General features: G+C 40.9%; 1 protein-coding gene across 1 annotated transcript; it reads left to right on the top strand.

The window, feature by feature from the left end:
• Positions 1 to 22,088: 22,088 nt before the first annotated feature.
• LOC118557748 (gastrula zinc finger protein XlCGF8.2DB-like) lies at positions 22,089 to 31,181 on the top strand (the record flags this gene model as incomplete). The annotated part of the gene is made up of 2 exons (XM_036128031.1): positions 22,089 to 22,429; positions 29,343 to 31,181. Coding segments are annotated over 2 exons (999 nt in total), but the record flags the coding sequence as incomplete, so codon positions are not given.
• Positions 31,182 to 72,089: the final 40,908 nt, after the last annotated feature.

The raw sequence follows: 72,089 nt of genomic DNA, 5'->3' as shown, positions 1-72,089 counted from the left end.
AACAACTGCGGATGTTTTTAATGCATACCGAAAACACTGTGGCACCACCTGAAAACGTCTAATCATAGCTCCTACCTCCTGTTGCTTGACCTTTCATGGGGTGAAATAGGGCTGGACGATATTTCAATAACAATATATATCGAGCGATAGACGTGTGGCGCGATAGGAAAAAATAGGGTCGATAAAAGTACGATAGAGACAGTTTTCCTTCCTTCCTTCCTTTCAGCCTATCATATTAGTTAATGCTACAGTTACTACTTCCTCTCGACCAATCGTAATTTCGGATCCAGGCACGCCGTCACAAAGCGCAGCCCTCTCAAACCACAACAAAGAGCATGTGAATATGTCGCAGCAAGGAGCGGCGGAGGAAACTGTCCCAAAACGGGGTTTTACTAGTTCGCCAGTCTGACAGAAATAAATAACTACCTAGGGAAGTGGGCCTAGTGGTAAGGTTTGAGTTAATATTCACAGCACAGCTATCTCCCCACCTGTATGGATTCTCATATGAGAGTTTAAATGTGCTTTACGGCTAAATCTTCGTCCACATAGATCACAACAGAAAGGCTTCTGTCCTGTATGGATTCTCGTGTGTGCATTTAAAGTTCCTTTTTTGTTAAATCTTTGTCCACATAGATCACAACAGAAAGGCTTCTCTCCTGTATGGATAATCACGTGTGTGTTTAACTGTGATTTTTGGCAAAACTTCTTTCCACATATATCACAAGAGAAAGGTTTCTGTCCTGTATGAATTCTCATGTGTGCGTTGAAGTTTCCTCTTTCGAAAAATCTTTGTCCACATAGATCACAACAGAAAGGCTTCTGTCCTGTATGAATTCTCATATGTGCGTTTAAATTTGATTTAAAGCTAAAGCTTTGTCCACATAGATCACAACAGAAAGGTCTCTGTCCTGTATGGGTTCTCATGTGTGAGTTTAAATTTGATGTTTGGCTAAATCTCTGTCCACATATATCACAACAGAAAGGCTTCTGTCCAGTATGGGTTCTCATGTGTGAGTTTAAATTAGTTTTTTGGCTAAACCTTTGTCCACATAGATCACAACAGAAAGGCTTCTGTCCTGTATGGATTCTCATGTGTGTGTTTAAATTTGATTTATAGCGAAATCTTTGTGCACATACATCACAAGAGAAAGGCGTCTGTCCTGTATGGGATCTCATGTGTGTGGTTAAATGTGATTTGTGGCTGAATTTTTGTTTACATAGATCACAACAGAAAGGCTTCTGGCCTGTATGGATTCTCACATGTACGTTTAAACCAGACTTTTGGCTAAATCTTTTTCCGCATTGATCACAACCGAAAGGCTTCTCTCCTGTGTGGATTCTCATGTGCGTGTCTAAAACACATTTTCCAATAAATGTTTTGCCACAGTCTTTGCAGTTAAGCTTCACTCCAGTCTGGACTTTCCTTTGTGACTCTACATTTTTCTTCTCTGTAGAACATTTCTTATATCCAGAGTCTGACAGATGTTTCAGCTCAGAGAGAGGCTTCTCTACATCACTGTCCTCTTCATCCTTCTCAATGTCTTCAGTCTTCAAAGAAATGGAAGCATCTCCATGATCTTGTATCCTGATAGTTTCTTTATCATCATTTTCTTCTGGAAGCTCGCTGTCTTTAATTTGGTCTGGATAAAGCTGTGAGAGCAGCAGAGACTGTTCATCATCCAGACTCTTTATGGGAGGAGGAGCAACTGGAAACCTGATGGCATTAATCACCTCCTTCCCATTGAACTGCTCTCCTGGCAGACTGATGTAGACTTCCTTCTGTTCCTCCTTTATGTGGGGGAGCTTTGGGTCAAGCAGGTCACCAGGAGGTCTGTGGTCTAAAGGAGTTTCTTCTTTAACAATCAGCTTCTGAACATCTGCAGGAAACACTGAAGCACATTATGCACATTAGAAAGTATTTTGATCTCAGCCTGAACTGAGACACATTTTAATCAAGATATATTTAGTTTGATTTAATTGATTAACTACTTTTTCGTATTGTTTATTTTGCATTAAAACACAGAATAAAAACAACTGAAAACTTCAGCATACATGACTGTTACAGCTTCCGCCCATAAAGTTTTAACCTTAAAAGTGCTAAAGACACGATATTATATTATTCTGCCACATTTAGTAAACCAAAATTTTACTCTCAGTGATATATTTAATATTTACAAGTGCACCTGCATAACATCGTTTTGATCAAAAAACCTTGGCCATTCATGCAAATTTGAGAGGTCTGTAGCGCCATTCAGCGACTGAGGAAGGGAAAGTGCCGTTAGTGTGAGAACGACTTCCAGGGTTGTTGACCCTAAGAATAGCAGCCTCATAGTAGACAGTTGCTTAAGTTTTCAAGAGTTTTATCGGTTGTAAGTTACGGCTATGCTGTCATGTTGTATTCCAGGGTTTTGTGCAGATTTTTACAAGGATGGTGTTAGGTTAAGTCCCCTAAGGATCCAGAGCGACAAAGTAGGTGAAGTTGACCAGGCTAAGTGTAGTTTGATTATTTTAAATGCCTCAATGTTTGAGAGCAACAACGGTCAGTAAAATAAAGTCTGGAAGACAACCTCCCGGTCCCATTGTTACTAGCTTGAGGCACACTACGGTACCCTATGGTATGGCACACCTTCGAGGTGGAATCGCACAATGCTGCTTGCGCTTTCAATTCCCCATTCCTAGGGCACGCCCCCGCAACCCAGCAGACTACTACCGGCAGGTTTACCCCATTTTCTGAGGTAAACCCAGGAAAGATTTAACCCCCTCTTACACTGAGGAAAGAAGAAGGGAGGGGTGAGCGAAGGTAAGTAAAAACAACACATCAAACCATGGTAAAACCTTTTAAAACGTAACACATAACACCAGCACTTGGTTGGACTACCACCTTAAAAAAGGTTACATGGATGGTATTGTTGAAAACTAGAGACTCTGGCCTTTCCAACAAGGTATAGCACGTCTTTGTCCGATGTGACGTAATTGATGTGCGTGACTGAGATTATAAAACTCACAGCCAACAGCTGCTTTGCGCACGTGCTGCACTACGCATGCAAAAGACGCAGCTGGTTTGTTGTTTTATCTCTTCTGCGGTGTGGATGTTTTTGGTGAACATCTGCAGTCGTGATGGCACAGAAGAGGAAATGTACCATTCAGAAGGCTTTGGAAGAAACTATGGGGGAAAGTCATGCTGAGATAGAGGAATCTTCTGACTATTGCATGGACTTTAAAGAGGACGAAGATGAGGAGCAGGTGATTCTGGACCTGGTTCATGAGTAAGTCATACAGTTACTTTTCATTTCCAGCATCTTTACCTTACATGTCGACTTCAGTTACTTACAGTCATGAATAAAACGGCTGTTTTATGTTATTTTGCTATTTTTTAAGAGCTGCAGGTAATAATATATGGTCTCGTGGTCAGACAGTTTATCTTTCCTCATTCCTCCCCAGCTTTTGCAGCCCAATAGAATTGTCACTTAACTGTCGGCTGGATTATCTAAAAAGCATTTTATGAAGTGGTAAATAAATTTATATATTTAGAATACAACTAATGTTTTACAAAGGTGTTGCTTTATGGTATTTTGCTACTTTTGGAGAGCTGTAGGTAATAATGTACCGTGTTGTGATTAGCTTCACCCCTCCCCCCTCTTCCCACTCCAGCTGCACAATTACTTTTATTACTGTAAGCTGGATGGTCTAAAAAGCCTTAGATGAAGTGTTTGTATCATTTACACTTTCTCAATACAACTGCTGTTTCATAGCAGTGTTCTGCATTATTTTGCTATTTTTGGAGTAGTAGTAAGAAAAATTTGTCTCATCATCAGAAAGTTTAGTTACTGCCCCTCTCTCCTGTTTCTGTAGACCAAAGGAAGATTTAACTGTACTGTATGTTGGATGATTTAAAAGCATTTTATGAAGCGGTTACATTATTTACACTTTACCAGTACACTGCTGTTTTACAACACTTATTTTGTTGTTTTTGCTGTTTTTTGGAGAACAGTAGGAAATAACATATCTCATAATCTGGAAACGTGTCAGTGAACTAACCCATCTCTAAGTTATTCCAGCTATGAGGAAGCAGGACCATCTGAAACAGAAAGGACCGTGCATCCAACCACTTCGTTTGAGATCTCTTCTTCAAGGTGAGAAGTCTATCCTCTATACCATTGTGGTCACAAAATAAATGTCATTACACAATTACTATTGTATTCTTACGCTTATAAATCAGTGTCAGATGCAACTTTAGTTTTAGCCTGCAATTTAGATAAGCACAGTAAAATCTAATCATCAAAAGATGTCTTTGTTTCCCCCGGGAACACAGTGCAGCAGAAGATGAGAAGTATCGGCCACCTGCTCATCGGCTATGGACTAAGCCCCATGAAGCACACCGATGGCTCTGCCCTAAGATAAAAGAGCAATTCAATCAGGCCAATCACCCGGTGTGCGATTCAAGCTAGACCACCACCTACTGATGGCAGCGATGACGTGTGGCACTTTCCAGGTGAACCAGACACTGAGACATGGATACCTAAATTTTTTTCTGTGAAAGTTTTTGCTCATTTGTTTATACAGTCTTTACGTATTGATTTTTATTGCACATTTATTTACACATTTTATTTATAGCTGATTACTGAATAGGTTTTCACATTGTTAGTTTCTCATGTTTATTTGTTTTTTATTGAAGTATTTTTTAAATAAAATTTCAGTTTGAGACAAAAAGGAAACAATTCAGCTAATTTTCTCTTCTTTTTATTGATAAATTAATAATTAATTTGAACTTTATTGATCTCACAATGGAGAGATTTACTTCTACATTTTAACCCATCCCCTTGTGGAGCAGTGGACTGCCAATGTGCGGCACTCAGGGATCAATGGGGGTTAAGGGTCTTGCTCAGGGACCCAGAGTGCAGGCTGTGGGAATCGAACCAGGTACTTGCATCCTTCTCAGAGCGCAAGCGCACTGCTCTCATCACTATGCCACCATTCCCCATGCTGTGCACAATGATAGATTTTGATGAAACAGGGGGTAAACAAATAATTTGTCATATGCAGAAGGGGTCCTACAATTGAAATGAGCAATTTTATCTGACCAGATTTCCTTTTATGAGGTGTAAAACCCCTTTGGCACAGTTAGGTCTGCCTGGCACACTGCCCATTAAAACCTTTGTGGAACAAATATGCTTCAACTGATTCAGTCCAGATTTGTTGCAGTTATAGTCAAGATGTGGATATTTAAGATCTGAGGTTTTCCATATAATTTCAAAGGGGTTTTCATGATGTTGTGCAGTTTAGTTTGTATTTATTTTTTAATCACCTATAAATCATTTGCAATAGTGGTTCCACTTGAAAAATGTTCTTTGATGCCCTTGTGTCACACAAATACCAACTTTTAGATTTGGACTTCATAACTTTGTAGCTTTACTTGATTAATTTCAGGCAGAAATTTGTCCTAAAACTCTTTGGGCTTAAAGTTAATACAATTTGTGTCTGGGTCAACATGTAAGGGCGATACCCTTGACCATCTTTTGGACTTTGGACTGAATATTTTGGTGACTGAAAACAGTGTTTTTCTATTTTAGACCACTCAGTACTTTTGACATTTTACTCCCCACATTCCTGTTTTTTTAAAGCACTAATTTATGTTTACCTGATGTGTTGGACTTCATTTTGATTAAGAACTATGTGTGGATACTTTGATCATGTATTTTAATGATGCACTTTTTGTTTTATTGGACTCTGTTGCTCCTGTTAAGATCTTGAAAACTCTAAAAAAGAATCCTATACCCTGACTAAATGTTGAACTTATAAACTGGAGGAGAAAATGTAGAAAAGCTGAGCTCTGTTGGCGATGCTCTAGACTAAGTATTTCTCTTGGCTTGGAAAGTCGTTTTGGATCTTTTTCAATCATCCTTATCTACAGCGAAAGCAACCTACTTTTCAAATCGCATTATGAGGCATAATTCAAAACTTTTATTCAATACAGTGTCCCATTTTTACTGAGATTAAATCAACCACCTGCGGTTAAAATTTAACAGCTTATGACTTTTATATTCTTTAGCGCTAAGGTCGAAGCACTGAGAACTCAGATGACACATCTGTTCAACGAGCTGCTTTGTCTCTAGTAGCACAACAACTACTATACGGGACTCGGGAGCCGACAGTCAAGCAATGGCAGAGAGAGAGGCCCCGACTCGGCCACTGCGGTGCTGGAAACCTGAATGACTCAATGTTTATTTCACTCTAAAAATCATCTGTTAAGTTACTGGTTGTTGTTGCCGGTGAGCTAATATTTGTGTGAACAAAAGCTAATCAGAAGCCAGGTTCTGTAGAAGCTAAAGGCTAGTCAGCCCCTCATGCTAGCTCTGTTCATAGTTCCCCTCCTTGTCCCTGTTGCACCGCACTGAAGGTTTTAGTTTTCTGCTCAGTTGTTTTATTCCAGAACTTTTTAATCTGTCCCACCTGGTGCAGATTAAAGCATTAAGATGCACACAGGACAAAACTCTTCTGCATGAGAAAACTGGTTCAACAACTTTGCAGATGGCACATAGATTTTGATTAATACAGATTTAATAATCACTGGTTAAGTCTGATTGAAAGCAGTAAATCCAGCAAGTTTTGGCCTTTAGATGCAACACAGGAAACATAAACAAACTAAAAACCTCCTTACTGTTGATAGGAGCATCAGTCAATGGAAACCTGGTATCAGCCTCCTCCTTCACAAGGAGCTGCTCTCCTTCCTGATGGACCCCGGGTTCCTCCTGTTCCTCCTTTATGTGGAGGAGCTCTGTCTCCTGCTGCTCCTCCTCAGGACTCTGTTCTTCAGGAGCCTCTTCTTTAACATCTGCAGCCAACACTGAAACACATTACATGCATTATGAACAACTAGATCTTGACAATGTTACAATAATGGTAAAGATTCAATTTAGAGAGAAAGATTTGATCAGCAGTGTAGAGAAAATGATAATGGCAACTCTGGAGGAGATGCAGAGAAGAGCAGCTCAAGTTTTCTGGTGTGCCTCCAAAACTAAGAATTTTATGGGCGAGTGGTGATAATAAAGCCGATAGAAAAACATACGACCCTCTTTCTAGACGAGATAAATCAAAAAGTGTAGTTCGGAGGAACTTTACCAGGTAAACATTCAAGAAAGATTTTAAGCTGAACGATGCTACATGTTAAGCTAGCATTAGCATCACCTATGCTACATGCTAAGCTAGCATTAGCATCTCCTATGCAGAGCTGCAGGCGCAGCCAGTTTTCTGGGGGAAACCCTGCAAGGAGTTCTGATGAAGAGGAGGAATCCATCAGCTGCTGAAAACGGCTCCTAAACTTTAGCTCCATCCACACAGTTAGCATGAAGAAGGAAATCTCCAAACCTGATGGGTCCTGCAGAACTCTGGGCTGGAAAACATCCCCCATCATTGGTGTCTCCTCTGCTGCGTCCTGCCGCTCTTTGAGCTCCTGCTTCCCTCCAGTTTCTCCGCTGTGCCTCCAGCTGCTGGACTTCTTTCCAGACTTCATCACCTGCAGCAGCTGTTGATCTCTTTCAGATTCACTCCCGATTCTGGTCTCACAGCAAAACAGAAACAAAGGGAAAAGAACCCGGAAGTATCAACGTAGCTGCGCGTTCGGGAAGATGTCGGAAGAGTAGACCCCGCATCGACCTCTTTCGCCTATGGGCGCTGACGAGATTTAGGGGCGCCATCTTGGGGCGGTTGACAGCTCATCTCAGTGTAATGTGTTGACCAGGCGCAGAATCAATTTTAATCAACTATGGCTTGGGTTTTACTACCCCATCACATACAATTCAATCCATTGGATCGAATTGTATGTGATGGGGTAGTAAAACAGTACTACACCTTTATTTTCCTTGCCCTTTTTCTTCTAAGCTTTGGGAGGAAGTTATCGCCTGGTTTAATATAGGTCATCTTCTCGTTTTTGTTCTACTACAAACTTTGCTGTGTGTTGAAGCTGTCCCTCAAAAATACCGTGGTTTAGTAAATATTATTTTCATTTTAGGCCAATTTCATAGGCTATACATTGCAAAAATGGAAAAAACTGTTTGCCCTCAGCAGGAATTATTTTCATTGTCTGGAACTATTGTCAGAAAGAAACTTCAATATCCAGCGTGCTCATTCTTTCTGAGGACTGTCTTGTGCTCTAAAATGTCATTGGGACAAAAACCGTGCATTGTGATGTCACTGTGAAAGCCGCCCAGTACGTCACAGGGACTCCACTACCCACCATTGAGCACATCCAGAAGAAACGCTGCCTACATCGAGCTCGCAGCATCCTTAAGGACTCATCTCACCCAGCCCACAGATTGTTTTCTCTCCTGCCCCTGACCAGAACCAGCAGACTAAAGAACAGCTTTTTCCCCAGAGCTGTCTCTTTATTGAACTCTAATCCTCACTGATAGACTCTCCTCTCCCTCCTCACACATACCTCCATTTTGTTATTCTGTTATTTACAAGACTGTAATGTTCACCTGCACTCCTGACTGTTACTATAGTAACAAATGTTTACATGCATCTTGCACTACTAACTATGACTGAATATTGATTTGCACTGCTGACTGTTTATTCACAGTACCAATTGTTTACGTATACATTTGCAATACCGTACTTTAACTGTAATATGCAATTACCTTCCACTGCACTTTAATTTAGATAGCTTCTGTCCAAACTCTATTTATTAATTTTATAGTAATAGCCACCTATATATCATGCTCACAATTCTGCCTATAGTAATAGTCATCTGTACATATATTCATAGTACATGTAAACTCTGCTATATTAACAATCATCTGTATATTATGCTATTGTACATATCTGTAAACCTCTATTCATAGTAATATCCACCTGTATATTATATTTGGTACAAATCCAGCTGTAAATTTAGTTCACAATACTATCTATATATACATATTTGTACATATCTGTAAAACTTAATTTATAGTAATATCCACCTGTATATTATATTTGGTACATATCCAGCTGTAAATTTAGTTCACAATACTTGTTATCTATATATTATACTCATAGGACAAATCTATCAGTAAAATTCTGTTTATAATAGTATCCATCTCTATATTTATTCAGTAATAACCCATGTCCTGTACTTATGGAATCATTGTTTATCCTGCACTTGCTGCTATTGCACTTCTGGTTAGACCTAAACTGCATTTCGTTGCCTTGTTCCTGTACCTGAGTAATGAGAATAAAGTTGAATCTAATCTAATATAATCTAATCTAACTGTAACCCCCTTTGTTGGTAGTGCTGTCTTTACTTTGTTTTGTTCGTTGCTGGGTTTATCTTTGTTTGTTGGTACTGATGTCACTCTTAATTTGACATTGCCTACGAGATTCTGTATCATTGCAGTAGTCAATAAAGCTTTATTAAAAAAACCGCTTTATGACGTCTATGTGCAAATGAGCCGACTGTAGGGATTGCGTTTCCGGGTCATATCGGGTTTTGACGCCCTTCTTCCCAAACGCGCAGCTCCGTTCATCCCTCCGGGTTCTTTGTCCTTGTTTTGTTGATGAAAAAGAGCAGCAGCTGCTGCAGGTGATGAAGTCTGGAAAGAAGTCCATCAGCTGGAGGCACAGCGGAGAAACTGGAGGGAAGCAGGAGCTCAAAGAGCGGCAGGACGCAGCAGAGGAGACACCAATGATGGGGGATGTTTTCCAGCCCAGAGTTCTGCAGGACCCATCAGGTTTGGAGATTTCCTTCTTCATGCTAACTGTATGGATGGAGCTAAAGTTTAGGAGCCGTTTTCAGCAGCTGATGGATTCCTCCTCTTCATCAGAACTCGTTGCAGGGTTTCCTCCAGAAAACTGGCTAAGCCTGCAGCTCTGCATAGGAGGTGCTAATGTTAGCTTAGCATGTAGCACATGAGGTGCTAATGCTAGCTTAGCATGTAGCATAGGAGGTACTAATGCTTTCTTTTGAAAGAATGTAAAAATTCTGAAACACTGCTATTTTTACACCAACAATCCACTCTAGCTTAGCATGTAGCATCGTTCAGTATCACGTTTTTCTCTAAAAAATGACGTTGAATTTACTTAACCAGGTTATGTTAACTGGTTCCAGTAAACTTAGTTGTTTAAATACAAAGAGTATTATATATTTACTTTTAACATGATAAAGTAAACACAAACAAATTAAGATCACAAAATCTGGCATTGTAGACTTCAATTTGTACAACCTAATGTTATGAAGTTAAATTTAACAGATGCTAATAAGGGTTAATTAGGCCAGTTAATTCAGTTTGATTAATATCGAGGGTCTGTAAATTGTGGCTTCAGAGACACAAGTGGCTCTTTAGATCTTCCACAGGGGCTCTACTAAGGTAACTAGCTAAAGTTGATAAAGAACATACTAATTTTTAAAATAGTTATGTTAACAGATACAGAATTTAGCAGTTGTTAAATGTTTTAACAGAATATTTACATTGAATTTGCATAACAGATTGACACTAAAGATACCAGTGATCATTTTTAGGTTTTAGGTTCAGTTTTCTCTTCACTGCTGATCTCCAAATTGAATCTTTCCCATTGTTGTAACATTGTTGAGATCTAGTTGTTCATAATGCATGTAATGTGTCTCAGTGTTGGCTGCAGATATTAAAGAAGAGGCTCCTGAAGAACAGAGTCCTGAGGAGGAGCAGCAGGAGTCAGAGCTCCTCCACACAAAGGAGGAACAGGAGGAACCCGGGGTCCATCAGGAAGGAGAGCAGCTCCTTGTGAAGGAGGAGACTGATACAGAGTTTCTTTTAACTGATGCTCCTATCAACAGTAAGGATTTGTTTTAGTTTGTTTGTGTTGAAGTAAAAGTTCAAAACTCACTGGATTTATTAATATCCAATCAGACAAACTATCTATCCCCTCTGACTCTGTTCTCTGATCCAATTTCTTGAAATCATGTTGGCTCTGACTAGAGGGTCCAGAAACAGATCTTTTGACTTGCTAGGTTGAGTGTTTATATTAGAGTCTGCTGGTCTGTCAGGAAACACAAAGCTGCACTTGCTGCTGGAACAAACTCAACCAAGATCCCAGTTTCCTCTTTTTTATTTCTCTTTACTTCTGCTCTGTGTATTAAAATGCTTTATTGTTACGTTCAAGTCTATCCAACGGGCTGTATTCGTTAAAAATGTGAGCCTGTGTGAAAAACATTGACATATTTTGTACAGGGTTTCCTCTAGGAGAGGGGTTTTCAAATTTGTTGAAGGTGAGCCTCCCCTTGGAATAGACCTGTTCACGCGTGACGTCAGCGCTACATCCGGGTCCCGCGGGTAGGCAAAAAGCAGTACTGTTCTTGTCTAATATCATTACAAAACGGGTGATTTAGAGCGTACTTTTAGTTCGTTTATTTTTGGAATCTAAACAATGCCCACGACTTGCTGTGCTCCCGGTTGCACACAGAGGCATTCCAAATCGTCGGATGTACGTTTCTGTCGTTTACCGAAGAAAGAAGAAAGAATTGGATATTTTCAATGAAAAGAGTGCAGGCAGACACTCCCAATGGACTGGGGGAGCCATCATACTACGAGAGAATTTGCAGTCTACACTTCATCTCCGGTAAATACAACTTAATTCTGCACTTGTCATTGTTCTACTTAAATAGTGGCGGAGGGGAGGTGGCGATCGCTACACGGGGCTGGGAGAAGGGCCCTCGATGCGCTGCAGCAGCAGCACGCCGCATCATTTTAGTTTTCTTTGTGCAATCTGTGTACAATAATGTTCACCAGACAGCGGCTGCATTACTTCCCTGTTCACGCGCGCTAGTACGTCTGTGTTTACGCTGCAACGTCGCCGACACCCCCACCAATTTTAATAGGACAAAAACACCTAAATAATCCGTAGTGAACAATGTTTTTTTTAACCTACCGGGGGCTGGTCTTCCTCTCTGCTGAGGCGCGGTCTGTGTCCGACTCCGCTTACGTATGTTACACAAACATGTCTGAACATCCATTCATCCATTTTCTGACCCGCTTAATCCCTCATGGGGTCGCGGGGGTTGCTGGTGTCTATGTCCCAATAAAAAATAATGCGGTATCGCGCACGTGACGTCACCGTCTCAAGAGCAACGCCCCTTTTGCCGCTTAGGTAGGGCATACAGGAGAGAACGCATACAGGAGAGAACGCACGGATAACGGATATGACCGACTTTACAGCCGTTAAACTTTCCCAAGACGATGTCCCAGGCACACGGATTACTGGTCGAACTGTCGAAGAACACACCAACCTTCAGCTCAAACGATGGCTTGAGGTTCGAGGGCTTAAAAAGACTGGAAAACTGGCCGAGATGATGAACGGTAAGCTTTGTTTTTTTTCCTGCGCGGCGGTCATGGCAGCGTCGGCCGTTTTTTTTTTGTTGTTGTTTGCAATCACCGTCCAGGAATGGGTATATGTTTAATGTTTGTCTCATTTGAAATGTTTTTGAGTAAGCTATCCTGGTAGCAGGCTATCATGTTAGCGCCTGCTACCATGATAGCCTATATGCTATCATGGTAGCAGGCGCTACTTTATTAACATGTCGGCCACCAAAATACTCTTACCTTGACTTGATGTCGCTGGAATTGGGTCAGGATGTTCTTCGGTTGTGCCCTTTCCTCCGACAAAATTCTTGCTACATATGTACTTGAATTTGGTAACTTTTTCTGGGTTGAACTGTTGTGTAGGCCGACCGCCCCGGTGTTCCAAGCGTACACATTTCTCCTTGGCAGTCTTGAAGAAAACATCATTCATATGCGGCCGATCAGCGTAACTCGAGTCGCTGTTGCACGTTCCATAGCAACAATGTTTAAAAACCATGGTCTTAGATTTGGAAAAAGCAGTCGTTTACCGAGTAAAACCTAGGCTAACGCACGTCTCTTTTAAAGCAAAGCAGCGGCGTTTCAGGAGTTTGCCCCACTGCGTACCACGTGATGTGACGTCATTGTGACGTTGTGTTTCTAAAAATAGCTCGCGCGCGGTACCGCATTGTAGCTGTCCAGTGGTTTCAGGGGCTTTCATGCTCTCTCGTCTGTACTCGCCTGCCGTGTTTATAAGGCAGCTGTATGTGTCGCAATATGGAACAGTTGGCCAGCATTTCACAGACTGGCTCCGTCCCTTCAGGCTTTTGCTGTGTGGATCTGGCAATCTGATACCATCAACCATAAACTTACTCTTAAACCGATCTTGTGATACGTTATCTAAAGAAGAAAAATACGTGGAGAACTCGTCAGTTTCTCTGTTTGGGTCCGCCATTGTTTTCGCCTTTTGCCTACAAGTCCGGCGCGCATGCGCGAAAAACCTGCATCAAAACAATAACAATGAACTGGTCTATAGGTAAGGATAACCAAGCCCCCCCCCCCCCCCCCACACACACACACACACACACACACGCCCCCCCCCCAACCACAAACCTACCCCCCACAAGTCCCTGCAGTAAATGCATCTTTCTTTTGTGTTCCTAGAAAGCTGTGTTTCAAAAACAACTGATAGCCCAACACATGTTTTTTTTATTGTATTTCTTTTAACAAAGTACATTCATGAAAAAAGGCCTATAAATAAAATATCCATCCAAATATTTCCATCTTACAGGCTACTTTTACTGAAACAAAACGAACAAAGGGCCTACTTTTAAAATAGTCATTAGACCAAATTCATAAATTATTGTTTTCAACAGCAGACAAACGGAACTAAACAGGCGCCAATGTCAAACTGATCTCACGTCAACAGGAGACGTCAACTGAAATAATAATAATAAAAATGATAACCTTAATTTAACAGACGTCAACATATTCCATATTCCGATTTACGTTTTTAGGCTAATTATACACAATTTAAACCTATTGCTATTTTAACAACCAAGCATTTTATTAGATGTTATTTCTTATCTGATGCATTTCTGATGTTTGACACTTTGTTTTGCCTTGTGTTAAAGTGCTCTTTAAACAATGGTGACAATGATAATGATTATGATCAGAATAAACTTTTCCATCACCCCCCAGAAGCTGGAAAGAAAAGAGACTGTTTTAGACTAAATATTTTAGGCTAAAATATTAAACTTTTTCTTTTTTTTTTCTTCTTCAATCCCACTGTTATGTTTAGTAATTTCTGCCAAAGGCTGCAGCATTTTGATTTAATCCATCTCAATGCAGTATTTGCAAGCCATACGCTGACTGGATGAAAAAAATAGGTCTGTGATCGGCTGGTGGAGCGGACAGTTTTTTAACTCGAGAACGCAGAGACGGAGTCGAGCGAACGCACAGCTGGTGTTGAGTAGGGGTGGGTATTGCCAAAGAAGTCACGATTCGATTCGAATCACGATTCACATGCCACGATCCGATTCTATCACGATGCATCACAATACTTGAATTATTGCGATGTATTGCGATGCATTGTGATATTTTCACTGAACACTGTTAGAAAAAAATACAGCCATTACCAGTGGCTGACTGGCTGTGTATGATCTGGATAGTGTCTTCAATTGATACATAACTGAAAGAAACTGAATTTATACATAGCTGTATTTATTGAAACGACTTTTGGAGGTATTGCCATGAGAACAAATATTACTATTACTGGAGTGGACACACTGACAAAAAGTGCTTAGGATTTATAAAACTAACAAAATAAGGATAATCAGTGCCGTTTAGATGGCCTCAGTCGTCCTTTAAACCAATGAAGTTGTATTCCACTTGTTTTTGGCTGATGTTCGCCAACCACTAATGCAATTTTATTTATTCATTTTTTTAAATAGCGTACCGCGCACGTGACGTCACCGTCTCAAGAGCAACGCACCTTTTGCCGCTTAGGTAGGACAAACAGGTAGAGAACGCCCGTAGCAACCAGCTATTACACGCGCAACAGAAACAGCGATATGACCGACTTTGCAGCCGTTAAAGTTTCCCAAGACGATGTCCCAGGCGCACGGTTTACTGGTCGCACTGTGGAATAACACACCAACCTTCAGCTCAAACAATGGCTTGAGTGTCGAGGGCTTAAAAAGACCGGAAAAGTAAAACCAAGGGTAACGCACGTCTCTTTTACAGCGAAACAGCGGCGGACTATGCAAGTTTGCCCTACTGCGTACCACGTGATGTGACGCCATTGTGACATTACGTTTCTAAAAATAGCTAGCTCGCGGTACGCTATTAATAATCGATACTTGGCGTCAGGAATCGATGCAGTAGATCGCAAAAATTAGAATCGTGATGCATCGTCATTTTTCAGATTATTTTGCACACCCCTAGTGTTGAGCGTTGAATGAGCAGGTCCAGCGCACGAGCAGAGATGGAACTGAGCGCGAGGACAGTGAGTTGAGAAGAGTTTTTCAGAGTTGAGCGCGCACCAAACCAGTTTTGAGCAGGCGCGTGTTGTCTCACTGCGCGCTTGGATTAGTTCCTGCGCACTCAGACAAAAGGCACAAATATCTTCTTTTCCAGCACATTCTTCGCACCTCCCCTGTGACTCTTTGGCACCCCCCAGGGAGGCGCGCCTCACCTATTGAAAACCACTGCTCTAGGACTTAAACTGTGGTGCTAAGCTAACTTGGAGCGCATGCGTATCGGAAGTAAAACCATAATAATTAACTGTCGTTAAAATGTTATTTAAATGCAAAAGAGCATGCACTAAGCAACAGTGGAGTGGAAAAACTCCCCTTTAAAAAGCACAGATTATTTAGGTCAGATTTTCATTTTAGCAAAAGCCATCATCTTTGTATCATTATCTTGTAGTTACATGACTTGGTGGCAGCACTAAATATCCAGGAAGCTAATAGCACTATGCTAGCGGACATTCAGCGCTAATTTAAAAAGACTTTACGTTCCATTTGGTTGTAATGAGTGAACCAGAAAACACAAACAGTAATATCCCATCAGTGTATAAAACCCTAATGGAAATAAGGTTTGTTATACTGGTAAAAACACACTCAAACCACATCAGCATAGCTTGGTTTCAAAGAAGCTAGCGGGACCTATACCTGTTAGCTCCAGCTGGTCTTTAAAAACACAGTGAAATCACATTAAGTAAACCATTCTAAACTTTCCCTGTTTATTTCTTTGCCAAACCTCTGACGTTGTCTCTGGTTGTGGCGACAGGCGTCTGGTTGCAATGAATTACTCCAGGGTAAAGCTGGTTATCTCAACAGCGAGCAGGCGACTAACTTGAAAGGGTAAAACGGCTGTCGTTTGGGAAGCCAGACTTGGCTGGGCGAACTCCGGTGAGGGGGTGCGCTCGGCCTGTTAAGGGGGTCGCAACATTAGCTCTCTGCATGACCTTTTCAGCTTCTGGGACCTCAGCACAGCCTTTCCTGCTGTGGCTGTGTTCATTCTCTGGAGGCTGTGGCATACTCACCTTTCCTGCCACAGCTGAGAGAAATCACAAGGCTGGTTTCTGTATAGGCGGATGTATTACTCCGGCGTCTGGCTACTCAGAAGATTGGCTGCAGACTTAGCTTCAATCCAGCTTGATTTTGGATGAGAAAGCCTGGCTCTCAGTCTCTGCTTTAATTTATCCCAAAGGTGTCAGGACTCTGTGCAGGGCAGTCGAGTTCATTCACACCATACTCTGCCATCCATGTCTTTATGTACCTTGTTTTGTGCACTGTCATGTTGGAAGAGGAAGGAAAGCATGGAATTGTCCAAAATGAAAGGAAGTTTTTATTTCTTTTTAAATATTTCTATTCTAAACATCAGCTCACAGTTCTCTCAGGTAGAAAAAAACAATCAGCCATAAGTAACTTAAATGCAGACTGAGCGCAGCACTGAGATGAACGGCTTAGATCTTGCAAGAGCTGTGCATGAGTAAAATGGCGGTATACTGGTAAAAACTAATTAAATTTTGTCAGATAAAAGCAAGCCAGTAAATTAAAACATTGTAACATTTAAATATAAACAATTGTGTCATATCTCCAAAAAAATCCACACTGTACAAAGAGACCTTAACCAACCTGGAAAGTTACTTGAACGAGTGTTTTCACAGCTCTGTAATGGGGAAGCCGAAAAGTTCCACAAACACACCATAATCAAAGCGCACCTGTTCAAGGTCGACAAGCGCTGCTTCCACTGTATCTACAGATAGAAGCTACAGCGATATCCTCGAATCCACAGAGTAGAAGATAACTAGCCTGGGTGCCTGTCTTGCCTTGGCAGAAGTCCTCCACAAAGAATTTCAAACTATGAGGGAGTCGCTGGAATTGAGCCAGGAACAACTAGCTTCACTCACAGTGGAACACAGTGGAAATTAATCCCATGCTGTTTGATTCACCAATTGGAAGCGTGTATATATATACATAGTAACGAGAATCTGTGGTACTCCACAAGTGATCCTAGAGTTTGAAGATGAATCATTAACATGAACAAACTGAAATCTGTCAGACAGATAAGATTTAAACCAGCCTAATGCTTTCCCCTTAATCCCTACAGTATGTTCAAGTCTTTTAGGATAATATTGTGTTCAACTGTGTCGAATGCTGCACTGAGAGCTAACAGGACAAGCATGACACAAGTCCATTATCCGAGGATGTGAGAATATCATTAGTGATCTTAGATAACTCAGAAAGCTCTTTTGCATTTGAACACTTCAAACACTGATCACGTTTTTAAGATTCCTTCAACTCTGCCTCACTTACTAAGGACGAGGTAATCATGTTTGGGAGGATGCCAATGATTTTATTTTCAATAGAATGAATTTTATTTATGAAGAATCCCATAAAGTCATTATGGCTGAAAACTAAGGGAATGGGTGGATCAACAGAAATATGACTCTGAATAAGTTAGGAAACTGTACTAAAGAGAAACTTGGGATTATATTTATTCTGCTGTATTAATGAAGAAAAATATGCTGCTCTAACTCTGCAAAGGGTCTTTTTTTTATACGACAGTAGACTGTTATTCCAGATTAGGTAGGATTCCTCTAGATGTGTGGCGCACCACTGTCTCTCCAATTAAATTAAACCAGGCAGCCAGCTTCCTATGAATAATTACCCCCTTATTCAAGGGGCTACGTTGTCTTAATGCACACAACAAAGAAGCAACAAGGAAGTGACACCATAAACAAAAGCATAAATTTGTGAATGGGAAGACACAACATTGCTGCCCTCTGCTGGGCATCTCTGTGATACTCTTGAAATTAAAAGGGGAGCAGACTCTTTAAAGTTTGATACGGCATTATCTGATAAAGATCTACTATTTATTTCTTATTGACGCTTCTTGAGGAATTGTACCAAAATACATAAGCTTGATTTCCAAAGGAATGTTCCCAAGGAAAGGTCTTTTACCTTGCCAAATATATCTTGATAATATTTTGTCCCTTTCATTAAAAACCTTTGGATTTATTTCATTTGGTAAAGTCTGGAATAAATATAACAGTCTGGGTAGTATGTTCATCTTAATCAAGTAAATTCTTGAGCTAAAACTTGGAAAAGGATTCCATTTTGTGATATTCTCTTTAATTATTTTATGGATGGGAAGATAACTATATTTGAAGTTTTTCGAGGTCCTTTGGTATAGTAATGCCTAGGTATTTAAAATGGTCAGTGTGCCAAGCTATGGGGTACCTGTTTTGGATTTCCTGCGGTCAAGTATAATTATAAGACAGCAACTGGGTTTTGTTAGTATTAATTTTGTATCCTGATAATTGACCAAATTGTTTGAATAATTACAGCAAAACTGGGAGAGAGTGGATCGTTTGTTCCACATAAATTAATATATCGTCTGCATATCAAGTCAATTTATAAAGTATTCCTTTAATATCCTTGTTTTGTCTAATCGATTGGGCTAGTGGTTGTAAATATAATGCAAAAAGTAACGGTGACCACACACACCCTTATCTAGACCCTCTTTCTAAAGTAATTCTGTCTGATAAATGTCTATTGGCTTTAATTCTCGCTGTGGGATTATTATATAATGCCTGTATTGTTTTTATTATTGTGTCGTGTAGTCCAAATTTATGTAAAACCCTGAAAAGAAAATTCCAGTCAACTGAATCGAATGCTTTTTCTGCATCTATACTGATAACAATGGCTTTCAGTTTACTTTTTTGTATGTGATCTATAATATGTAGTGTCCTTCTTATATTGTCCTGTGTTTGACGTTGTCGTATCCTGGAAGAATCCATCTTAGGTTGCAAACGAATATTTAAGTCCCCTCCACAAATCAGAACACCCTGTGTTTCTTTTACCAATATATTAGTTATTTTCTTGAAAAAAATCAATATCGCTCCCGGGAGGAGCATATATGTTAAATAATGTTATAGGGTTTCCTCCAAAATTGCCTCTCACAAGCACAGACCTGCCCTCCTTATCCGCCAGTTCGTATAATTTTTTGAGATGTATCTTGTTTAAGATAAGAGTAGCTACTCCCCTTCTATGTCCTGATTTGTATGAAGAGAAGAACAATTGGTTGAAACCCATTCTTCTTAGTTTTTCATGTTCACTTTTGTTTAGGTGGGTTTCTTGGAAGTACACTATGTGAGCATGTTCCTTCTTCATCTTTGATAGGATTCTACTTCGTTTAATTGGGTTGAGTTGACTATCAACATTAAAAGTAATTATATTTATCTTATTGTTGGCCATGTCTGACTGTCTTGTTAATCATTTTTAGATGTCTGATAGCAAATCTTAACAAATCTACTCTCCGAACAAATGTAAACATTAACTTAACCATAACGAATAGAAAATAAACTTGAGACTCCAGGGTTGGGGTCCTGAACAACAGACCCTGAACTTGGGTAGCAAAACCGTCTAGCCCTGGGGGAAGTCCTCCCTTGGAAAAGAGGGGAGGGCCCCCAACTATGCATAAGCTGTTTTTGTCCATTTTGTGCGTATTCCTCCTCTGTACATTTTTTTTATTTTTCCGTCTAGGTTGGGGCTTGGGAATATATTCAATATCACCACAATAATGCCCGTAATACAGAGCAATCTAACTGAGATACATTGTTTTTTTTAGTTTATATCCTATTGATTAGTCAATGATTATTTAGCTTACCATTCATTATTGTATATGTTCAGAGCTCCTCTTGAAGACAACTGGTTTCTCTTCTGAACTCACTTAGTCTCTCTCTGATGTTCATCTCTCACTCCTCTCCTGGCATTTGTTGTTTCGAGCCTATCTTCTTGCAAGCGGTGCGGGAGAGTTACTCGGTCAGGCTGTCCTTTGGCTTGATCAGGGGGACAAGCAAACCACGCTCCTTCATGTCCTTCGTCGCCTCTGCCGCTGTCTGGTAAAGCCGTGTTTCCCCCTCATAAAACACTCGTAGTTTTGCAGGGAAAGGAAATTGGAAGCAAATCCTTCTCTGCTGCGTTTCGTTGTTCCGCCATAAACCACAATACTGGAACATGATTGTCGCAAACCATTTTTGGTTCAGAAAGAAACGGCAGAAGCTGGAGCGATACAATATGGATTCTCTTGTTTGTGAATGCACAAATACCGCAATAATTAATCTTGCTGGCAAGGTTAGTAAACCAGGCTGTAGTAGAGTTTTTGCAAAGACAAAAGCATTATTAAAATAGTGATTAAGTGTGTTTGGAACTTTAAAATGACATTTTTTACAAAATGATTTATGATTCGTAATACATGCCTTAATGCACACTACATAAAACAAACTGTACAAAAAAAACTGTTATCAGGGGCACACAATGTGAACAAGGTGAATAAGGTATTGAAGCTGTGTGTGAATCAAATTGAGGGAGTTATTTTGGTGGAACAGTTTAGGACAAAAAAGGCTACTTTAAAAACTACATTTACACAAAAAAGCAGCAGCAGCTGTAGTGTGCCTGTGAGACAGCGCTGAGGGAATTGGGAACTGTGATGGCAGCTTTTGCTACTGCCAGAGACTCCAAAACAACTAGTGCTTTTGGTAAAATCACCATTAAAACAAAAAACGTTGCTTTTTGAAAGAAAATTACTAAAGGGGTCGGAAAAGTTCATAAATATAGCAACAAAGACGCTAAATGGAAATACTGGACTTTTCTCCAGTTTTCCTTCCGTCCTGCGAGCAGCACACCGTGTGGGAGCCACTAGCCAGCTTTACAGCCAGAGAGGAAGGAACAGCCAGTGTTGTTTTTTCAAAATAAAGTATATTTTACCATATGCTTAAAAAAATAATTCTGAATGTCTGGCAGCTTTTATTTTGCAATGGTGGTGCTCCGTGATCAATTACATGTAGCAGAAACCCTTAAATTACCCAAATATATCTTTATTAAAATGTGCTTCAGGTCAGACTGAGATCAAACTACTTTCTAATATGCATAATGTGTTTCAATGTTTCCTGCAGATGTTATGCAGACGCTGTTTATTAAAGAAGAAGCTTCTTTAGATCACAGACCTTGTGATGACCGGCATGACCCAAAGCCCCCCCACATAAAGGAGGAACAGAAGGCAGTCTACATCAGTCTGTCAGGAGAGCAGCTTAATGGGAAGGAGGTGATTAATGCCATCAAGTTTCCAGGTGCTGCTCCTCCCATAAAGAGTCTGGATGATGAACAGTCTCCGCTGCTCCCACAGCTTTATCCAGACCAAATTAAAGGCAGAGAGTTTCCAGAAGAGAATGATGGAGAAGAATCTATCGAAGTAAAAGATCATAGAGATATTTCCATTTCTTTAGAGACTGAAGAAACTGAGAAGGATGAAGAGGACAGTGATGTAGAGCACCCTCTCTATGAGCTGAAACACGTGTCAAACTCTGGATATAAGAAATGTTCTACAGAGAATAAAACTATGGAGTCACAAAGGAAGGTCCGGACAAGAGTGAAGCTTAGCTGCGAAGACTGTGGCAAAACATTCATTGGAAAATATGCTTTAAACGCTCACACAAGAATCCATACAGGACAGAAGCCTTTCTGTTGTGATATGTGTGGACAAAGATTTAGCCTAAAGTCAAATTTAAACAGACACATGAAGATCCATACAGGACAAAAACCTTTCTGTTGTGATCTTTGTGGACAAAGATTTAGCCAGAACGCAACTTTAAACCGACATATGAGGATCCATACAGGACAGAAGCCTTTCTGTTGTGATTGCTGTGGACAAAGATTTAGTGAAAGAGGAACTTTAAACACACACATGAGAATTCATACAGGACAGATGCCTTTCTGTTGTGATCTATGTGGACAAAGATTTAGCCGAAAAGCAAGTTTAAACACTCACATGAGAATCCATACAGGACAGAAGCCTTTCTGTTGTGATTTATGTGGACAAAGATGTAGCCGAAAATCTAATTTAAGCACCCATATGAGAATCCATACAGGACAGAAGCCTTACTGTTGTGATCTATGTGGACAAAGATTTAGCCAAAAAGCAACTTTAAACAAACACAAGAGAATCCACACAGGACAGAAGCCTTTTGGTTGTGATCTATGTGGACAAAAGTTTAGCCAAAAGTCAAATTTAAAAACACACATGAGAATCCACACAGGGCAGAAGCCTTTTGGTTGTGATCTATGTGGACAAAGGTTTAACCAAAAATCAAATTTAAAAACACACATGAGAATCCATGTAGGAGGGGAAATTGTTCAGTTATGAATACTAACTCAAACTGCACAGCTGTAGTTTGCTGGGAAATGTTTGTATGTTGTCTTTCATGGCAACCGTCTTCACTTGCTTTATATCAGCATTTCTCCAGTTGCTGTTTTTTAGATTTGTCTTAAAAAGTTTCAAGTTTTTTCACTTGTTTTAATTTGTTCAGACTGAGCTGTAGTACAGGTGTGTTCTCAGTCTATGCGCGCTGGTCTAGCCACTAGGTCCACCCTCCTAGGTAGTGAGGTTTCTTTTAGGTTGTCTGATTTTATTTTATTTTTTTTCCCACCTTAGGAAGGGTGTTTTCTTCTGATTGTGATTGCTTTTAGTTAACCTGTGGGTGCCCTACTGCAATCCAATTTTATTTAAATGTATGTGTATCCTTGATAGGTGAGTGATATGCACTGGGACTGGTTAAGATAACACCCACACACAGTTTAAAATAGAAGTTTACATACACTATATAAAAAGAATCACAATAAGCATTTCCTGACTTAACTCTGTTAAGTGAGGATTACCAACAATATTTCTATTTTGCATATGCCAGAATAATGAATTGCGTAACTTTTTTGACATGTTACTTTTTTGAAGGTCAGAAGTACTACTATAAGTAGAATTATTATATCTCTAACAATAACACTTGGGACGAAAAAGAATTGGAACGATTCTTTTTCCACAGAAGGGGAGAAAAGAGGCTGCAGTGACCTTGAAGGAACTAACACAGAAAAGGACTATCTGACCTGCAGGAGATGCTCATCTTTGAATGTGCAACGTCCTGCTTGGCCCAATACAGTCTGCTACCTGCAGAGTGGGGGGAAAAGATTTTTATTGGATCACTTTGTGGGAATACCAGTTCCTAAGAATTAGAAATTTCCAGAGGAGGGTGTTATAAAATGCCCGTATGGACATTACATAGAGGCAAATACTGCCAGCTTTAATACTGGAGATCTTAATGCTGAAACCCAGCATTTTAAGAGAAACAGACGTTTTTAACTACTGATGTGGGAAATATGGCAGAACCTTTGAATGAGAAATTGGAGGAGTAGTAGCCAGTGGGTGCTGGTGCATCTATCCCTGTTACCTTTGTTGCAGGAGCAAAATAAAAACTTTGCATTATATGGCAATGCAATGTCTCCAAGGTTATCCCCCTGCATAAATGGTGTCTTGTCATATGTGCTTTTTTTGTTCAAGGTTTTTTTGATATCTCAAACTGTATCCTGGAATAGGATAAAGTGTGAAATATGTATTTTTTTTCCTCTCCCTCCCCAAATGTGGCATTCCACAGAGTTAAAGGCAGCGCCCTATGTTAACCACGTCAGGCGGGGTCCTCGGCAGCATAGCCTCAGTCAATCGTTCCCCCGAAATGTTTGTGATGGATGTGATGGATGGTTGTACTGGAACTGTAATTTCCCCTCTGGGATTATTAAAGTATTTCTGATTCTGCAATTGCTACCTACATTCTGCAGAATGGAGGGAAACAAATCAGGTCAGTACCCGTTGTTGGAATAAGTAAACTTTATTAAAGGTGCTTTAACTTCCAATGGAGGGTGTTATGGATTCCAACATGTAGAAATTTAAAAGAAGCATTTCTTATATACTTTCTGCTGGAGGTTTCGATGTTGAAATGCAAGATTCTCAAGAAAAGCACAGGACGGTGCAGAATAAAGGAGGCACAGGGTCAGAGGTCAGCTCTCTGTCCGGTGTGCAGCGGCCTCTCTGGTCCATGTTCTTCAATTCCACCGGGAGAGAGAGAATGTGTGAGGCCATCCACGTGGGAGAGTCTTGGCTCATTGCAGGGTAAACTGGAACTTTCTGTAACCTGCATTCAAGACTGTGGAAAAGAGAGGAGAGCAGAGAGGAAGTCCATATACCGCCTGCAGTGGAAAAAGACATCAGCCACTCCCTCCTTGCATTAGAGATGCTGCTTCATTTCTTCAGTGTAATTTGTGTATTAAATCCCTCCTTATGTGTTAAGCATGTTGTTATTTGCATATATATATGCTTAGAGCATTGTTAGATAAGCGCTTTGTCTGGGTTTTTGAGGCTTTATAGATTAATTGCACTGCTTGACTTTTTATGTGGCGAGATGTTGCTTCCCCCCCCCATCGTGGGTGAGCACCATCTGCAGAGTGAGGTCGAAGTGTTTTTAGCCCTTTTCATGTCTGCTTTTTAGAAGCATATGAATAAGAAGCTTTTGAATCCTTGTCATTCTTAGATAACCTGCATCTTTGTAAATGTTATTTTTAATCTTAAATAAATGTCCTTTTTATGATCACATTTTAGTTACTCAAAAAGCTTGTCGGAGTATTTCTTTTGGTAAGTGTCCTTCCATCCTTTAAAAAGTGTTTGTCTAGACTGGGTAATCAAATAAGGGCATGTGCTATGGTTTTAAGGTGAATGAGGTTTAACTCCCTCTCAGAGTCACACCGTAGGTTTTCTTTTCTCTTCTGTAAAGAAATACAGAACTTAAGGGAGATGGTCTGGAAACATCGGAAAAAACTGCTCTTTCCAAAGAGAAAAAGACACAGGGGTCAGTATAAATAAAGTACAAATGTAAGGTTTTAGAAGTATTACAGTTTTTGTTTGCAGATGATAAAAATGTTTTCTGTAAAGGTGACTGCTTGCAGCAGCTTATGATGATTTGACTCCAGAGATGTATAAACAAAAAAACTAACACATATTGTCTTTCAATTTAGAGAAAACTAATTCATGTTATTTTGTAATTATAAACATATAATTATAAAATTGTTATTTATTGTTATAAATAACATATTGTTGCCACAATCAGAATGTGGTAAGAGTAAATTGAATTAAACGTCATTAAATCTGTTTAGACTAAACTATCTAGAAGCATCACAGTTCTAAGTAAAGCATTTCTGAATTATAAAGCATTACACATTCTCTGTTGACTGATTTTACCAGACATGAGCTGTTGTGTTGAAGTCTGGGGTGACACCTACAGGACATCGCTCAGACCGCTCTTAACGTTGCAAAAAAGACCCATCAGGATGGTTCATAAGGCAGCTGTCACCGCCACACTGATCCATTATTCATTCCTTCTTCCTGGCTAAAATTCTCTGATCTGGTAGAATTTCTTACCTCACAGTAAATGTATAAAGCCAGAAAGAAACAGCTAACAGACAGCATACAACAACGTTTTGCTGAGAGAGAGAGAGGGAGAGTATCATTACAGGGAGAACCTAAATTTCTAAATCTTATGTGCTGAAACAAACACAAAGAGAATGTGCATTTTAATGAGTTGTATGAAGGACTGGAAAAAAACTCAGCATTGAATTAAAGCAATGTCCAAGCATGAGACTGTTTATGAAATGGCTGAAACTAGTTTTCTTAAAAAGATCTGAGATGGAGGAAGGGCAGTGAACACAGGTGCATACTCTTAGCCACTGGACATGGATGTCTACATACTTTTGCAGTGGTTGTGGTGATGTGGGCTATAGGCCATGTTGTGTGAATGTGTATATGTGTGTGTTTACGATGCACAATATATACATATATTTTCTTACTTAAACTTTGGAGCGGTACAGGTAAAGTATCAGAAAGATTGTTGTATGATAAGCCCTTTTCCAGACATAAGCACTTAATTATACATATAATGTTATATATATATATAGTACATATTTTGTTTTGCCTTTTCCTTATATAAACCTTTGTTCTTCTTACATTTCCTCGTCTCCTCTTTTTACTTTACTGTGTGCATTTCTGCCTCATGCAAATGAGGAGGGTGGTCTTAAGGGGACAACTGCTCCCTGTTGGTTGGTTAGCATCAGCCTTCCATATTGGAATCTTCATGCTGCTCCCGCTACTGACCGCTGTCACAGTGGTTACCCAGGTTATGAGTGAGCTGAGGCATTTTGCAGCTTGATTTGAAAACCACCCTGGAATTCCAGACTTTGTCGTCTGGACGCTCTGACTGAATGTGTGTTTCAGTAATAATAAGAATTATAATAATAGATGCAGAATTTAGCAGTTATCAAATGTTTTAACTGTATAATTGCATTGCCTTTCCACAGCAGAAATTTTCAGTTTCTGAGATTCCGTTTTCTCTACACTGCTGATTAAATCTTTTTCTACAAATTTAATCTTTACCATCATTGTAACATTTTCAAGATCTAGTTGTTCATAATGCATGTCATGTGTTTCAGTTTTGGCTGCAGATGTTAAAGAAGAGGCTCCTGAAGAACAGAGTCCTGAGATGAAGCAGCAGGAGTCAGAGCTCCTCCAAACAAAGGAGGAACAGGAGGAACCCGGGGTCCATCAGGAAGGAGAGCAGCTCCTTGTGAAGGAGGAGACTGATACCAGGTTTCCATTAACTGCTGCTCCAATCAACAGTAAGGATTTGTTTGGATTGTTTGTATTTCATACTGGCCAGTTTTTTTCTCTTTGCTTTTTTTTTTTATTTTCTCCTTTCTCGGGTATTCAAGTTTAGCCGCTTTTAAATCTCTTTAGATTTAAAAGAATAATATTTAAAAGAAAGATTTTTGGGCCATCGAATCCATAAAACTTGACCTCGAATGAAGCTTTTGCAACCGTTTAAGGCGGTCGATGGGCTTTAAACCAAAAACCGAACTTGGCATGCCTCTATTAACGCTTCATGACGCTTCATCTACCTATCGCTATGAAACTCTGTCAGGCCGACGTGGGAAACTCTGTCAGGCAGGCATAGGACAAGCTGTGACTGGCAGGTGTAGGGGAAAGCTGTGACTGGCAGGTGTAGGGGAAAGCTGTGACTGGCAGGTGTAGGGGAAAGCTGTGACTGGCAGGTGTAGGGGAAAGCTGTGACTGGCAGGTGTAGGGGAAAGCTGTGACTGGCAGGTGTAGGGGAAAGCTGTGACTGGCAGGTGTAGGGGAAAGCTGTGACTGGCAGGTGTAGGGGAAAGCTGTGACTGGCAGGTGTAGGGGAAAGCTCTTACTGGCAGGTGTAGGGGAAAGCTCTGACTGGCAGGTGTAGGGGAAAGCTCTGACTGGCAGGTGTAGGGGAAAGCTCTGACTGGCAGGTGTAGGGGAAAGCTCTGACTGGCAGGTGTAGGGGAAAGCTCTGACTGGCAGGTGTAGGGGAAAGCTCTGACTGGCAGGTGTAGGGGAAAGCTCTGACTGGCAGGTGTAGGGGAAAGCTCTGACTGGCAGGTGTAGGGAAAGCTCTGACTGGCAGACAAGGTTTGGGTGAAGACAATCCGGCGGGGAAGAGCTGAATGAGGGGAGTTTATATAGGTGAGTTGACAGGTGGAATCAGTTCCCTTTGATTACTGATGGCAGGTGGAGGCGATTAGAGTGGAGTGGATCTGGGCTGGTGGAAGGATCTGGAACTGTCCAAGGTGAGACAGCAAAAACTGAACCCTGACAGAGATATCCTCACCTTTTATAAGCAGCCACACAGCTGTATCCCTCAACTCCTCTTTGATTTTTCAATCCGGGTGGAAACACCATTTGTTAGAAGCTACCACACCCTGATGGGAGTTGAAAAACCTGGTGAACCTCCAGTTCTTTTTCTCTGGAGCAAACTTCACCGGTTACATAAAAGTTTTGAAGGAATCACACTCGAAACAGAATACTATTTTTTAAGAAAATAAATCTAAAAAGAAGGAAGAGGAATGTTTACAGCTTCAGTACTGGATTCTCATACAAAAACAATGCGAGACGGGAAGATTTCCAATCTTCTAGAGCGTGTCCAAGTCTAGGTTACGTCAGCTTATATGGATGAGCAAAGCCTGCTCAGGATTGGTCGATTCCTCCATGTTGTCTTCCGGGATTCACATCACCATTAGACTGAGATAGCCATGTCCAGTGATAACAATCCATTTGTTTATGCATGCCACACGTCCTTGGCTTAGTGAGTTCTTCACAGCCCCCGCATCTGTTATCTCATAATCCATAACAGTTAATCATAGAATTAAATCTAACAAAATTTCTTAAATATATCCTTTTTAAAATGTGCCTCAGTTCAGGCTGAGATCAAAATACTTTCTAATGTGCATAATGTGTTTCAGTGTTTCCTGCAGATGTTAAGCAGAAGCTGATTGTTAAAGAAGAAGCTTCTTTAGACCACAGACCACGTGCCAACCTGCTTGACCTAAAGTCCCCCCACATAAAGGAGGAACAGAAGGAAGTCTACATCAGTCTGCCAGGAGAGCAGCTCAATGGGAAGGAGGTGATTAATGCCATCAGGTTTCCAGTCGCTGCTCCTCCCATAAAGACTCTGGATGATGAACAGTCTCTGCTGCTCTCACAGCTTTATCCAGACCAAATTAAAGGCAGAGAGCTTCCAGGAGAGAATGATGGAAAAGTATCCATCAGAATACAAGATTATGGAGATGTTTGCATTTATTTTAAAACTGAAGACACTGAGAAGGATGAAGAGGACAGTGATGTAGAGAACCCTCTCTCTGAGCTGGAACACTCTGCATATAAGAAATGTTTTATTAGAAAGAAAAATGTGGATTCACAAAGGAAAGTCCAGACAGGAATGAAGCGTAGCTGTGAAGACTGTGGCAAAACATTTATTGGGAAATACACTTTAAACAGACACATGAAAATCCACACAGGACAGAAGCCTTTCTGTTGTGATCTATGTGGAAAAAAGTTTAGCGAAAAAAGTATGTTAAACAGACACCTGAGAATCCATACAGGACAGAAGCCTTTCTGTTGTGATCTATGTGGACAAAGATTTAGACAGAAAGTTCATTTAAACACCCATATGAGAATTCATACAGGACAGAAGCCTTTCTGTTGTGATATATGTGAACAAAGATTTAGCCAAAAATCACAATTAAACACCCATATGAGAACCCATACAGGACAGAAGCTTTTCTGTTGTGATATATGTGAACAAAGATTTAGCCAAAAATCACAATTAAACACACACATGAGAATCCATACAGGACAGAAGCCTTTCTGTTGTGATATATGTGGACAAAGATTTTTCCAAAAAGGAAATTTAAACATACATATGAGAATCCACAAAGGACAGAGGCCTTTCTGCTTTGATCAATGTGGACAAAGATTTAGTCATAAATCAAGTTTAAACACACACATGAGAATCCATACAGGTCAGAAGCCTTTCTGCTGTGATCTATGTGGACAAAGATTTTTCCAAAAAGGAAGTTTAAACAGACACATGACAATCCATACAGGACAGAAGCCTTTCTGCTGTGATCTATGTAGACAAAGATTCAGCCGAAAATCACATTTAAACACCCATATGAGAATCCATACAGGAGAAAAACCTTTCTGCTGTGATCTATGTGGACAAAGATTTAGTAGTAAATCAAGTTTAAACACACACATCAGAATCCATACAGGACAGAAGCCTTTCTGCTGTGATCTATGTGGACAAAGATTCAGACAAAAATCAAATTTAAGCACCCATATGAGAATCCATACAGGAGAAAAACCTTTCTGCTGTGATCTATGTGGACAAAGATTTTGCCAAAAAGCAAGTCTAAACAGACACATTAGAATCCATACAAGAAAGAAAATGGCTCTTCCGTGAATACTATGTCAAACTGCATTGCTATAGTGTGCTTTTGAGATGTGCTTTGTCATTAAAGGCAGCAGTCTTCCCCTGCTAATTTAATAATATCTGTAGTAGCTAATTTTATAGATTTGTCTTAAAACATTTTAAGCTTTTTCACTGTATTTCATTTGTTCCGACTGAGCTGTAGCAGAGTTGTGTTCTCAGTCTATGCGCTGCTCTACGCACTAGGCCCACTCTTCTTGGTAGTCAGGTTTCTTTAAAGCCCACTGTGTAGATTTTCACTTGCGCACCATACAGTGCGCTAAATGAAAACCTTTCCGTAATGTCTACTCCAAGAGCCGTAAAGTATCATCAGTGTGATGATGTAAACACATCCTCCATTTATTAGCTATGCTGATAGCTGCGGTCATCGTGTGAAATGTTTTTGTCACTGTTGCCAAGATCGCTTGTTTTTTTTCTAAAGTTGCTTATCAATTCTCTGTGTCTTTAGTTTTTTGGACTTCTTTTCTGAACATACAGCCGCTTATTTGGGGTCTGATATAGGCGATCATAAACACCAGTAAAAAGTCCCGCTTCTGTTGTTGGCAACAGAAAGCGTGAGCTGGTCGGCTGAAATATCCCTCCGTCACTCTGTGTACACACATAGAGGAGAGAGAGAGAGACGAACAAATGAGCCGCCTCTGCTGGGAGGACAGAAGTTGCTGGACGTCGCTGCCCTGTTTCTGATATAAAGCCAGAATAAACATTACTTTTATGTTGAATTAACTTACCTGCTGTCCAGCAGAAAGCTGCTTCCTCATGAATTATCTCCACTGCTGCGCTGATATAGACTCTTCAGTTGTCACTTCTTTTTTCTTAGTTGCTTTGTCTTATAAGTATGGATAGTCCATTTTAAATTAAAATGGCAAATAGAATGATGTTTGTCGTCTTTGTTTGTTATACTCGGCCGCTGACCCCACGTCTTCAGATACAGATAGGGGGAAACACCTATGACTGACAGGTTTTCCTCTTTTGGCTGCTGAAATTAGAACTTGTGAGGCAAAATGGCGCCTCCCAGTGAGTGCACTGGGACCTATGTATTCTTAAACTATGATTTCTAAGCTATGAGAATGCTTTCATTTTTGATGTAATGTTTTTTGACTTTATCAGAATATGTATTAATAAAAGCAATACTTGATTAAAAGCCAAATTAGTTACATGCTCTCCCTTTAAGGGTGTCTGATATTTTTTCCACCTAATAAACAGTGTTTCTTGTCTGATTGATTGCTTTTAGTTAACTTGTAGGTCCAGAATTTAAGTATGACAAATATAGATGTTTATCCTTGATAAGTCAGTGATGTACGCTATGTAGGTGGTCTTAAGTTTTATTTGCTGTGTAATTATAACATTGATCGTATTCCTGTTGCTTTCTCTAATTTTCATAAGCAAGCTCTTTTGGCTGGGTCCCTGATCTTCAAACATTTTTTCTCCTAATAGGTACTTTCTTTGGAATAACAAAGATATATGTTATAAGAATAAATCTCTTTTTATTGAAAACTGGTTTAGGAAGGATATCACACTAGTAATCAACTTTTCAATGAAAAAGGCAACCTCTTTAATTACCAAGAATTTCTATGTCATCTTAAGATTCCTGTAAGCCCAAAACAGTTTGCTATTGTTTTTGATGATATTCCACCAGGTGTTATAATGTTGTTTAAAGGTCAGACTTCTCTGAAGGCCCAAGACCTCCACCTGATCCAACTGACACTTATGTAGATAAACTGTTTTCAACCCAAATCTCCTAAAAATAACATATTCACACTTTGTTCCAAGCCAACTGCAGCTCAGTTCCTTATCAGAACCAGAAATACTTTAATAATCTCAGAGCGAAATTATTTTCATTACATGCTCCAGATATACAAACAACACACACATATATATATATATAGATAGATAGATAGATAGATAGATAGATAGAGAGAGAGAGAGAGACGATGTGCAAAAGGATAAATAAATGTCAATTACAGAGGGGGGTCTCTGAATCTCTGAGGAAGGCGTTGTAGAGATTGATGACCACAGGCAGGAATGACTTCCTGTGGCGCTCTGTTGTGAACTGAAGCCTGGACAGCATCCTCCTCTCTGCCACGGTCGTCAGAGTGTCCAGCTCCTCCCCCACTACATCACCGGCCTTCCTGATCAGTTTGTTTGTAATGTCAGTCTGGTCTGGTCTGGTCTCAGACGTATGCTCGAACAAAATGTGGTCTCTACCCAAAATATTAAATATTTACCAATCAACAAGGTTAAGATCATTCAGTGTTGTTACCCAGTATTTGATTAAATATAAAAAGGACGTTGATACCACCTGCACTGTCTGCAACATTTGCTCAGAGTCTGTTTCTCACCTGTTTTGGTCCTGTGAGTACACCAGGCGTCTATGGCAAGGTATTTGTCGATTCATTCTGCACAATATTTATGACAAATTTGAACTTTACTTTAGAGATGTTTTATTTGGGATCCGACAAACGCGGCGTTGTTGCTTCTTCCTATTTCATTCATTGAAGGCCCGACTCACCCCAATTCGGAGATTTGGTAGAAAAGGAGTAATAAATGATCAGAGACAAACATTTAAGCATTTGAAATATGCATATTTATAACCTTTGGAATACCAAGGGAGACAAACACAAGCTTCACCTCATTCTGTATATTTACCCGACATCCCATTTTATGGTGCTTGTAAGCCCTCTGAAGCACCCAACATGTGTTTTCTCATTTAATAGTTTGCCAAAACCCCTCCTTATGCATCTGGGGTGGGGTGGGGGTGGGGGGCAGATATTGAGGCTCCAGGTTCTGTCTGCTCCGAAAACAAATGAGACTGTTCTCCCATGAGTCTCCGTGAAGTAAGGCTGATTTAGCACCCAAATGTCCTATCAGGGGTCAACCCAAATGACCTCAAGAACCATAAAATAGCTTTCAGACCTTAAAAGCAAACGCCCTGTGAGCTGTGCCTGTTGTCCTCCCAGAGCTTGAAAGAAGTTAATTGCTTTCGAGTGAGTCTTGCAAAAATCCTCACCTTCTGTAAAAACTTTAAGACAAAGTTTAGTGATTAAAAAGTAACTCTTATTGTTTTCATAAAAATGCCTGATTAATACAACAACTAATCGTATATTTCCATAACAGATCACAAAATATAAAAAACAACTGTCTGACCGTTTATTTTTATGTAATCTTTTTCTACTGTTGGCCAAGTTTTTTATTCACAAGCGTAAGGCTAATATGATTAAACCCTCAATGTCTCTTTTATATATATATATATATATATATATATATATATATATATATATATATATATATATATACAAAAAAACACCTATTTCCTATGCTCTAATTTCCAAATATTTATGTAATCTCCAATCATGCTGTCATGTGTATGTTTACTTTATTTTTTTGTTTTATTTTATTTTATTGTACCACTGCCTGGTGATTGTTCGTTGTACTTAATTACACTTTTCTTTGTGTTATTTATTTTTGAGTGTTATAAACCATAGTCTAATGAAGTAAAAAACAAAACAAAAAAACAAAGGCATGTATGCTTCTGAGCGCATGATTTTTTGGGTTTCTCTTTACTGTTGAAGCTCTGGTGGAGACACGCAGGCTGACCGGCTGTCGTTGGGAGACGGAAGCAGAAAGACGCGGAAGACATTGTGGGAAGATTTGAAGAAAGTTATTTGGACAAAGCAGATAGCAACCAGCTGTACCGTGAGTGTAGCAATGGGCCATAGTTCTGATGGTGATGATTATGATGAATGGCCTTCCGTTATGGAGATAAGTCAAACCAAAATGGCAAGAAAGAAATCATGGTCGGAAGTGAGTAGTGAAGAACAAAGTAACCCAAGGAAAAATGCTAAAAAGATTAAAGCTAAAGTTGATGATAGCAGTAGACACGAGGAAAGAAAACAGGAAGAATGGAAAGCTATAATTACGCTTAGCAGCGACAAGGGACATTTTCATCCAGTTCAAATCACTAAAGCAATAGAAAAGGAAATAGGAATGATTAAATATGCTAAACTGTTAAATAATAGAAGAATCTTGATTTCAGCAGTAAGTAAAAAACAGCAAGAGATGATGTTAAAAATGAAGGACCTCGGTGGAGAAAAAATTAAAGTGCATATACCTGGAATGGCAGCTAGATTAAGAGGAGTAATTTCGAATGTACCTTTAGAAATATCAATGGAAGAACTGAAGAAAGAAATAAAAGATGGGAAAGTTACAGAGGCCAAAAGACTCCAAACAAACAGAGGTGGTAGTAAAACAGATAGCTTGTCTGTGTTGCTAGTATTTGAAAAAACAATAGACTTAGACTTAGACTTAGACTTGGACTTTCTTTATTGTCATTTTGTATACACAGAGTGCATACAGAACGAAATTTCGTTTTTCACACAGCTCAGAAAGATTGCAGTAACTCTACAGGATACCTGACAGTGAATTACAGTACAGGATAAAGTGCAGTGATAAATCACAGTCACTTACAGGATATGATTCAATTGATAATACCTCCAGAAGTGAAAATTGGATGGATTAATTATAAAGTTAGGGAATATATTCCTCAACCTTTAAGATGCTTTACATGTCAAAGGATGGGACACACAGTGCAACAATGTAAATTGAGGCAAAGGTGTGCGAAATGTGGGGGAGAACATGAGTATGGCAAATGTAATAAGGATGCTAAATTAAAATGCTGTAATTGTGGGGGAGAGCATAGTGTTGCTTATGGTGGATGTGAGGTTCAGAAAAAAGCAAAAGAAGTCCAGAAATATAAAATCTTAAACAAAGTGTCATATGCAGAGGCTGTACGAAACGTTGGTGATATGGAACAAAACAGATTAATAGAATATCAAGTAAATAATGGTATGAGACAGGAAGAAGGACTACCTCAGAGAATAAGCACAAGGAGAGTTCAACCAGAAAGAATACAGATTCCACAGCAGACATGTAGCCATAAGTGTATAATGGGAGAAAATTCAATGATTGTAGAAAAGAAGGGCTTTATAGCTTTTATATGCAAAGTTATCAATGTTACATCAAGACAACAAAGGAAAAGTGACAGAATCAAAACAGTGGTAGAAGCTGCCATGGAGTTTCTAGACACCAAAGACATTAAAGCTGAAGACATTCATGAAATGCTAAGTATCAATAATGATGAAGGGTCTCAAAGTATTAATTAAACTTATAATGGTACTCCATTTCTTACAATGGAATGCCAGAAGTCTGATTGCAAATGGACAAGAATTTAAAAAATATATAATAGATTCCGAAGTGAAACCTGATGTTATTTGTGTACAAGAAACATGGCTAAAACCTCATCTTGATTTTATTATACCTGGATATGAATCTGTTAGATTAGATAGAGATGGTCAGCAGGGTGGTGGATGTGCAACATTTGTAAGGGAAGAAATATAATTTCGAAGGATAGTAAACTCAACAGAAATAGAATGTGTAATAATTGAAATATATAAGTCAGATACAAAATTAACGGTAATCAATCTATATAACCCTTGTAAACTATTAAAACTAGAAACATTAGAAAACATAAAAATAGGAAATGGGAAAGAAATATGGTGTGGAGATTTTAATGCACATAATAGTCTTTGGGGAAGTAAGCATAATGATAGTAATGGAGAAGTAGTAGAAAATTTAATGGATGTTAGACAATTAGTATGTATAAATAATGGGAAAGGGACTAGAATAGATATACATTCTAACACGATCACATGTATCGATCTCACTATAGTATCAGATAGACTGGCAAATTCATGTGAGTGGAACGTGGAGGAAAACACAAGTAATGGAAGTGATCATTATCCAATAATATTTTCTGTTAATATTAAAATAGATGTACAAGAAAGGCCTATTCATGAGAAATGGAAGTTTGAAAAAGCAGATTAGGAAAAAATTTAAGAAATATGTAACAAATCAGTAGAATCAATTTCAATGAAGGAAGATATTGAGGAATGCTCTTCTAAAATCACTCAGATAATTTTAAATGCAGCATTGAAGAGTATACCGTATAAATCAATTGGGAGAAAGGAAAAAAGAATACCTTGGTGGAATGATGAATGTACAAAAGCAATTAAAGAACGTAATAAAGCATTTAGAGTGTTAAAGAAAAATTTGAGTCAAGAAAATTTGATTAATTATTAGAGGAAGAGAGCTCAAGTTCGTAGAGTTATAAAGAACAGTAAGAGGAATGCATGGAGAAGTTATTGTTCTACAATAATGTTAAAGAAAATGAGTGGGAGTAAAGTATTTGTTAAAATACCAGTATTAGAGAATGATGGAATAATTGCAATAACAGATAAGGAAAAAGCTAATGCTTTGGGAAAGAAGTTTGCTAGTGTGCATAACGGGGACCATTTAGATAATAATCATAGACAGAATATGGAGAAGATATTAGTTGAAAATAGAGATATGTTTAATCACAAAGAAAGTGAGGAAAATGCATTAAATACAGAAATCAATATGAATGAATTAAAAATTGTGTTAAAAGGTGTCAGAAATAGTGCAACAGGAGAAGATATATTAAGTTATATGATGTTTCAGAAATTACCTGAGAAATTATTTGAGATTATATTATATTTATTTAATAACATTTGGAAAGAAGGTCAAATGCCAAAAAGGTGGAAAAGTGTGTTGATATTGCCATTTAATAAGCCTGGGAAAAACCCTAATAAAGTTGGAAACTATAGACCTATTGCCTTAACATCGCATTTATGTAAATGGATGGAAAAAATACTGGTAAGAAGACTAAATTATACTCTTGAAAAACAAGGAATATACGCACCATATCAATGTGGGTTTAGAAAAGGCCACTCTACTATGGATGCTGTAGTGAAAGTAAGTAATGAAATGGAAAAAGCATTTAAAATGAAAGGAATAATGAGCATTGTTTTCTTAGATATAGAAAAGGCTTATGATTCAATGTGGAGGGAAGGATTATTAATTAAATAAAATATGATGGGAATTAGAGGTAGATTTTATAATTGGGTTCTAGATTTTTTAACAGAAAGAAGAATCAGAGTTAAAGTAGGATCTGATATCTCAGAGCAATTTGAAATAAATAATGGAATTCCACAAGGAAGTGTTATTAGTCCAGTATTGTTTAATATAATGATTAATGATATTTTTATGAAATTAGATAGAAGGATTGGATCAGCTTTGTATGCTGATGACGGGGCCATTTGGACAAGAGGACGAGATCCCATAATAGTAAAAAATAGAATAAAGGAGACAATAGGAGAAATTGAAAAATGGTCATATAAATGAGGTTTTAAGCTATCGTCAAGTAAATCTTGTCATATGATATGTACAAAAAAGAAAAAGATAGATGAACAGAGTTTGGAACTATATGGTCACAAAATGGAGACAGTAAGTCATTTTAAATATCTGGGTATATGGCTAGATCAAAAAGGAACATGGAGACGAAATGTAAGAAAATCATAAATCTCATGAGAGCAGTAGCAGGAAAAGATTGGGGAGCAAGTAAGCAAGCATTGGTGCATATTTATAAGGCATTAATGAGATCCACAATAGATTATGGGTGTTACGTATATGGAGCAGCAGCTAAAACAAATTTATTGAACATTGAAAGAGTAATTAATAAAGCAATGAGAATTTGTACTGGTGCAATGAGAACAACATCAACTAAAGCAATGCAGGTAGAGCTAGGAGAAGTGCCTTTACATTCATACATATTGGTGTCGATTATATGGATGTGGAAATGAAAATATAGCAAAAAGTGTTATAAATGAATGTTGGGAATATAATTCTTTTAAAGGTAAAGGTTTTGGATGGTTAATAAAAGATAAAATAGAAGAATATAAAATTGGAAATAAATGGTTTAATTCACCTACACCTATAAGTAATATACCTATTTGGTTATTTCCAAATGTCGAGATAGATTTTAATATAAGGGAATTAAAAAAAGAGTGGGTAGACAGTAGGAAAGGTCAAATGGCAAATCATTATATAAAAACCAAATATTATAGCTATTTAGATTTATATACAGATGGATCTAAAGATGATAAAGGAAAAGTAGGTATAGGATTATACATTCCAATGATGGAGATAAGTATTGGGAGGAGATTACCAGATCAGATGTCAGTATATACAGCAGAAATGATGGCAATAATTATAGGATTACAATGGATAGAGGAAATAAAACCAGATAGAGTAGTTTGTTGTGTTGATTCTTTGGCAGCCCTTTACAGTATCCAAAATATGAAATCAGAAAGAGAAGATTTATTATTAGAAATTCATCAAAGTTTATTCAGAATACAAAAACTTTATATAAATGTATATATATATAGATATGGGTATATGGATAGATATGGATATATAGATGTATGTATGTATGTATATATATATATATATATATATATATATATATATATAGATAGATAGATAGATAGATAGATATGTGTATGTATGGATAGATATAGATATAGATAGATATATGTATATATAGATAGATTTATAGATAAAAATATAGACATGTAGCTATATACAGGTATATATGTAGATGTAGATATTAATAAAGTAATTGTCACATTGATAGGGCCCATGCTACATACTCCGGTACAGTAGGTGGCGGTATGCACCTAAAAGCTAAGGTTGCAATCTGCCAATAAACAAAAAGAAGAAGAAGAAGAAGAAGAAGAAGAAGAAGAAGAAGAAGAAGAAGAAGAAGAAGAAGATTTTTTTTTTTTTTTTTAGATTTTAACAAAACGTTTATTGATACAATAACTTAAAACACTTTTAACAACATGATCAAACCCTTAGAAAGAAATAGTTACATCAGGTGCTTGCTGTATTTAAGTTCATTTTGACTACAAACTGTGCATAAAATTCCCTTAAAACCCCACAGTTGTACAAAATCATTCAAGTTGCCAGTGGCTCTGTGGAAGTGAAACTCCAGTCTTATCCTGGCCTTTACGTTGCACTTCCACAGAGCCACAGCATCAAGATGGGGTCCAGCCTGCAACCTGTCTCTTCGAGATATGTAGATTGCCATCTTGGCTTCTGCAATTAAAAAGTTTAGAATTTGAGATTTTGTCTTAGTGGCTCTGCTGTAATGCACACTGTTAATAAAAACAATATTGGTAAAAACCATGCCAAAAAGGCTAAAAATTCTCATCAAAAGACTAAAAAAACCTGTCAATCTCACACATTCCATAAAAACATGAAAAACACTCTCAGGCGAGTTGCAGAAGGGACAGGTGTTTAAAACTCCTGGACTGATAACCGACAAAAAAGAGTTCGTTGCAATAGCACCGTGGAGGATTCTCCACTGAAGGTCACCAGTCCGCTTCCTCACTGGGGGCTTATAAAGAGTCCTCCACTGGGGCCTCTGTCCTCCGAGTTTGTCTCCCCAAATGGTAACAGGTCTGTCTCTCAAGGTCCGTTTATTTATTACCTTCACGTTCATTTTGTACAGCACCTTCGGGCTTGTGCTGCACAACATCATCTTGGGGGCCGTGCTACATAGTAGAGGACCACTGTCCTCTGCGAAGACAGGTTCCATGTAGACATCTGGGAACGGGTCGGTCGGGTCGGGCTCACGTTGTCCTATAGAATGCAGCTGCAGGAGTTGTCTTTCCCCAGCTGTCAATCTCTCCTTCACCCGATCAAGGAAGCGCCGTGTCAGCCTGGCGGACCGGACCCCCAGTAGCGAACCCACTGCCATGATGTTGTTGAAGTCCGGTTCGGCTGCTTCCACCAGCTTTCTCACGGTCACCGTGCCGGACCTGCACAACGCCTCCGACAGACCCGGCAAAGTACCGTCACAGACGTCCATTCTCGCTCCGCACACCAGAGGTTCCTCTAAAAGCCAATGCAGAGAATTATGCGTTTTGGATCTATGTAACTTAAAAAGAGCACATGACTTAAAAACGCTCTGATAAAAACGAGGCAACCCTTTTAACTTTAAAAAGCTAAAATTGGTTAAGAACAGAGCAGCATCTAGCCCCAACCCGCTCACGCGTCTTAAAATGCAGCTGGCCACATCCCTCCACACAATGTCAGAAGGGCTTGCCAGATACTTCTGGAGGAACTGCATGCGGAAAACAGCTGTTCTGCTGGCCAGGTGGACAAGGCCCTGTCCCCCCTCCTCTCTTGATAAAAACAAGACAGATTGTGGCACCCAATGTAAACCTTTCCAAAAAAACTCCACCATCTCAGACTGTATTTTCATGAGCAAGTCCGGCGGTGGGTCTAAAACATGAAGTTTGTGCCACAACTGCGATGCAACAAGATTGTTTAAAATCAACACCCTGCCTCTGTAAGATAGCTGGGAGTGAATCCATCTCCACTTAGCCAGTTTGTTCTTAATTTGCTGCTCGACATTTTCCCAGTTCTTTTGTACCATAGATTGATTCCCTAAAAAGACACCAAGATATTTAAAACCATCCCTCCTCCATGGAAGATTTTGAGGTAGAACTGGGGGCTGTCCAAGCCATTCACCTGTGGCGAAGGCTTCGCTCTTTCTCCAGTTTACCCTCGCGGCAGACAGGACACAAAACTTTTCCGTGACATTATGCAGCAAGTCAGCATCTTTTTGGTCTTTTATTAAAACAACGACATCGTCGGCATAGGCGGATAAAACCAAATTACTGCTAAAACCAGGTAAAACCAGGCCACAAACACTCGAGCGTATTTTCTGGAGGAGGGGTTCCAGGGAAAGTGCGTAGAGCATCCCTGAGAGCGCACAGCCCTGCCGAACGCCTCTACACACTCTAAAAGGAGCACACAGGCTACCGTTGATCTTCAGCACACTCTCAATGTTACTGTACAGCACCTGGATCTTGGCTATAAAACCAGCGCCGAACCCAAACTCTCTCATGGTTTTCCATAGAAAGCTGTGTTCGACGCGGTCAAAAGCCTTTTCTTGGTCAAGTGAGACCAAGGCTGTTTTCAAACCCAATGAACTGGAGACTTCCAAAACATCCCGAATTAGGTAGATGTTATCTACCATGGACCTGCCGGGGACGCAGTAAGTCTGGTCCCGGTGGATGACCTGTTCCATTGCTCCTCTCATCCTGTTTGCCAGGGCCTTGGATAGGATTTTATAATCCGTACACAGAAGAGACACGGGGCGCCAGTTCTTTATGTCCTGCAAATTGCCTTTTTTTGGCAGGAGGGTGATAACCGCCCTGCGGCACGACAGCGGGAGCAAACCAGTAGTCAGGCTTTCGTTGAGAACATCTAGCAGGTCCCCTGCTAAGATGTCCCAGTATGCCTTGTAAAACTCGACGGTGAGCCCGTCGATGCCTGGGGCCTTCTGGCCCTGCATGCTCTGGAGGGCCGCGTGGAGCTCTTGCACCCCCAAGGGGCGCTCTAGCTGGGCGATGGTCCCCTCAGCAACTTGGGGCAGTCCACTACAGAACTCCCCGAACAGTTCACCATTCTCTTTATACTCGCTACGGAATAGCGAAGAGTAGAACTCCACCGCCCTCCTCCTGATCTGCCCCGGTTCACTTAACTGCTGCCCCGTGTCTGACACTAGAGAGTGGATCAGCTTCCTCTGACCACACTTTCTCTCCAAGTTAAAGAAAAAGCTGGAAGGTGCATCCATGTCCGTGATGTTCTGCATCCGGGACCTGACCAATGCGCCTTGAACTTTAGTCTCCAGCAGGTTTGCTAAAACTAGCTTTTTAGATTTGAGAGCTTCAATGTACTCTCGATTTCCTGTGGATACACTCAAGTGTTCTAACTCCACTATATTTATCTCCAGATCCTTAATAGATCTGGTGATGTCACGAGTAACATTGAGAGTGTGCTGCTGACACAGCAGTTTGATTTGAACTTTACCGTGGTCCCACCACTGTTGCAAACAGGTAAAATCGCTCTTTCTCTGTCTAAAACCAGTCCAAAAATAACTCAGAGTTTCTTTAAAACTACGATCATAAGTTAAAACTGAGTTAAAATGCCAGTAAGCACTTTTAGGTAAAATGTTTCTAATAAAAACACTACCTAAAACCAGGGAATGATCCGTAAAACCTACTGGTAAAATCTGGCAAGTTTTAAACACGTTAAAATGGTGTTTAAAACAATAAAACCGGTCAAGACGAGCAAGTGAAATGTGGTTTTCTTTCATATGGGACCACGTGTACTGCCTGGAGCCTGTGTGCATCCTCCTCCATACGTCCACCAGGCCATGTGATGAGACCAGCTGCCGCAGGGCGCGCTGAGCTGCTACATGCGGCTCTGCATGGTTACGATCTACGGAATCGTCCTCTGTACAATTAAAATCCCCTCCTATAAAAACGTAATCCTCCGTCCCACAATCCCCCAACTTCTCCCCAATTTCTTTTAAAAAACGTGTTTTCTCTGCATTGGCACATGGAGCATAAATATTAATAAAAACAACATTAAAATGTTCAAAACCAGCTCGGACTAAAAGACATCGACCCTTAACAATGTGCTGTACTTCAATTGAATTAGGAGTAAAAGCCCTTGAAAAGAGGAAGCCTACTCCAGCGCTCTGGGAGGTACCATGGCTTAAAATGACTTCACCCTTCCATTCCTTTTTCCATTCTGCCTCATTTGAAATATCGCTGTGTGTTTCCTGTAAATAAAGAACATTGATTTTTTTATTGTTCAGTACTTGGTAAACCATTTCTCGTTTAGCAGCCTCTCTGGCCCCATTGAGGTTTAGGGATGCTATTTTAAAGGTATCCATTATGGGTAAAAAATTAAAAGCAGCACACCCAAAAACTATAAATAATAATAATAATACAATGTTGGTGTGTATCATTAGTTCAAAGTTGCTTTCTCACTTTACCCATTATCTTTTTCAGTCTAAAAATCTCTTGATCAGTGAGGCCTGATTCCTCCTGTTTCCTGACATAATATCTTGCTGAGGCATAGAACAGTTTTAAGTTTGGAAAGTAGCTTTCCACTTTGAGTCCCCTCAGCCCTTTGGTCTGTTGAATAAAGGACAAGAAAGATTCAACAGAATATCTGGATTCGTTTCCACCAACTTGCGAAAGTGATACTTCACTAGAGTCGGAAAACTCTTCTTCACTGTCACTACTATCCAGCTGTTCTTTTCTATCAGCAACCATCTTGCTGGACTGTTTGCTAGCCTGCTCAACAGCTACAACATTTTTTCTTTTGCTTCGCCTCTTTACCATGGCTGAAGCTTCCTGCTCCATCAGCTCCTCCGCCTCCCCCCTCCTTTCTTCTAAGTCTACTCTCAACAAAGTCCCTCCACTCTCAGCTTCCGCACCTCCATCTTCTTCCTGCACATCCTGCTTCCTGGCCCGGTCTCCACTCGCTAAATGTTCCTCATCATCTGCCTCACCTCTCTGCTCTGCACTCTGCTCACCCCCCTCCTCCACCCCACCGCCAACCGTGATCTGATCCTCTCCACCACTGCACACTGCAGTGCACCCATCTATCCCCACACACCCCGCAATCAGCGTCTTCTCTCCATTAACACCTGGTTCCTCCACAACATCGAGAAGACAGCCCTCCGTGACACCGACAACGTCGGCTGTCAGGGGCTGTCCCTCGGCAGCGGTAGACACCCCTGCCACCTCAGGAGGTTCCTCCGCATCAGCGGCAGGCACCTCTGCAACCACGCTCTCCACCTGAGCAGCAGCAGAAGTACACCGCTCCTCTGTCTGAGGTGGGGCTGGTTCAGCCCTGTTTGGGCACATTCTAATAATATGCCCCTCTTGGCCACACCCGAAACATTTCAAATTAGAAGAGGTGGCAAACAAAACATATTCAAAATCATCCAGTTTTACATGGAACCTAACATTTAACTCCTCATCCTTCCTATTTAGGATCATGTAAAGCTGTCTCCTATGGGAGACAACATGTTTTAACAATGGTGACTTGCATCCAGACAGCACCTTTTTAATTGGGGACACCACCTTCCCATGTCTGGACAACTCCCTTACTAAAAAATCATCACTAATGAAAGGTGGCACATTGGACAACATGATTTTTGTTGCTGGCAATGTGAGTGGCGACACCTGCAAAAACAAGCCATTAACTGAAATCCCGGCCTCAACCAGCTGTTGAGCCTGCTCCACCTTCTCTACAAACAAAACTACAGCCCCATTCATGCGGGCTGCGGACTTGATTGACCTATGTCCAATCACCTCCCCCACCGCTAAACAAACTTCCTCCACGCTGCACGGAGAGCCAGCACCCACCTTGATGCCATTTCTCCGTGTCAGCGTGGAGAAACCTCCCACACCCACCACCATGGTGCTAGCAGCTGCTAGCCACCCAGGCAGGCCTGACGGCCACGCCCCAAACAAAACCTGTGAACACTCAAACCAAGTAATCCCAAAAGTCAAATAAACCAATAATATAAACAGCACACCCAGTGAAACAGTGAAGAAAGCCAAAAGATATGAAAAAAGGTACTTTCACTCTCACGCTCTCTCCCCTCTCCTTCATTCACACTCCTCTCACACAGAAGAAGAAGAAGAAGAAGAAGAAGAAGAAGAAGAAGAAGAAGCTTCTGAGCGCATGCGCTTCAGCAGCTCGCCTGTGGAAGCTGGTTTCACACGCCTCCTCCCCCGCAGAGGGAATTTCTCCTTCTTGTCCAGAACAATGGAGTCTGGTTGAGTCTGGGTGAAAGCTGCGCTCTAGCTGCTCAGTAGCTGTTAAAGCAACATTTGAAGAGAAGCGAACAACAGAGATGTGGAGACAGCAGCTTCTACGGTGGCTGGGAGCAACAGAGGGAGAGACTTCAGACACAGATACAAGAGAAGACAAAGATAAACTGCGACTCAACATCATGGAGGCTGATTTCAACCCCAGAGTTCTGCTGCACAGATTAGGTTTGTATGCCTTCATGTCAGCTACAGTTTAGAGACATTAATGTCGACAAATTTATTATCTTAAAGCCAAGATGTGCTCTCTGGAGAAATAAAATAGTAAACTCTTTGTTACTCGGTAGAAACATCGAGGTCAAGCCAGCCACTCCTCACGAGATTTTTGTAGGTCACACGAACACCATGAATTACGGTAGTAACGCCGGAGTCTGCTTTTTAGAATAAAAGCAGTATGTTTGATGTTTATCGACCGATTTCCTTATATGTTTATTTTACATGTATAAACTTGAGTTAGTTGAATAGTTTTTTACTGCTTTGTTATATTTTAATTCTTCAGGTCTGCTGGTGAATATGGAAATGTTTTGTGAGGCAACAGAACATGGAAAATGCAAAGGGGGTCGAACATTTTTACAAGTTAGACAAATGTAATGTAAATTTGCAGAGAACTGTTAACCAAAAATGCGTAAGAAATAACAATGTGTTGAGGAAAATATCTTAGTTGTCATATTAATCAGGCAGTTGTATGGAGGATAATAACACAAACTCCCCAGGCCTCAGGTATGTGTGTCTGCCTTGCCTCAGTCTTTGTTTAAGGAACACATAGGCAGGCAAGGCAGATAACAGATAGCCCACAGACCCCCTTCCTCCCGAACTCAGTGGAGGAGGGCAGTCACTGAGTTGCTGATGGTTTGAGGCAGTGAGTCCAAAGGATGGGTGCAGCAGCAGCGAAGGCTCGGTCCCTTAAAGAAGAAGTCCGGTCAAAGTCAGAATTCAAACTGCTGAAAGTACTTTCGATATAAAATTATTACACACTTTTCAATAAATTATAGCTTTTTTAATTAAGAGTAATTTTCATTTAAAGGGCCTTTTCTGGGGGCCGCCATTTTGGTGAAGAACAGTACTGCCACCTCCCAGTTTGTGACGTCAGGTCGCAGTATCGACTGTAGAGCAAGTCCCAATGCCCCATCTGTCTTCTTGTAAATAAATATCCGTTTTCATGCCATAATATTTTTTAACCCCATAAACAAAGTTAGGCATGGTATTAAGCATTTAAAATTAGAAGAATACCAATTTTACATTTTAGAGACATAAAAAGACAACAAATAAGCATTAAAGTATAATTTATGGGTTGGGTTCTGCTGTGTTATAAGATGAGTATGAAACTCATCTTTAGAACCAATCTCTGCTCAAAATGGTGATCTACACCGCCTAATCTACTTTCAGCAGTTATCATCAGTTATTGCAACCGTAAACCGCAGGAAATACGGTCAGATCGGCTCTTTCTGAGTTTACTCTCTGCTCCTGTCAGGATGAGATGCAGCGCGTTATGAGGCGGAGGGATAGTTTAGAGCCAAAACAATCGACTTCACTTTCAGAAACAATCCCAAAAAAAACCTGCAACCCGCAACTCATGAAATTTACAAGCGACTTTAGAAAAATTAGACCAAAGTTGCATAAAATAAGTGGGCTTCGCAACAGTGAGCATACTTTCTAAGTGTGTCGTACCCCTCCGCCGCTCTGGTCGGGTAAACAAATGGACAGGGGAGAGAAAGAAGTCAAGCTGAGGGATGTAAGAGGGGACACTGTAGGTACCAGTGGAGAGGCAGAGGAGGTGGATGTCAACGAGCTGTGAATGTTTGGATTTTTGTATGAGAAACTGTCAGGAAGTTATTGTATCTGTTGTAAATGTGGAGGTAATCTTCTCTTGTGGTTTGGTGAGTTTTGTAAATGTAGAAAATAGAGAGCGGGGGTTTGAGGAAATGGAATGGATAATGTCTGAGTAGAATTTGAAGCGGGCAGATTTGAGTGTAAGTGTTGACAAAATGTTTATAAGCTAGGGCATGGACAGTGAGACCAGGCGACCAAAGCAGAGCACAATCCAGAAATAGGGAGTAGTTTGATTGTGTCTGACCTTTTGCACAGAGAAGCACAGCCAAAAAGCGCCAACATCCTCTCACTACCAGAACTAACTAATATACAGTACATTTATGGCTCAGTTCAGGCTGAGATCAAAATCTGTTCTAATATGCAAAATGTGTTTGTTTTCTGCAGATGCTACGCAGAAACTGATTGTTAAAGAAGAAGCTTCTTTAGACCACAGACCTTGTGCGGACCTGCATGACCCAAAGCCCCCCCGCATAAAGGAGGAACAGAAGGGAGTCTACATCAGTCTACAAGGAGAGCAGCTCAATGGGAAGGACGTGATTAATACCATCAGGTTTCCAGTGGTTGCTCCCCCCATAAAGAGTCTGGATGATGAACAATCTCTTCTGCTCTCACAGCTTTATCCAGACCAAATTAAAGGCAGAGAGCTTCCAGAAGATAATGGTGTTGAAGAATCTATCAGAATAACAGATGATAGAGATGTTTCCATTTATTTAGAGACTGAAGACACTAAGAAAGATGAAGAGGACAGTGATGTAGAGAAACCTCTTTCTGAGCTAAAACACTTGTCAGACTCTGGATATAAGAAATGTTCTATAGGGAAGAAAAATGTGAACTCACGAAGGAAAGTCCGGATAGGAGTGAGGCTTAGCTGTGAAGACTGTGGCAAAACATTTCTAGGGAAATGCGCTTTAAACATACACATGAGAAACCATACAGGAGAGAAGCCTTTCTGCTGCAATCTGTGTGGACAAAAATTTAGGCAAAAAGGAACTTTAAACACTCACATGAGAATCCATACAGGACAGAAGCCTTTCTGTTGTGATTTATGTGGACAAACGTTTAGCCACAAATCAAGTTTAAACATACACATGAGAATCCATAAAGGAGAGAAGCCTTTCTGCTGCAATCTATGTGGACAAAGATTTAGGGAAAGAGGAAATTTAAACACACACATGAGAATCCACACAGGACAGAAGCCTTTTTGTTGTGATCTGTGTGGACAAAGATTTAGCCAAAAAGGAACTTTAAACAAACACATGAGAATCCACACAAGACAGAAACCTTTCTGCTGTGATCTATGTGGACAAAAATTTGACCTAAAAGGAACTTTAAACAAACACATGAGAATCCATACAGGACACAAGCCTTTATGCTGTGATCTCTGTGGACAAAGATTTAGCCGAAAAACAGATCTAAACACACATATGAGAATCCATACAGGACAGAAACCTTTCTGCTGTGATCTATGTGGCCACAGATTTGGCCTAAAAGGAAATTTAAACACACATATGAGAATCCACACAGGACAGAAACCTTTCTCCTGTGATTTATGTGGTCAAAGATTTTGCCAAAAAGGGCATTTAAACTCACACATGAGAATCCACACAGGACAGAAGCCTTTCTGCTGTGATCTATGTGGACAAAGATTTAGCCGAAAAGCACTTCTTAACACACACATGAAAATCCACACAGGAGAGAAGCTTTTCTGTTGTGATCTATGTGGACAAAGTTTTAGCCAAAAAGGAAATTTAAGCACCCATACGAGAATCCATACAGGACAGAAACCTTTCTGCTGTGATCTATGTGGACAAAGATTTAGCCGAAAAGGAAATTTAAACACACACATGAGAATCCACACAGGACAGAAGCCTTTTTCCTGTTATCTATGTGGACAAAGATTTAGCCGAAAAGCACATCTTAACACACACATGAAAATCCATACAGGAGAGAAAATGGTTCTTCTTTGAATACTATCTCAAACTGCATGGCTATAGTATGCTGAGAGAGTTTTGTCATTAAAGGCAGCAGCGTTACTAATTTTAGAATTTCTGTTGTAGCTAATTTATCGATTTGTCTTAAAACATTTTAAGTTTTTTCAATGTATTTAATTTGTTTCAACTGAGCTGTAGGAGAGGTGTGTTCTTAGTCTATCTGCTGCTCTACACAGTAGGCCCACTCTTGGTAGTGAGGTTTCTTTAATGCCCGCTGTGTAAGATTTTCACTTGTGCACCATCTAGTGCGCTAAATGAATTACAAACAACTAGTAATGTCTACTCCCAAGAGCTGTGGAGTATCATAAATGTGACGATGTAAACACGTCCTCCATGTATCAGCTATTGCTAATAGCTGCGGTCATCGTGTGAAATGTTTTTGTCACCGTTACCAAGATCGCTTCTTTTTTTTCTAAAGTTGTATATAAATTCTGTGTGTCGTAGTTTTTTGGACTTTTTTCTGAACATACAGCTGCTTATTTGGGGTCTGATATAGGCGATCATAAACACTAGTAAAGAGTCCCGCTTCTGTTGTTGGCAACAAAAATCATGAGCTGGTCGGCTGAAATATACCTCCATCACTCCGTGTATACACATAGAGTAGAGACAGAGAGACAAACAAATGAGCCGCCTCTGCTGGGAGGACAGAGAAGTTGCTGGACTTCGCAGCCCTGTTTCTAACAAAACGGCAAAATAAAGGTCACTTTTATGTTGAATTAACTTACCTGCTCTCCTGCGCTGATATAGACTCTTCAGTTATCACTTCTTTTTCTTTTCTTAGTTACTTTGTCTTATAAGCATGGATAGTCCATTTCAAATGAAAACGGCAAATAGACTTAGCTACGTCGTCTTCATTTGTTTATATTCCTCCGTCCACCCCAAGTCTTCAGATACAGATAGGGGGAAACACCTATGACTGACAGTTTTTCCTCTTTCAGCTGCTGAAATTAGAACTAGTGAGGCAAAATGGCGCCTCCCAGTGGGTGCACTGGGACCTATGTATTCTTAAACTATTATTTCTAAGCTATGAGAATGCTTTCATTTTTGATGTAAATGTTTGAATTTACCAGATATGTATTAATAAAAGCAATACTTGATTAAAGGCCAAATTAGTTACACACTCTCCTTTTAAGCTTATATTTTACCTACCTTTATAAATATGAAGGTAGATTTGTTTTTTTATTATTCAATCAAAAAAAGGTTGCTTTAATCAAAAAAAATTTTTTTCAATTAAAAAAACTTCACTTCAATGAAAAAAAAACTTTTCAATCAAAGGAAAAAAAGTATTTGAATCCAAAAATATATTTGAGGCTCATAAAAATACATTTGAACACTGATTTTCTTTGATTGAAAATGTTTTCTTTCATAGAAGTCTCTTATTTTTTTTGTTTATAGCAACCTTTTTAATTGAAGTAACATTGTTTTTTTTGATTGGACAATATAATGCGCAGGACATTTGTGTCTTTATCATTCAATCAAAAAATAAGTTGCTTCAAACAAACAGAATCAATAAAAAAGTCACTTCAATGAAAAGATAAATGTTTTCAATCATAAGTTTGGGCCATACATGGGTAGGACATTTGTGTCTTAATCATTCATTTCCAAAAAAAGTTGTTTCAATCAAAAAAATATTTTCCAAAAACACTGTTCAAATGCAAAAAATTACCCCGTGAATAAAAAAAGTATTGAAGAGAATGTGTTCCGTTGTTTTTGTTTTATTTGAAGTGAAAACATTTTGAAGTTAAAATTGTTTTTTGAATGAATAATTTTTTAAGTCAAAAAGTTTTAAAGTTCATTTTTTTTATTGAATAATTTTTTTAAGTGAAAAAGTTTTAAAGTTCAGATTTTTTGATTGAATCGTTTTTTTTGAAGTGCAAAAAGTTTTGAAGTTCAAATTTTTTTGATTAAATAGTTCCTTTTAAGTGAAAAAGTTTTGAAGTTAAATTTTTTTGATTGAATCATTTTTTAGGTAAAAAAGTTTTAAAGTTCGAATTTTTTGATTAAGATTTTTTGCACTTCCAAAAAAATGATTCAAAGTTCAATTTTTTTGATTGAATCGTTTTTTTTAATCCCACCAACACGTCTTCTGTTGCGGAAGCAGAGCCTGAGGACTCTGGGTCGGGTTCTCCCATCTCTGGTGCTGAGGTTGCCGAGGTTGTTAAAAAGCTCCTCGGTGGCAAGGCCCCGGGGGTGGATGAGATTCGCCCTGAGTACCTTAAGGCTCTGGATGTTGTGGGGCTGTGTTGGTTAACGCGGCTCTGCAACATTGCGTGGACATATGGGGGCAGTTCCCCTGGATTGGTAGACTGGGGTGGTGGTCCCCCTATTTAAAAAGGGGGACCGGAGGGTGTGTTCCAACTACACAGGAATCACACTCTTAAGCCTCCCTGGTAAGGTCTATTCAGGGGTTCTGGAAAGGAGGGTCCGTCGGATAGTCGAATCTCGGATTCAGGAAGAGCAGTGTGGTTTTCGTCCTGGCCGTGGAACACTGGACCAGCTCTATACCCTTAGCAGGATTCTGGAGGGGCATGGGAGTTTGCCCAACCAGTCTACATGTGCTTTGTGGATCTGGAGAAGGCATTCGACCGTGTCCCCCGAGGGATCCTGTGGGGGGTACTCCGGGAGTATGGAGTACTGGGCCCTTTAATAAGGGCTGTCAGGTCTCTGTACAACCGGTGTCAGAGTCTGGTCCGCATTGCCGGCAGTAAGTCGGACTCGTTTCCGGTGAGAGTTGGACTCCGCCAAGGTTGCCCTTTGTCCCCGATTCTGTTCATAACTTTTATGGACAGAATTTCTAGGTGCAGCCAAGGTGTTGAGGGGAGCCGTTTTGGTGGCCTTAGGATTGCGTCTCTGCTATTCGCGGATGACGTGGTCCTATTGGCTTCATCAGGGCGTGATCTACAGCTCTCACTGGAGCGGTTCGCAGCCGAGTGCGAAGCGGCCGGGATGAAAATCAGTGCCTCCAAATCCGAGACCATGGTCTTGAACCGGAAAAGGGTAGAGTGCCTTCTCCGGGTTGGGGAGGATGTGCTGCCCCTAGTGGAGGAGTTCAAGTATCTTGGGGTCTTGTTCATGAATGAGGGGAAGATGGAGCGGGAGATTGACAGGCGGATTGGTGCAGCATCTGCTGTGAAGCGGGCGCTGTACCGATCCGTTGTGGTGAAGAGAGAGCTGAGCCAAAAGGCGAAGCTCTCGATTTACCGGTCGATCTACGTTCCTACCATCATCTATGGTCACGAGCTTTGGGTCGTGACCGAAAGAACGAGATCCCGGATACAAGCGGCTGAAATGAGTTTTCTCCGTAGTGTGTCTGGGCTCTCCCTTAGAGATAGGGTGAGGAGCTCAGTCATCCGGGGAGGGCTCAGAGTAGAGCCGCTGCTCCTCCACGTCGACAGGAGCCAGTTGAGGTGGCTCGGGCATCTGGTCAGGATGCCCCCTGGATGCCTCCCTGGTGAGGTGTTCCGGGCACGTCCCACAGGGAGGAGGCCCAGGGGAAGACCCAGGACACGCTGGAGGGACTATGTCTCCCGGCTGGCCTGGGAACGCCTTGCGGTTCCTCCTGAGGAGCTGGCCCAAGTGGCCGGGGAGAGGGACGTCTGGGCCTCCCTACTGAAGCTGCTACCCCCGCTACCCGACCCCGGATAAGCGGAAGAAGACGGACGGACGGACGGACGTTTTTTTTAAGTGCAAAAAGTTTTGAAGTTCAAATTTTTTGATTGAATAATTTCTTTTAAGTGAAAAAAGTTCAAATTCTTTTGATTAAATAATTTTTTAAGTGAAAAAGTTTTAAAGTTCAAATTTTTTGATTGAATAATTTTTTTTGAAGTGCAAAAAGTTTTGAAGTTAAAATGACATCTTTGTGACAAAGATGTCATGTTCGCCACTCGCCAGCAAGCTTTTAGCCAGCAAGCGAGGGAGCAGACGTGAAGTTGTTGGTAAGTAGATAAAACAGGTTGAAAATAATTGGTGTCATGTTATTAGCCTATTCTGTTGATATTTACATTAAATTGTAAGCTTACTAACTTAGTTCACTTTGAGGAATTTTTGTGATGGTGTTAGGTTAATATATCTAAATATTTTAAGACAGGTATGCAAAGTGGGCGAACGGCTAGTTGATAACGTTCGCCGATGGCCCCCCACACAGCAGCTTGCTATGTGCTGGTGCTGTGTTATGTTATACTGAGTAAAGTGCCCAAAGCGCTGCCTGTTTAGTAGATGCTTTTATCTTGAGAGCGGGATATAGGCTCCCTATGTTGCTATTAGTTGAGCTGCTTGCGTCGCCCCCCCCATATAATTACCCCTGGGCAGTGTTGTATAGTAACGAAGTAAAAATACTTCACTACTTAAGTATATTTTGGAGTAGTTTATACTTTTCTCGAGTATAAATTTTTTTGATTACTTTTACTCCGATACATTTTCAATGTTTGGTTTAGTTACCCGTTACAAAAAACGCCAGGCATGGGCGGGCATTGGGGGGCTGTGCCCGCCCTGGACTGGATGCGGATTTTTATTTTTTTTTTTACCTTGGAGTGGCTGTCGTTCTATCTTTGATTTGTCAATCATACAATTCAACCAATCAAATCAACGACTGAAGGCAACATGCTAGCCAATCACAGCTGGAAAGGGGTGGGTCGCTGGTTCAGACGTTCAGCCTTCAGAGAGACACCGTGGCTCGCTGTGGTCACCGTCGGTGTCGGTAGTTCGGGATGATTACCAAACAATTACAAGAAATGATAACGAAGCAAATGAGAGAGAGCTGGAAGCAGCGCTATTAATTTCTGTTTGAAACGTCAGCATTGAAGTTAAGGCTGGGGTAAACATTCATGCTGCGAGGGTTAGCTACACAGCTAAGAGGACCAGGAGCAGAACCAGGCAGTAAAACTGCCAAACTGAAGAAACTCTGGTTCCTTGCAAGCAGAAGAGAACTCTGCTTTGTTCTGATCCTTGTTCTCTTAGCTGCTGTAATTACAGAACCTCTGCTAGTATGAATTTATACTTCAGTGTTCAGCCTGACACCAGCGCTCATGTTTATCAGCCTGTATGCTTATGCTGGACTTTTTGCAGACACAGCGCTACAGGTTGCCGTATCTCACTGATGGCTTCCAGCCCAAACCAGCATAAAACCTGCCCAACTTAAAAGAAAAAACAAGCCCAAATCTCCAACTCTCTCATGTTAAAAGCACAGAACTATTAAACACATAAGAACATGCCATTAGCATGTTCTTACTGTGCTGAAGCAAAAAAAAGAAAAAAAGAAAACTTCACGCATACGGGTTCTGCACAAAATGTACAATCAGACAACCAAATAACACAAAAGATCACTTTAACAATCATGATATATTAACCGGAAAAAAAGAAAAAGAAAACTTTTATCAATAGCTTCCCACCATGAGTTGTAAATCTACCTTAAAGGCATACTATGCAACATTTTTCAGTTAATTAAATGTGTTCCATACCGTTTTGGATGATTAAATTAGTAATTTCAGGTCGAAAAAAGGTTTTCTCGGCCGCCCTGGTGGTCTGTAGGGGAAATACCGTACTTGCAATTGCAGGAGCCCTCGGCTCGCACCAACAGGCTCAGAAGTCTCCTGCATCGCGAGAATCTGTCTTGCTTTACGGTGAAAACTGCTTCACGCCCCCAGTGAAAGGCATGCTCGTTGCTAGCGCAGTGGTGATATTTGTGCAGTTATCATGGCAGAACCAGCGAGAAAACAGCAAAAGCCCATGTCAGAGCAGGCAAGAAAGAGGAAAAGGGCTCTGGACAGAGAGAAGAATCGTACACGGGTGAACATCGGGCAAGCTTTTTCCGAATGGCAAGAGCTAAAAGAAAAAGAAGGCTGCAAGGCTGAAGCGGACCTCGCGTTTCTGCTGATGCGATTGTAAGTAACATTGGAATGGTTTCTCTCTGTGTGCATGTTCATACTTTCACTGTGTGAGTCATTATTTGTACTGCCGTTTTTTCAACTTTTCGTTGCGTTCGCCTGTCTGCTAAGCTCAAAACAACCGCGCCTGGCTTGACGGAGAAACCAGGAGAACAGCTGAGCATCTTTACGACTGGGGGGAGCCTCGCTGGAAAATCAACCCTGGTTGCATAGTATACCTTTAATATACTATGCATAGTATACCTTTAAAAAACACTCCGCTTCTCTGCCTGCTCGGACGCTTTTTTTCTCTGCTCCCTGCTTGCTTGCATTTTCCTGCCTTTTACTTTGTATCTCCTTTTTATCTCTTTGCCAAAACCACGGAAAGTTGGATTTAGTTATTTTATTTATTTTCCTTTTATCTATTTTTGATTTTGATTTTGGAAAGATGCCTCCCTTCACCACAGTGGACTTTGACACGCTTCTACAGAAGATCGCTGTTATAGAACAGAAGATATGCCGACTCGAACTGAATTATGATGTAAACGGCGCGTATGGAAATGAAACAACCCTGCCAGCGACTCCAAACGGCGACCACCAGCCCAGCAACTCACTGAACAAACAGATCCCTGAGGAAAATGAGAATCAGTGGACCACTCTGGGTGCAAGACCAAAGGATCAACGAACCCCACGCCTAGACAAAGACAACTGACCGAGACTACAGAGAGATGTCCCAGAACAAGTGAAACAACAGCAGGCTGTTCCTACAACAAATGATAGGAGTAAACCTGCTGGAAATGCTGGAATTCCTTTACGAAACAGATTCGCTCTGCTCCAAAAGGTGACCCAGGAGAATCATGACAACATTCAGAGGTATGTCAACGACTTTCGCTCTAAGACATCAGAGAAAAGACATGCCACAGGGCCAAGGACCCTGATTTTATGCAGTGGGTCTGTATGTGGGATTAAACATTTCTGTAACAAGAAAAACACAGAGGTGTTGATTTATAACGATTCGAACTATGGTCTGGTGTCTGATTTATTAGACATCCTTCCAAGGATCTTGAAAGAACGCCCGACCTTGGAAAAACTCATAATACAAGCTGAACCCCTGGGCGACGTCACCCGGATAAGAAAATCAGAAGTATTGAAAGAGGATTACATTCGTCTGTTGAACTTAGTTGATGGCAAAAATCTCAAGATGTTTCTCAGTGGCCCTCACACGCCCGTTAATTGTGGAGACGAGATTTTTTCCAGAATGGCGTACCGCGCACGTGACATCACCGACTCAAGAGCAAAGCCCCTTTTGCCGCTTAGGTAGGGCATACAGGTAGAGAACGTCCGTAGCAACCAGCTATTACACGCGCAACAGAACCAGCGATATGACCGACTTTGCAGCCGTTAAACTTTCCCAAGACGATGTTCCAGGCGCACGGATTACTGGTCGCACTGTCCAAGAACACACCAACCTTCAGCTCAGACGATGGCTTGAGTGTCGAGGGCTTAAAAAAAACGGAAAACGGGCCGAGTTGATCGAACGGTAAGCTTTGTTTTGGGTTTTTTTCTGCGCGGCGGTCTTGGCGTCGTCGGCCGTTTTTTTGTTTTAATCACCGTCCAGGGATCGATATATGTTTAATGTTTGTCTTATTTGAAATGTTTTTGAGTAAGCTATCCTGGTAGCAGGGTATCGAGTTGGTACCATGGTCTGCTACCATGATAGCCTATATGCTATCATGGTAGCAGGCGCTTCAATATTAACATGTCGGCCACCAAAATACTCTTACCTGTTCACTACTTGATGTCGCTGGAATTGGGTCAGGATGTTTTTCGGTTGTGCCCTTTCCTCCAACAAAATGCTTGCTACATATGTACGTGAATTTGGTAACTTTTCTGGGTTGAACTGTTGTGTAGGCTGACCGCACCGGTGTACCCAGCGCACACATTTCTCCTTGGCAGTCTTGAAGAAAACATCCTTCATATGCGGCCGATCAGCGTACCTCGAATCGCTGTTGCACGTTCCATAGCAACAATGTTTAAAAACCATGGTTTTAGATTTGGAAAAAGCAGTCGTTTACCGAGTAAAACCAAGGGTAACGCACGTCTCTTTTACAGCGACACAGCGGTGGACTATGCAAGCTTGCCCTACTGCGTACCACGTGATGTGACGTCATCGTGACGTTACGTTTCTAAAAATAGCTCGCTCGCGGTACGCCATTATGATGCTAAACAAATGGCTGGAAAAAACATGCAAACAAACTACTGTAACCTTCATAGACAACTTTAACATCTTTTGGGAGAGGAGACATCTGTTCAACAGAAATTGTTTCTCTCTAAATAGGTCAGGTGCAAAACGGCTGATTTCAAGCATCTTCTATTCTGTGAACCATGCTCCATCAGCTTTGTTCCAAAACAAAGTACATCCAGTGCCAAAACAAATGATAAGACCAGTGCAGCCCGAACAAGCCAAGACAAAGATGGCCAGAAAGATGACACAGAAAGAGACTACGTCAGAGCTACAGGAGGATTCATCCCAGATCTCAGCAAGACAAAGAGAGGACCAAGAACTTCCATCGTCACGAACACCGGTCCAGACTACACCCACCTCGCCTTCCTCTCCACAAAGCCCAGAGGTTCCTTTTCTGGATTTTTCTCATAACATGAACAAAGTCCTTAAGATTGGCCTACAGTTGACATCCTTTCCACATATTAATTCTGAAAGCCACAGTTCTGTGACTAAATCAGCATCTTCCAAAGGATGCATAGGTCCAGATCCTCCTCCTCCTCTACATATCACAGAACATGCCTGTCCTGAAGACCTTCGGATAACTTCCTTGTGATACACACCGGGCCCTGGCCGCACGTTTATCAGACAAGACCGCTACCAGCATCAGTCTGGGCCTCCTGACGGAGAACATGGAATATCTATTATGATACGTGGCAGAAATAAGAAAAGCCAAAGGAAAACAAACAGGAATAATCAATCATACTTAAAAGTCATAAACTGTCAGATGCAACCTGCCACAGAGACACTATCAACCACCAAGTCATGTAAACTGGGTTTACTAAACATTAGATCTGTCAGGAAAATCCCTTTTAATTAATGACTTCATTATTAACAACAATCTTGATGTAATGTTTTTAACAGAAACATGGCTGCATGAATTTAGTGAAGCAGCTATACTGATGGAGTCGACACCTCCAAACTGCAATTTCCTTTGTGAGAGCAGACCGCAAAGGAAAGGTGGAGGAGTAGCAACACTGTTTAATAATTCACTGAAGTGTAAAAAGTGTGTTTTTAGGAAAATTCGACTCTTTTGAACATTTGGCTCTCCAGGTAAAGAGCCCGGTACGAACTATGTTTCTGAATGTTTACAGGCCTCCTGAGTCCACTTTTAGTCAAGCTTACTCTGCTGCTTCAACCTTGGGCTGCAACTCAGTAGATGTTAAAAATCGCATGTGGAGTTCCCCAAGGGTCCATCCTGGGTCCCCTGCTTTTCAATGTCTACATGCTCCCTCTAGCTCAGATCATAAAAAACAACATCAGCTACCGTAACTATGCAGATGACACACAGCTCTACATCACCATGTCACCAGGTGACTATGGACCAGTTGAAGCACTGAGTAAATGCCTAGAAGAAATCAATGCCTGGATGTGCCAAAATTTTCTTCAGTTGAATAAAAACAAAACAGAAGTAATAATTTTTTAACCAATAGAGGAGAGATCAAAAGTTAGCACACAGCTTCAGTCGCTTCAGCTAAAAACCACTAATCAGGCGCGAAATCTGGGAGTAGTAATGAACTCAGACCTGAACCTCCAAAAGCATCTAAAGACAGTTACAAGGTCGGCTTTCTATCACCTGAAGAACATTTTTAGGATTCAAGGACTAATGTCTCAGCAGGATCTGGAAAAACTAATCCATGCGTTTATTTTTAGTCTAATTGAATACTGCAACGGTGTTTTCACAGGTCTGCCTAAAAAGTGGATCAGACAGCTGCAGCTGATCCAGAACGCTGCTGCCCGCATCCTCACTAAGATTAAGAAAGTAGAGCACATCACCCCAGTTCTAAAGTCCTTACACTGGCTCCCTGTATCTCAGAGAATGCACTTTAAAATACTTCTGTTAGTCTATAAATCCCTAAATGGCTTAGCACCTAAATACATTACAGACTTGTTAGTGTATCAACCATCCAGACCACTCAGGTCTTCTAGCTCCAGCCTACTCTGCATACCTAGAACCAGAACTAAACAAGGAGGAGATGCATTTAGTTCCTATGCTCCACTTATCTGGAACAAACTTCCAGAAAATTGTAAAGGTGCGGAAAGCCTGAGTTCCTTTAAATCAAGATTAAAAACACTTTTGTTTAAGATTGCCTTCAACTGTTCTAGTTAACTGAATCACCACTTTTTTGTTCTTTTTTTTCTATCTACATTTTATTCCTACTTGCTTTTATTCTTTTTTATTTTGCTATATTTTAATCACGTAAAGCACTTTGCATTGTCTCTGTACTGAATTGTGCTATACAAATAAATTTGCCTTGCCTTGCCTTGCCTAGTATAAACTTAATATTCATTGATGATGTCAGATTCGACTTATTTAAAAAATCAATTGATTAGTAAAATGAACTTCCCCCACCCCAACAAAATTTTTAAAGTGTAGAGCACTGACCTTACTTGAAGAACGCAAACTGAAAGCTTACAAAAAGGTTGTATTTTCTGTCTAAACTAAATTTCTCCTGCACTTGGTTGTTTATATTATTTTAAGTGAATTTGACTTTCAAAGTTTACCAAAATCTAAAAAATGTAATTCAAACTGCATTTGCTTTGTTTTACTTTTTACTTATACTTTTCGTTACATTACTTGAGTACATCTATTTTTACAGTAATTTTCATACTTAAGTACAAGACATTTCAGATACTTTAAGACTTTTACTTAAGTAACATTTCAGTAGGGGGGGTGGGGGGAAGACGTCTTGGGGGGGGGGGGGGGGGGGGGGGGGGGGCTTATGTTGTGTGAGCCTCGCCTCGGACGGCTCCCTTCACCTCCTCTCGCACTTACACATTGAGGGTTCTGGGCAGTTGCTTGGAGGGGGTGCGCTGGCACCAGCTTCCTTCCGGAGGGGGGGTGGACTGGGCCGTGCACCCTCTTCGGCGCTCCCAGTTTTAAACACACTTGAGAACAACATGCAACAACACAACATCTGAGCGGGCCTATGGAGGGTCGGGGTCTTTTGCACACCCCCGTTCTCCGATGGCGGCAAGGAGTCTGGGCCCTGGAGGAGGTGCGGGCCACTGTGTCCGGGGTCCTGGCGGGGGGCTGCTGTGGGTAGTCAGCGGCTTGCCAGGTCTGGGGCTGACGCCTCCGCTCCCCCCAGGAGGGGTGGGGGGGCAGGGGTGGTTAGGGTAAGGTGGGGGGGGGGGGTTTATTAGGTATTTAGGGGGTGAGGGGGGTTCTGGCTGGGTGGCCCGTACGGGTCGTGTTGCCCCCCCCTCTTTGGGGGGCCTGGTCCGGAGGGCTTCTGGTCCGGGGGCGGGGCCGGGGGTCGGGCACAAGCAGTCGTATAGTCGAATTGGGGTGACCCCCCCTCTTGTGAGTGTTGGATGCGAGTGTTATGTGGGAATGTGTGTACAGCGTCTTTTTTTTTTGTAAATCTGAGTGTGGTGAGTGGAGCACTAGGGAGGGATGGTGTGAATGAGTTTTCCTTTTTTTTTTCTTCCAGCTATATGTACAGTCCACTCCCTCTCCCAAGAACATCTCAAGTCTCCGCTAGGTGCGGAGCCCATCCCCTCATGTCCTGCCCTCCTCCGCTGCGCTGGCAGGCGCCTTGGCCCTCTGGCACATTGGTGGGCCTCAGGTTTGGGGCGGGTTCCCGGGTGTGCGCCGGCCCATTCCCGGCGGCTGCTTCGCAGGGCCTGGCCCCCCGGGGGCGGCCAGGGCCCCCGCCGCGGGGGCGGGACACCCCTGGGGCCTCTGGCCGGGACCACTTCAGCGGGGCTGGCTGCCGGCGGAGCCCACGGGCTCGTCCCCGCGGCTCTTGGGGGCGTCGGCATTGAGGTGGCTGGGGGATTTCCTCGGGGTCCTCTCTCCTCTTTCCTTGGGGGGTAGGGGTTGCAAATATCCTGTGTCGGCCCCTCCTGGGCGCCCTGCTTTGGGGGCCCCTTTGGGAGTCCGGAGTTATGGGTCCGGGTCCCCTGACTCCTGCCTCTGTGCTCGTGGAAGGCGGGTCTTTGGTTCTCCACAACCACTATCGAGTTATTTCCTTCTGGATAATTTTCACCTAAACTAATGCACTCTCACAAACTCCCACAGGTGCAGGGTTCCAGGTATTAGGTGTTCACTTATATACAGAAAGCCTGTAATTTATTTATTTATGTTATTTCACTTTCTTTTTTCAGGTTTCACTTTACACATATCAGCTTAAATAATGATACATATGATTTAGCAATGGCATCTAGGTGTTATTCGATTGTATCTGTTGCTTTATGTCTGTTGGTTGTGCTGTTCTTTTTGCATCTCTTTCCAGGCGATTGAGCAGATGGAGAACGTTCTATCATTCTCTCCCTTTTATCTCTTCTTTCTTTCATCTCTTCTCTTTCTTTTTTCTCTTCTTGTTCTTCCTTTACTCTCCCATTGTAGTGTCCATATAATTTGAAATTCTCCCTGCAGGAATCACAATAAAGCTATTTACATGCATAAATCAAGCGGAGCACTATGGCGAAAGCTGTTCGCTCCACTTGTGAAAGCAAAATCTGTCGAGCTCTATCTGACATTGAGACATCAATTCCTATTGCCACATTGCTAGACAGGACACTGGGAAATAAAAAAAATAAATAAAAAAAAGCAACATTTCAGTCAGTGACTTGGACTTTTACCAAAGTCATATTTTGGAGAGGTAACTATACTTTTACTTGACTCCGAGATTTCAGTACTTTATACAACACGGCCCCTGGGACCCTGTGTCAGCCAAGTGGCATGTACTGCCCGGTATAGCAGGCCGTTTTAACATTTATTAGCTTGACTGAATATGTATTTCACACATCTCAAATGCATTCCTTCCTAGTCAAACTTTACATTTCAGACATCTACAATAACATTGTTCCTATCTAAAATGAACATTTTAGATATCTTGAATATAGTTCATACTAGTACAAATGACATCACTTTCCCCATTCATGTGTATAGGGCTTTTATATCCAGATGTAGCACGAGCTGTACACTTAGTACTCTAACACTAGCACCATACAGGGATCAACCAATGAATTGCACCTGGGGGATATAAATTCGGGAAGCGCTGAACCTAAGGCGCAAAGGTGCGAGATACATAAGAAGGGCCGCAGACACTGATCCAGTTCACTTGTTTATTGAAACTCACAATTCAATAGTAAAAGTAATTAATCTTTTATTTCAGCAGTTTGGTAATAAAATGATTGCTTCTCAATATAAAACACTTGGCTAAAACACACACCAACAGGGGACTGAGGCCATTCTGGGACGTGGACAACTAAGGAGGGACTACTCAAAACACAAAAAAAAACACACCACCACTTACAGCGCACTGCAAAGTCAAATACCACCACCAGAGGGACCACCACCGCCACCAGGTTGGGCTCTCAGCCCCTGAAACCAGACAAACAATGATAAGAATTAATCTCAGGACACATGGACTTACAATAGATGCACAGTACAAAATAAATAAAATATATTGCACTTCTCCCAGTAACCCGTCACGGGTTACGTATTGTAAATGTCCACTGAAAAGACAGTGCTCGCCCGATCAGAGCTCGCTGTATCCACTTGGGTAGTCCTTGGCTTCACTATGGGTGAACAGTCTTTGTATAAAGAGAACAACCGACGATGTCAAAGAAGCACCGACCAGAGCCAACACAATACGGCACTACGCCGTACTGTCCAGCGCCACGCGTAACCACGGCAATGGCACTAGCGTACGCGCTATCGGCGCACAAGTATTCCCGTATGCACCCAGACAGGACAAAACGGCAGCGTCTAGGTTAAAAATAGAGGAAAGTTCGGATTACATTTTAAAAGTTCATGCACCAGCAACAGCCACTACTCACCATTCAAGGCACTAAAACAACATGTAAGCCGTGCAGGGAGAGAAGCAGGGGAAGCAATCACCGCAGCCTGGAAACCGAATATATACACAACTAAACATCTACAGACTCTACTGGCCAATCACGGGCCCAATCCCTCACCGTTAAGACGTGGAGTGGCTCCTCGGTCCGCACATGTCTCCGCACGGGTCCATACTACAATAAAGAGTAGTATTACAGGGGCGTAAGAAGGTTTTGAAATGTGGGGGGGGCAAATAAGATAGATAAGGTATTATAGCCAAATGGCGAGCGGAGCAAACCAAAAAATCTTTTGGGTCCATAGGCAAGGAAAAGTGAAATGCCCCCCCTATTTAACATGTTTAACTGATTAAAGAAGCAATCGGTACATCTACATCTATATCAGCATTGTAGGCTTAAGAGTTATTTTTTCGAGGCACATCATTATCTTCTCAACATTTAGGAGGTATTTACCAAACAAAGAACTACCCCAAAAGGCATGGGCAGCCACAGGTCATTAAACTTAAGGTTGTGCATAAAATGTAAAAATGACCAGAAAGGCAAAATTATCAGAAGCATTGAGGAAACCTTTAATGTTTTGTGACATAAAAATTGGAGTACAGATAAATGGTCTGGAAAATGGTTAATACTGAACTACAGCAAACAGCAATATCAACATTTTTAAGGAGATGACCTGGTTAGTCAAATTTGCCAAAAAACCTGAGGCGACGGTCATTCTTGCTGGCAAAGTCTACTTTTTTCAAATCAAGTTCATCTGTCAAGTCTTTATGGGCATGTAGAATCAAACAATTATTAAGCCTGTCCTGCCGCATTGTTGAACGGAGATAGGTCTTGATTCTTCTCAGTGTGGACGTAGCTGTTGTGACAGGGACAATCAGATAGATCTTGATGAGTTTTTTCAACTCGGACACTATTGAGACTGCTACTGGATTGTCTGTCAATGACTGGATGGCTTGGACTATAGTTGACACTGTTGTCACTTTACTAGGACCAAGTGGGCTTCACAGCAGTGAGCACTCTTTCCAAGTTCATCGTATCCCTCCGCCGCTCTGATCAGGTAAACAAATGTTACGGCAAAATCTACATCATAAAAAACCTAACAAAAAATCCTCGCTCTCATGTCATCTTGAAGACATTCTTCTTCCAAATGTTGGCTACAAACGACGTATTTTCTCTCTGGCCAGAAACACAATGGCAAGTTGGCAAACCAACAAAACAGCCCGTGGTGGATCATGAAGTGGAAAGGTGAAATAACTAATGTTTTTTCCACTTTTACCCGATGTTTGTTACATCCAACTGCCATGCACGTGAGCATTGTTGCTCTCGCGAATTTCAGTGGCAAAGTCCTCTGGAAATCCAAAATAATTGTTGTTGATCACAGCTGTGTCCAACAGTTCCTACAGCTGCTAATGCGCGGTGAACTGCCGTCGGCTCTCCGCTTATCCACGTCACAAGATGTGATGTCAGGCGGTCATTACTGCCCAAATACGGGCAGTAATGACCGCCCCCATACACAGTGATCCAGATGACAATTTTTTTTTCTTATTGATTAACGCTAAATTCATTAAATAACCACGAACGTATTCGTTTTAGGTATAGCTAATGAGCCCCTGATTTTTCCTTGTTGACCGGACTTCCCCTTTAAAGTTACTAATATTGATTTCAGAGTAAAATGGTTTTGACATAACAAATGTGCAATTATTGATAATAAAAATAATATAACTTACTACGGTGGGAATCGGTGGGTTCTTGTAAAAATTCAGGCTATCCTAGGTCTTGGTTTAAATCTTGTCTTCTTTGTCTTAATGGTTTTAAAGGAAGTGACTATAGCGCATGAGTCAAGAGGTCATTAAGTGGACAGACTCATAAAAGTTGGATACCGAGTAGATGCCCACACATGTTACTTATTAACTAGGTCCCAGTACACAGTACATAGTCATACAAGATGTAAACAATTTACACATACTGAGAGTACTGAAGCTTAACCCATATTAAACAAAATAATAATAATGAATTTGAACATTAAAAAGATAATGAAATAACCAGTAGACTTCAAGTAATTTAAAATTGAATTAAGAGAAAACAATAAGAAGAATTGAATTCAATGACAGTAACACTATCAATTAATTAGATAGCCAAATACTTCTTGTTGATATTGTTAGCTTTCTTACTGTTGTACTTATCAAAATAATGGAAAAAGTTAAAATTAAATTTTATGTCAAAAGTGTGTGGGGGGCAAAACATACCTTTTGCCCACCCTGTCCAAAAAGTGAGGGGGCACTTGCCCCCCTTGCCCCCCCTATTCCTACGCCATTGGTTTTGAACGTTAAAGAATGCTCAAGAGCTGTGGGTGTGATGACGTCAAGAGTATACTTCTGTTCCAATACACGTGCTGCGTGCTCGCGTTCTCGTTAAGTCTGATCTTCCTGTGTTCTTGCCGAGAACAGACTTGACGAGAACGCGGATATATCATTGGATATACTCAGAAGTCTGGGAAAATATTAATGCGTAACGTTTGTCTGTATTGTCTGAATACACTCTATAAGTTATACTATTTGTTCAAACAGGACTGGGAAAAATATTTTCATGCTTAATTATAAGGTGAATTTTGTTATACAAATAATCTTGTACTAAAAATTAGTTTTATTAGAAAGTTAAAACTATATATTAAGAGTTTAGCGCACTCTGGTGTACAAATCATGAGAAGACCCCGTCATAAAATTACCCGCATTGTTTATTTTTTACAAAAACCGAACAGGGAATGCAAGGCATACTTTTTAAAATGCATTTATTAAGTACAAAATACACAAATACATATGCAAATCAAATAAATGATAAAAAAAACGTTTCTTTACTCCTAAACGTGTTCATAGATGGGGTTTGTTATGTACTTTAAGTAATGGTGTTTATAGTATATATTCTTATTTCCCTAATCGCAACTGGGAAACATTTTTCCTATTAAAAAGAACAAAAAAAAATATATAGGCTATATATATATATATATATATATATATATATATATATAGATTATTATTATTATTATTATTTATTATTATTTATTATTATTTATTTATTTATTTATTTTTTATATGCCATATTGACGCAAATACAAGGAAAAACAAAAAGAAACACCAGGCCCGAAAAAATAAGAAAAACGAAAAATTGCCTACCGAAAGTTATTCTGTTCGCGCGTGCGCAAATGAGCTGATCGGGTTGTGACAACGGCTCCTCCCCCACAGAGGGAAACATCTCCCTCTTGTCCAAAACAACGGAGTCTGGTTGAGTCTGGGTGAAAGCTGCGCTCTAGCTGCTCAGTAGCTGTTAAAGCAACATTTGAAGAGAAGCGAACAACAGAGGTGTGGAGACAGCAGCTTCTACGGTGGCTGAGAGCAACAGAGGGAGAGACTTCAGACACAGATACAAGAGAAGACAAAGATAAACTGCGACTCAACATCATGGAGGCTGATTTCAACCCCGAAGTTCTGCTGCACAGATTAGGTTTGTATGCCTTCACGTCAGCTACAGTTTAGAGACATTAATGTTGACTAATGGATTATCTGAAAGCCAAGATGTGCTCTCTGGAGAAATAAAATAGTAAACTCTTTGTTACTCGGTAGAAACATCGAGGTCAAGCCAGCCACTCCTCACTAGACTTTTGTTGGTCACACGAGCACCATGAATTACGGTAGTAACGCCTGAGTCTGCTTTTTAGAATAAAAGCAGTATGTTTGATGTTTATTGACCGATTTACTTATATGTTTATTTTACATATATCAACTAGAGTTAGTTGAATAGTTTTTTACTGCTTTGTTATATTTTAATTCTTCAGGTCTGCTGGTGAATATGGAAATGTTTGGGAGGCAACAAAACATGGAAAATGCAAAAGGGTTGAAAATTTTTTTTACAAGTTAAACAAATGTAATGTAAATTTGCAGAGAACTGTAAACCAAAAATGCGTAAGAAATAACAATGTGTTGAGGAAAATATCTTAGTTATATTAATCAGGCAGTCGTATGGAGGATAATAACACAAACTCCCCAGGCCTCAGGTATAGGCCCGTTTACACTACACTTTTTAAACCGAGCCGAGACCAGTCCGAGCTCGGTAACCGAGATAACTCTTGTGTGTAAACAGTCAGCAGACTGAACCGGACTACGCTAAACATAACCGGACCGCGCTAACTGCAGACCAGTTCCCGAGTAGGTCTTGGACTGTTTTTTTTTTTTTTTTATCCCGATTACCTGACAACGAGGAGTGAATGAGCAGACCGCGTCATCCCCTTACAGTCAGCTGACTGTCAGCGGGTTTTCCGGCGTGTCTGGCTGCACGTCCCGATTCACACTCCGTTCAGACAAATTTCAGACATTCATAGTAATACTAGCTTCCTTACCGTGCCACACGATTTCCAGAGATGATTCTGCTTAGCAGTGTGAGGAACCTCAGTGTCTGTTGTTGTTTCCTGCATCTGTAAATCCTTATTAGACGTTCGTTTGCCTTATCCACGTCCCAAAAGCCGACTCTGTCTAACCATAACATCCTGAATGTTACGGGTGCCGCCATTTTGATTTGCTCGGCACCGCCTTCATTCCCAAAGAGCAGCAGTACCGCAGGTCGCCACTAGGAGGCGAGGAGCAACCAAGGAACCGGGATAGTGTGGTGGGTAAACGGTCTTCTTGGCTTGGTTAACTGATCCAAGCTCAGACTGATCTTGGCTCAGCTCGGTTAAAAAAGTGTAGTGTAAACGGGCCTTATGTGTGTCCCCTTGGGGGCAAGGTGATAGGTAATTTGGCTTAACTCCTTTGCAGAGTAGAACAGTCTCTTTGTTTAAGAAACACATAGGCAGGCAAGGCAGATAACAGATAGCCCTCAGACCCCCTTCCTCCCGAACTCAGTGGAGGAGGGCAGTCAGTGAGTTGCTGATGGTTTGGGGCAGTGAGTCCAAAGGGTGGGTGCAGCAGCAGCGAAGGCTCGAATCTAAAGATGAGTTTTATACTCTTCTTATAACACACAGAACCCAACCCATAAATCATACTTTAATGCTTATTTGTTGTCTTTTTATGTCTCTAAAATGTAAAATTAGTATTAATTTAAATTTAAATGCTTAATACCATGTCTATCTTTGTTTAAGTGGTTAAAAAATATTTTGGCATAAAAACGGATATTTATTTACAAGGGGGCAGATAGGGCATTGGGACTTGCTTTACAGTTGATACCGCACAATGACGTCACAAACAGGGAGATGGCAGTACTGTTCTTCACCAAGATGGCTGGCCCCAGAAAAGGACCTTCAAAGGAAAATTATTCTTAATTAAAAAAGCTTATCATTTATTGAAAAGTATGTAATAATTGTATATTTAAAGTACTTTCAGCAGTTTGAATACTGATTTTGACCGGACGTCCCCTCACCAAACACCGGACGTCCGATGTTTGGTGCGGGTGACGGGTGTGATGGAGGTTGGTGTCTGCAGAGTGGAGGGAGCGGGAGGGGTGGTGGGGTCTCAGTAAGTCAGTCAGATATGAAGGGGCCATATATGAAGGGACTTGTACGTGAGGAGAAGAACCTTGTACTGGATACGGTATTGGACAGGGAGCCAGTGAAGCTGTTGGAGGACAGAGGTGATGTGATCTCTGGACTGGGTATGGGTGAGTAGGCAGCCTGCAGAATTCTGTAGGTATCGTAATATTTGGAGATGATTGTAGGGAAGACCATAGAGGAGGCTATTGCAGTAGTGGAGTCTGGAGGTGATGAAGGAATGTATGTGGATTTCAGTTGTAGACTGGGAGACGGGTGAACGTAGGTGGGCGATGTTGGGGGGTGGGGGGGTGGTGGAAGAAAGACATCTTGGTCATATGGCTGATATGCGTTTGAAATGACAGGGAAGAGTCCAGGATGATGCCGAGGTTACCAATGGAGAAGGATGGGGAAACATTGTGACCATCAATAGTGAGGCTGAATTTTCCAACAGAAGGAAGGAGGGATTTTGGACCAGTGATGAGGGGATCTGTTTTATTGCTGTTGAGTTTTAGAAAATGGTTGTCCATCCAAGTTTTAATTTCAGAGATGCAGTGAGTTATAGTAGAGAGAAATGTGGGTAATTGATTTTGTTGATATGTAAAGTTGAGTATCATCTGCATAACAGTGAAAATGGAGTCAATGATGGCAAATTATCTGTCCAAGGGGTAACATGTAAATAATGAGGAGGAGAGGGCCCAACACCAAACCTGTCAGGTCTAAGCACCTAGAACATCATACTACACAGCAGTGTTGTAGTCAAGTCACTATGCCTCGAGTCCGAGTCCAGGTTCGAGTCTCCAGTGTTCAAGTCCGAGTCAAGTCCAAGTAATTAAAAAAAAATCTGAGTCGAGTCCGAGTCAAGTCCACTACTAATCCGAGTCAAGTCCGAGTCGAGTCACTATTGATCCAAGTTCGTTGTAGGAACATGCCGTGACGTGTGATGTATGACATGAAGCAGTAACATTCCATTGCACTAACCCGGCGCCGCCGCGGCTCCGGCCGGCCGGCGGGGTTCGCGCACCGCCCGCCGGCCGCCACCGCAGATGCTGTCACGCATTTTCCTGGCCCGTCCACCGGGCGATTCCCACAAACGCGTTCGGCAGCGTTCCCCCATGACTCACAAAAAATCTGGTGCAGATCGGTCGATGCAGCGAGGAGATACAGCCGTTGGATAATGATAATGCATGGCCACCGGACCGGACTAAATTGTTCGGCGGGCCGGACAATTTATACCGATTCCTGGACGGTGACTACAAACAGAAAAAAACGGCCAATGACGCCATGAACGCCGAGCAGAAGAAAAACATCGACTTACCTTTCTATCAACTGGCCCTTTTCCAGTCTTTCTAAGCCCTCGACACTCAAGCCATCGTTTGAGCTGAACGTTGGTATGTTGTTCCACAGTTCTACCAGTAAAATGGGCGCCTGGACATCCTCTTGTGAAAGTTTAACAGCGGAAAAGTCGGTCATATCGTTGTATCTGTTGCATGTGTAATGGCTGTTTAATACGTGCGCTCTCACACTGTTTGCCCTACCTTAGCAGCAAGGGGCGTTGCTCATGAGATGGTGACGTCACGTGCGCGGTACGCCATTTAGATATTAAAATCATACACCAAATAATATTCTAATGACATATTAAAATTATAGCCTAATGATATAAAAAAGGTTGAGTCTTTTTCTCAATTTCCGAGTCAGAATGATCTGAATGTAGGAGTCAGAGTCCAAGTTCGAGTCATCAGTGCTCAAGGTCAAGTCATGAGTCTCTAAATTTAGCTAATGACTCGGACTCGAGTTCGAGTCTCGGACTGCATAACAGTGAAAATGGAGTCAATGATGGCAAATTATCTGTCCAAGGGGTAACATGAAAAAAAGAAGAGGAGAGGGCCCAACACCAAACCTGTCAGGTCTAAGCACCTAGAACATCATACTACACAGGGAAAAAAAGACACAAAGACAATTAGTTTGGTTTCATTCTTGAGGGGAGTAGGAAGAGACTGTTGCAGTTACAATCTCCAACCCACTCTGCCGGTCTCAGCGTTCTCCTCAATTTTATTAAGTTTGGGGCCTTTCCCTAGTTACAGGACTGAGGCTGTACTGAAGGGTTGGGGAACAGCCTCAGTTGTCAACAAAGATACACAGCTGAACAATCACGTTCAGTCAGCACAAAATCTTGTAGCTGAGTCTTCATGTTTCAGGAAGGGAAGAAACAGTGTCTTCTGTTTCTGCACACAGACATGATTAAGCTATCATGTGAGTAATATGATTATATCAGAAGCTTACATTACTACATCATAACAAGATAAATCGGTTATTTGAAGTATAAAGATTAATCCCAACAAAACCTTAGGGAACACTATGATCGTAATGCTGCAGCGTATCTTGCGTTCTTTATGTTATTCTCCAACCGGAGCCAGCACATTACCAATGCAATCTTTTTAAGAAGATCGAAAAGGAAGAGAGCCAAATTTCATTGATATGAGCGGCTTTACTGATACGGACTTCATTCATAATTTTCGAATGACAAAGGCAACCTTTACGTGCATCTGAACGGATCTCTTTAGCGCTCTCACGTAAAGACACACATCTTCGGCATCTATAACAGCGAGTAAACGCGTTGCCGTGGGGCTGTATGGACTTGCAACAGGTGCTTGTTACCGCACAATAGCCAACCTTTTTTTTTTAGCCAACCTCTTTGCCATAGCCAGGTCCACCGTTAGTAACGTTTGTCAATATCAATGACGTGTAGGTCGGATGAATGCGACCTGGCCGTACAGACACGGGTCGCATTTGAAAAGATCAGATACGTATCGGATTCAGGACCATATGTCCAAGCGACCTGGGTCGCATTTGAAAAAATCCGATCTGTGTTGTTCAGACTGCAGCGCGCTTAACGATTCTCTTTTCGATTCCGTTGTGCTCTGGCTCTGAGCAGCACGAGGGTAGCAAGTTACGCAAGTTACGTCACGTTATTTACGCAAGTTACGGCGTGACCAGGCTTAAAGCAAAACAAAACAAATGGCGCGTCGAAAGTTTGGCTTCATTTCAAGGAAGAGAAAGATGGCAACAAGGTGCTTTTATTACAATCATTGCAAAATGGCATTTACATCTGCGGGAGGAAATACATCCAACAGGCAGAAAGACCTGCGCACACAACATGGCATACATTTTAACGAATGCCATGTTTTTGATTCTTACCGGACAGAAGCTAAAGTTACGACCAGCATGGAAGGCAACTCTGGTGGTAAGTAGCTAGTTTTACATCACTGGCTGTACTTAATGTGGTTCCTTGTAAATCATATGCCATTTCTGGAAATAGACCAATTTCCTACCTCTCTTTGGGGTTATTAAGGGACTGTGCCTTTCTCGTTAATCCAGCCCTTCATAGGTAGCATGTTTAATTAGAACCACTGGTAGCTGGAATTCTTACATGATTCTAGCTATTGCAATGGATGTAACGAAACATGCTACAAAGTTGCTCCGCAGTTCAGGGACTGAGAGAACGGTGACGCTCGTTTATTTAAATCAGGGGGAGATGAGTTTATTTCCCAAAATTGTACAGTAATGCTTTTTCATTAAACAGATGGCTTCTCCATTAGATTTAGATGACTGAGGTTATCTAAAGAGAGATTAATAAGCAACTGTCACAACAAACTTACATTTTCTTGTATTCTAAACAACTCATCTACTGTATTTAATTTTGTTCTTATATTTCTTTTTTATTTAAACAAATATAAATGTTACTCCAGTTGCACATTTGCTGTGGACATCTTGACCTTGTTAGTTTGTAAGGTTGTGTGATAGTTAAGTAAACAAAGTTGATGCTCATCATCAAACTGTTTGATCTCCTTTTTTCCCCAAATTGGAATCGAAAAGAGAATCGAAAAGGAATCGGAATCGTGAAAATCTTTTCAATTCCCAACCCTATTTATGAGTGTACATTTGAGATGGGTCTAAAGTTCTCAAGGTGATCAGGATTGTGGCCAGTTTTTTTCAGGAGGGGTGTAATGGTGGCATGTTTCAGTGGGTATGGGACAGAACCTGTGATAAGTGAAGTGTTTATGATATGAGTTATGATATGAGTTCTGAGAGGGACTAGGGTGAGATTACAGGTTTTAAGAAGGGGAGACAGAATGAGGTCAAGATGACGAGATG

Source organism: Fundulus heteroclitus, chromosome 24, assembly GCF_011125445.2.
Source record: "Fundulus heteroclitus isolate FHET01 chromosome 24, MU-UCD_Fhet_4.1, whole genome shotgun sequence".
In the NCBI taxonomy this organism is placed as follows: Eukaryota; Metazoa; Chordata; class Actinopteri; order Cyprinodontiformes; family Fundulidae; genus Fundulus; species Fundulus heteroclitus.
This window is presented reverse-complemented; position numbering and strand designations above follow the sequence as displayed.